Genomic DNA, 72,089 nt, shown 5'->3' on the forward strand with positions numbered 1-72,089 from the left:
AAGAGTTACTCTGCTTCCCATCCACTGCATGAAACGTTACCCCAAGCGCCCCATGTTCAATATCCTAATTAAAAGCAGGTTTGGACTGGCCTTTAGGGAACTCTGGAGAGTACCTGGTAGGCCTCTGTACCCTAAGCCTCTTTTTTGTGGTAATTTGTTATATTTTTTAATTTTATCATAGGAGTTGGAGTTGATGAAAATATGCAATATGGGGCTACTTTAAACATTATTTCCAGGGCCTCTTTTGGTTCCCAGTCCACCCCTGATTAAATGACAAATAATAGTTTAGTAGCATTCCCAGAGCATTGATAGGATGATATAGGACCTGTGCTTTATTCTCTCACACTCTCGATATTTCTTCCTTTCACTTGTCCACTCCTCTCCTTTTGTTTGTGTTTTAGTGCTCTGAAGACATCCTGAGATGTGAGGGAAGGATAGGCTGAGTAAAGCAGCAGGGCAGTTGCTTTCTGGAGAACCTTGATGCAATTTAGTAAACATTTGTGATGTATGATGCTAGAGAAGGCGCATCGCTGAAAACAATTCAAGACATATAGTTGAAAATGGAGTCTACGATATGCAGGGTGATAAGGTATTAAAAATTGGAAAGTGATATAGTCCACCAACATAATTGACAGATCATGAAAGATTTGATAGTGGCTGTGAATTCAAAACATGACTGGTTCTGTAATGCTGTGAGTTGATCTGGGTCAAAATTTAAATATTCTCCTAGCAGATTGCACAATGGCCAGTGAGTGTATAGTCTTGGGATTAAGGATCATCCAAACCCTTCTTCTTTCTTCTCTGTATCTTTACTCCTTGGTTCTCTGTCCTGGCTTCAAATGGCTCCCTCTTTCCCTAGGTTCTAGTTCCCCAGACACCTACTCCAGCCATTCCCTGCCATCTCGTTCTCAAGTCTTCCCCTCAACCCCACATAGGCGTACCCCTTTTAATTGTATGGTCCTCCACCTCCCCCCACTACCTTAGAGTATCACAATTAATGGATTGTCTCCCACCTTGTCTGTCTTAACTACAATTAGCTTTCTCTCCAGACCTTTCTCTATCCCTTACTCCTTCATTTCCCTGACATACCTTCACATCTCGACTTCCCTTTTTTCTACCACCTTCACAATATTTCTATTCAACCATTCCTTAACTTTGCCTCCCTCTACCACCTGCTCCCCACTTCCTTATCACCTTGAGTACCTGCTTCACCCCTTTGTTCACCTCTCACTTGTATTTCCCATCCAAGCCCTCTACGGCAGTCTCCTCCCAACCTTCTGGGCGTTTTTCTCTCCAGCCCGATGTATCTTTTTCCTCAAAGCTTATTGTGTCTTGTAATTCACCATTCACAGTCTTTCCCTAGCATTCATCCTTTTCTGTGTTTTCCCCACAGTATCTTATGATAAAAGTGCATGCACTTTTATAATATGTCCTTGTGGGTAGGTGCCTACCTTCCCAAAAACACCATTCCAAAGAGGTAATGACTGAATAAGCAGGAAGTCTAATGCAACTTCACAGACAAACAAACATGTCTGATATTTTATGAGGAAGCTTCAGCATCTATAAAGAAATTCACTGACCATTGCTCTGAAAACTAACATTTTTAGCACCAACTCCAGAGAACTGATTAAGGGAAATGCCTGAGCTTTATTAACCACTCATTCGCATGGCTTTAGTTCCCATAATATATTGCTTTCATGGAATATGGTGACACTGGAGTGCATGTTATCTCAAAATATTAAGAATGGAGCAGCATTCATATTAATTTACTGCCAGTTTGCTCTTTGGAAATGTCTTATTAGCATTCTCACGCTAGGTCTCAGTAGAAGTGGATCTGTCCACTATCTATGACTACCATGTGTAAATGCAGGGAAATGCAGCAGTCTTCTTAGAATGCTCAACACGTCCGTATTTAGCATCCTGAAATACAAACACTTAAAGAGAATAAGTGAGTAGGTGGTGAGTGGATACTGCTATGTATTTCCTACAAGCTTTTTTTTTTAAATATTGTATTAAGATCAGTAAGCATATAAAGCTCATACAATAGGTACAACAGCATAAACAGGTAAAACCAAGGCCATGAACATGGTAGAACACAATGCATCCACAGCAACTTTAAACAATATAGGAAACTCATATGAGGTAATAAATATGCTATATCCGAATGCATAAAATGCAATTTAAAATGAGCTTATAGTGGTATAAGGCAAGTATCATAATAATAAAAGACAGACAAGTGGAATCACACAGGACTTACAAGAACAAAAGGAGGGTAGGGGACAGAAGGTTATTTACCAAGAAGTACAATGACAGCACATTAAGATTCTATCCATTAACAAGGTGTTACATTTACAATAATTCTAATAGTGGCTGCCATTCATGTTTATACTGTAAGAGCGGGGACATAGCATTGCATTTTCCATTCTATGGATATTACACACAGAATTCCACCACATTTTAAAATGTATGCACTTGAGATCTTTCCAGTTGGAGGTGATTGTCTGGATTGCTATAGCAATGAAGATGTTAACCAGATATCATTTATCCTTGTCAATAGCAGGCTGAATGACATTACTACCAAGGTATAAAACAGTAAAGGAGACATTGTACATGACCAATATGTTCAAGAATTTTCTAAAGCTTTTCCCAGAATGCTTTGACATGGATACAGTCCAAGATAATATGTCTAAAGGAACCTTGCGTACAAAGACAACTCCAACAGTTATCATTCTGAGAGAATCCACCCCTGAAAAGAATTAGTGGAGCAATAAAGACCCTCTGGTGGAGTAAACTTGCTGAGAAAATAGCTTTGGATATATTCTTCCACACAGAGGGCTATACTAGTTGGGACTCAGGGAACAATCTTGCCTCCAAGCCTCTTGACATTTGAACAGAGTTCCGTCATGTTGACATAACTATACAAGTTTTATATAACATGGAAGCTGTAACATTAGCGTTTGACATATATTGTAGTCTGTGGGCTTGATAGACGTCAGCATTACGAAGTAATAACTCATAATTTTCCATAAAAGCATCTATTAAACTGAAATATTGCTGCAGTGGTGACGACAACACATGGAATCTGATTTTGATCTCATCAAAGGTAAGAGGAGTACCCAGTATGAACAACTGCCCAACACATTTAATACCAAGAGAGAGCCATGTTATCCAACATACAGTTCTTTTGTTGACTTTCATGAAGGGATTCATCCATATATATTGTGATATAAACTGGGATTGTTTTTTAATCAACAGGAATATATATGATTGAAGTTACATAATAGAAACATTAATATTAGTGCTAGTAAAGCATCTATTGTTGCTTTTAATGTAGGGCAGTCCGTAAGGTGTATGGGGAGACCATCTCTCTCTCTATGAGAATGCAATTGGCCACATTAGGATTAGTGGGAATTAACCACAATTGTGCTTGCGTAGTACACAGGTCATGTGATATTTGTAGTCTGGGAAACCAACCCCACCTTCAGTACTAAGCTTCTTGAGTTTAAATAGTGAAATTCTCTGTTTCTTTTTCCCCCCAGAGAAATTTGAGAATACAGGAATCCAAAGATGTAAAGAAAGAGGCAGGGATGGAGATAGGAAGCATATATAAAAAGTCAAGTATAATTGGGGAAACCATCATCTTGACAGCTTCAGGTCTACCCCACCAAGATAGGGAAGAGGGGGGACCATGTATTGGTGAGTTATTTTACTCTGGTTAGGATATTTGCTGCATTCTGTTTGATAACGATCTTAGTAGAGGAAGATACATGAATGCCTAGATATTTAAAACCTGCAGGGCACCACCTAATTCCAGAACTTAAAATATGATGTTTGGTGCAATGTAAGTTAAGTGGTAGTATTTCAGACTTGTCTGTGTTGAACTTATACCCTGATGCTAAGGAATTGTGAGATAATGTGTAGCAAATGGTGTAAACTAGTATCTGTTACGTTCAATAGAAGTAATACATCATCTGCACACGCAGCCATTTTGATGTAAATGCCTTTAAAATGAATACCAATTATATTGTCATTCTGTCTTATTGCTTCCAGAAAAGGCTCCAATGTTAAAATAAAGAAAAGGGCGGGGGAGAAGGACAACCTTGGCAAGTACCTCTATGAAGAGAGAAAAGGGAGGACATATGACCATTTATAAAAAAACGATGTTTTGGGGTTAGAATACAGTACTTTTACCATTGATATAAAAGAGTCAGGAATGCCATGCCCTGAAAGAGCCTCGAACATGTTGTTCCATAAAACCCTATCAAAAACCTTTTTGGAATCAAGCGCTATTGTAGCATATGGATTAGTGGATTTTTGGATCATGCTAAGTATATTAGAGCAAAGAATCTAATGTTGGCTGATGAGTCACCCTTTGACATACCCAACCTGGTAATTTTTAATTTAATGTGGAAGAAAGAGGATGAGTCTATTGGCTAAAATTTTGGCAAACATTTTAAAATTGGTATTGATTAAGGATATTGGTCTGTAATTTTGGGCTAATTCGGAATCTTTTTTGGGTTTAGGGAATACAAAAAGCATAGCTTCCGAAAAAGATCACATGGCCTTTTCATTAGCAATGGAGGAAGAGTATAGTTCAGTAAATTCGGAACCAGTACATCATTGAAGTGGGCAGAGATGTCAATTGGAAAACCATCTGGGCCAGGAGCTTCACCCTTTTTTAAGTCTTTAATAGCTTTATATATTTCACTTGAAGATATGGGAGCATTTAACGATTGGAAATTAGATTTTATATATGAGTCATGATGTATATGTCTAAGGAAGTCTGGACCCTGGGTACTATTGGGTAATGCTTCAGAGGAATATAGTTTTTGATAAAAATCTGCAAAGATTTGCAAGATGTCTTTGTCAGTAAGGACTCTATTACCGTTGTGATCTTTCATAACTGCAATCTTGGCTTTATCCCTTGTGATTTTAAGATAAGATGCTAAAGATTTGACAGATTTATTAAAACACTGATAAATCATGGATTTATACTTTAGAAGATTAGCACATGAATATTGTGTAGCAAAGTTATATTGTATTCTAAGTTTAGTAATTATTTTAAGTATAGGGGCAGAATTAGTGATTATGTATTTGTAGTCTAATGATTTAATAATTTTAAGAATATCATCTGTTTTTTGTTTAAGTTTTTTCTTTTTGGTGGCAGTGTAGGATATGATGTGCCCTCTTAACTCTGCTGTATAGCAATCACAGTTGTTGTCTATGGAGGTGTCCACATGTTGGTTTTCCGTAAAGAAATGGGAGTTCTGTTGTTGAATACATCTTGGGAATTGTTCATCTTTCAAGAGAGTGGAATTGAATCTCCATCTATTATGTTGATATGCATTTTGTAAGTTAAATATTTTTATATGAACAGGAGCGTGGTCTGACAGGGTTATACATTCTATCTTGGCATCTAGCAGATGACTAGTTAAGGATTTAGATATGAAGACAAACAATTCTTGCAAAGGAGTTGTGGGGAGAGGAGTAAAAGGTATAGCCCAAATCAGAGGGATGAGTAATACGCCATGCATCAATAAGGCCTAATTCAGAAACAAAGTTGGCAAATTGGTTGTGACAGTTGGTTGCTTGAAAAAATACATTATACTTCTTATCAAGAACGGGGTCCATATCTCATTGCAGTCTCCACACACAATGAGGTTTTTGGGACTAGATTTGAAACTATGATTTCTTAACTGAGTCCAGAACGCAGGGTCAGCATTGGTAGGCCATACACATTTAAAATAGAATATTCCATAGAATCAATTAGAAGCTTAAGCAAAACCCATCTCCCCACATCATCCAATTCTGTGGATATGACTTTACATTGAAGATGTTTATTAATAAGCGTAATGACACCATTCTTCTTTCCATTCGCCGAACTTGAAAAACACTTAACCCACCCACAAGAGCTTCAATTTCACTGCTTCTGCCTGTGAGAGGTGAGAATCTTGAAGGCATGCACTGGAAGGTTTTGCCTTGTTAAGATGTGAAAGAATTTTCTGCCATTTAATAGGGTTATGCAGACCTTTAACGTTCCATGTGGCTATATTAAATGACATGGGTAATAGTGTGGACAGTACACACAAATGTACAGTCCATAATAATATGATGCTGCGTTAATACACAAAAGGGAAGGAAATATAAGCACAAGTGAAAAACAAACAAAAAAAACACAGAATTTTGCGATTTCCAAATGAACCAACCAATGTTGAAAGGAGTAGTGAATGGGAATCAGCCTCTCCAAACCATGTCTGAGTGAAGAGATTAATTAGTAGGGGTGGAGAGACAGATGCAGAAAGGCTCGCCCAGTGCCCCATCCCGGCGAATGGATCACAATGGCTGTGTGATAGCGCAAACCTCCCCTGACCGGCTTCTGTGTTTAATTTTGATTGTTTCTCCCCATTTCTCACTGTATCCTCGTTTCCCTTCACTCCCCAGCTCCTTGCCCCTCCTTCTCCCTCCGCCCATCCCGCCCAGCACCTCCCATTGGCCCGTGGGCCATGTATTTCCACCTGCACAGGGCTGAGACCCCCATTGCTGGCCCAGTTTCCGGCGTGCTCGCAGCACACAGTGATTGCAGTGCATTTTCGACGTCGTTGGAGCCTCTCAGCGCTTCCTGGCACCAGTGGCCGTGTGGTAGGCCAAACTTCCCTGACCCGCTTATGTGTTTAATTGTGAATGTTTCTCCCCATTTCCCACTGTATCCTCGTCTCCCTTCACTTGCCCCTCCCTGCCTGCCCTTCTCCCTCCTCAAAACCCGCCCAGCACCTCCCATTGTCCCGTAGGCCATGTATTACCACCTGCACAGGGCTGAGACCCCCATTGCTGGCCCAGTTTTCGGTGTGCTCGCAGCACACACAGTGATTGCAGTGCATTTTCGACCTCGTTGGAGCCTCTCAGCGCTTCCTGGCACCAGTGGCCGTGTGGTAGGCCAAACTTTCCTGACCCACTTATGTGTTTAATTGTGAATGTTTCTCCCCATTTCCCACTGTATCCTCGTTTCCCTCCACTTCCCCCTCCCTGCACCCCCTTCTCCCTCCTCCCAACCCGCCCAGCACCTCCCATTGTCCCGTAGGCCATGTATTTCCACATGGACAGGGCTGAGAGCCCCATTGCTGGCCCAGTTTCAGGCGTGCTCGCAGAACACACAGTGAATGCAGTGCATTTTCGACCTCCTTGGAGCCTCTCGGCGCTTCCTGGCACCAATGGCCGTGTGATAGCGCAAACCTCCCCTGACCGGCTTCTGTGTTTAATTTTGATTGTTTCTCCCCAATTCCCACTGTATCCTCCTTTCCCTCCACTCCCCCCTCCGTGCCCCCCCTTCTCCCTCCTCGCATCCCGCCCAGCACCTCCCGTTGGCCCGTAGGCCATGTATTTCCACCTGCACAGGGCGGAGACCCCATTGCTGGCCCAGTTTCCGGCATGCTCGCAGCACACAGTGATTGCAGTTCATTTTCGACCTCGTTGGAGCCTCTCGGCGCTTCCTGGCACCAGTGGCCGTGTGGTAGGCCAAACTTCCCTGACCCGCTTATGTGTTTAATTGTGATTGTTTCTCCCCATTTCCCACTGTATCCTCGTTTCCCTCCACTCCCCAGCGCCCTGCCCCCCCTCCCTCCTACCATCCCGCCCAGCACCTCCCGTTGGCCATGTATTTCCACCTGCACAGGGCGGAGACCCCCATTGCTGGCCCAGTTTCCGGCGTGCTCGCAGCACACACAGTGATTGCAGTGCATTTTCGACCTCCTTGGAGCCTCTCAGCGCTTCCTGGCACCAATGGGTGTGTGATAGTGCAAACCTCCCCTGACCGGCTTCTGTGTTTAATTTTGATTGTTTCTCCCCATTTCCCACTGTATCATCATTTCCCTCCCCTCTCCCCTCCCCTCCCTGCCCCCCGTTCTCCCTCCTCCCATCCCGCCCAGCACCTCCCATTGGCCCGTAGGCCATGTATTTCCACCTGCACAGGGCTGAGACCCCCATTGCTGGCCCAGTTTCCAGCGTGCTCGCAGCACACAGTGATTGCAGTGCATTTTCGACCTCCTTGGAGCCTCTCTGCGCTCCCTGGCACCAATGGCTGTGTTATAGCGCAAACCTCCCCTGACCGGCTTCTGTGTTTAATTGTGATGGTTTCTCCCCATTTCCCACTATATCCTCGTTTCCCTCCACTCCCCGCTCCGTGCCCCTCTTCTTCCTCCTCCCATCCCGTCCAGCACCTCCCATTGGCCCGTAGGCCATCTATTTCCACCTGCACAGGGCTGAGAACCCCATTGCTGGCCCAGTTTCCGGCTTGCTCGCAGCAAACAGTGATTGCAGTGCATTTTCAACCTCGTTGGAGCCTCTCAGCGCTTCCTGGCACCAGTGGCCGTGTGGTAGGCCAAACTTCCCTGACCCGCTTATGTGTTTAATTGTGATTGTTTCTCCCCATTTCCCACTGTATCCTCGTTTCCCTCTACTCCCCCCTCCCTTCCCCCCCTTCTCCCTCCTCCCATCCCGCCCAGCACCTCCCATTGGCCTGTAGACCATGTATTTCCACCTGCACATGGCTGAGACCCCCATTTCTGGCCCAGTTTCCGGCATGCTCGCAGCACACACAGTGATTGCAGTGCATTTTCAACCTCCTTGGAGAATCTCGGCGCTTCCTGGCACCAATGGCCGTGTGATAGCGCAAACCTCCCCTGACCGGCTTCTGTGTTTAATTTTGATTGTTTCTCCCCATTTCTCACTGTATCCTCGTGTCCCTCCACTCCCCGCTCCCTGCCCCCCTCCCTCCCTCCCTCCATCCCGCCCAACACCTCCCATTGGCCCGTAGGCCATGTATTTCCACCTGCACAGGGCTGAGACCCCCATTGCTGGCCCAGTTTCTGGCGTGCTCACAGCACACACAGTGATTGCAGTGCATTTTCGATCTCCTTGGAGCCTCTCAGCACTTCCTGGCACCAGAGGCCGTGTGGTAGGCCAACCCTCCCCTGACCCGCTTATGTGTTTAATTGTGATTGGTTCGCCCCATTTCCCACTGTATCCTCGTTTTCCTCCACTCCCCAGCTCCCTGCCCCCCCTCCCTCCTCGCATCCCGACCAGCACCTCTCTTTGGCCTGTAGGCCATGTATTTCCACCTGCACAGGGCGGAGACCCCCGTTGCTGGCCCATTTTCCGGCGTGCTCACAGCACACACAGTGATTGCAGTGCATTTTCGACCCCGTTGGAGCCTCTCGGCGCTTTCTGGCACCAGTGGCCGTGTGGTAGGCCAAACTTCCCTGACCCGCTTATGTGTTTAATTTTGTTTCTCCCCATTTCCCACTACACGGATGAAGTTCATGGAACTCTTGGAGTGGGCGCGATCTCAAGCACCTACAGTTAACCACCATATTCACATCTCCACGCTTACTCTCTTCTTTACACCACCACTCAAATAGAACACAGCGATACTATGACACCATTCGGTATAGCTGTTCTCATACCAACATCTGCCTCAAACTCCCCATCACTCTAACTAAACACTGCTGGTTACACCCCCCCCCCCAGACAGGCGTTCTCCTCAGGCACAACGCAGCCACAATCGGTCTGGATAAATCCTGCCAGAACGAACACATACTATTGACCTCTCGACCACCACACCTACCACTAAGAAGCAGCTATTTCACAAATGCCACACCGGCTGCACACCTATCCGGTGCTCACACGCCCCTTTGACTCTCTCTACTCTCTCTACTGACTTGAACTTCGGATCCCAAGGGCGTTCAACCTACCAGCGCCTTCAGACCATACCAATGGTACATAAGGCGCTATATAAATGCAAAGTAACATAACATAACATTGTGATAAACATTTTTTGCACCATTTCCAATTCATATAGGTGGTCTGGTAGTATCCATCTCTTCTCTTCAGTGACTCTGGATACAATTGCACAAGTCTATTGGATTCTGAAAGGTGAAATTGTGTCCATTAAGGGTAACCTTCAGAAAGGCTGCATGGATGATCCCATATCTGGCATTTAGTTGCCTCAGCGCTGGCCTGACCGTCAGTAGCTCCTTCCTTCTTGCAGCTGTGGCATCAGAGACATCCTGAGATATTCATATTTTGGTGCCCTCCCATATAAGTTGTCTTTTCTGCTTTGCCTTGTCCATGATAAGTAGGACGTGAGTGTAGTCAAGGACTGCGAAGATTAGAGTTCTTGGAACATTTTGAGATGGAATTTTAGGTCCTACACAGTGGGCCCTTTGGATATTGAGTTGCAAGGGCATAGATAGATCCAGAAGCAGAGGGCCCATATAGTATAGACATGGATTGGGGTTGTCTTTTTCAATGTTCTCTGGAAGCCAAAAAATGTGTATATCTTTCCTCCTATTTCTTTTTTCCAAATGTTCTGTTTGCTTTTGGATGGATATAACTGAGTTCTCAAGTTGCAGCACTCTTCCTGTAATATCTTCTGCATCACTAATCCTTCTTTTCACTTTGTTTATTCTTGATTCACATGTGGACCACATGTTATCTAGCATTTGCAGTTTGGCAGTTGTAGCTTCCATGAAAGGTTTAGGGGCTTTCATCTCAGCCAAAATAGCATGCATAACCAGATCTAGTATATCATCCTTGGGTGTGGGAGAGTCACTTTTCTGTCTCTTAGGGCCATTGTTGGTCACCATTGATGACGTATACTTAGGTTGCACCTTCTTCAAAGCCATGCTGAGGTAAAGTGTGATATACCAGGATTACACTGAGATGTTGCCCCACGTTTAGGTGCTAATTGAAATGTCACAAACATGGTGCACCTTGCAATAAAGCACGGAGTACCATACACACCAGCCTCCAAATGGTTGTTGTAAGATGTGGCAATACTATATAATTATTGAGCTTCAGCTAAAGTGAAGGTGATATGTACTTCAAAAAACGTTTCCTTATGTGGCTGTGCTAAGGATATAATAATGTGCCTTAGTTATAGTAGAACAGCTTTGTCCAAATGCATTCCATGTAGCCATGAGCCAACAGAAAAACATATCTCATTAAAGCACCTTTGATCAACACAGCCTTATTTCCCCAATACATTCCAGGCAGCCACATGTAAAAGAAATCATGATTTCTATTGTAATAATATTAAAGACAAATTAAACCTGTCTTTAATAACTCTTCTTTATAACAAACTATCAGGCAGCTCGTGCCAAAAGTGTCTTGTTGTCATGAGGCAGCACTCAAAAGCTGTAAAAATGTATTAGAATTCCTTAGCCAAACACACGATTAAGATTTTCGGCAGCTGCTAAGCGAACCCTTGTAATGAGAGAAAAGTACTTCCTTCGATTTAGCAGAGCATCCTCTCTGCGTCAGCTGTACCAGCTAACAGGACGCGTCAGCTTCCTTACAACGCAAGCTCCCTGCTACAGGCTGCACCTCCAGATATTCACGCTCTCCACTCCTCTCACTTCGCAGCAGGAGACTGCCCTCAACGCTCCACACACGCTTTCACCAAACAGGCCAAAAAGAGCACGTAGGACTGTAGGAGCTACCCCCGCCGTTCTAAAAAGCGCACATATAAATGTTTAATTCATTATTCTGCCGGGAAGGGAGCTCTAACTCAGGTGGCCATTCGTGTTGGCGCTTAGCGCCACCCCCTTTCCTACATGCTAAAGCCCATGGGTGAATAGAGGAGGGGGGAGGAGGTGATTCTGAATCGGTTGAGGATAGGTCATGTGGGGCTGAATGACTGTCTATTTCGAATAGGGAAGCGTGAATCAAGGGACTGTACGGTGTGTGGGGTGCCTGAAACGGTGGGACATTTTTTGATTAGGTGTGAAAGACATGTTACGGAGAGAGAATTGATGAGGGTTCGGTTGACTGCGTTGGGTGTGGCTGAGCTGAGTGAGAGGATTATACTGGGAGGTGATGGGGAGAGAGGCAGGAGGAGGAATAGTGTGATGTTGGATTTTGTGAGGCAGACGGGGAGGTGGGAGGAGTTGTGAGCTTAAATGGAGTCAAATAATAATTAGTGGGTAGGGTGCACATCATCCTATAGGATGGGGAAGCGCCTGCGTGGTTCCGCCCGCGCTTTCGATAATTAAGAAGAAGAAGAAGAAGAACAATAGCAGCAGCCGCCATTTGATTGTGCCTTGGTGAGGCTTCCCACATTGCTCTCATGTGTTTTGACACGTTTATTTTATGAACGAATATAAAATCTACAATCACCTGCCTGGAGGCTCTCAAGAAGGGGCACAGGAGTATCAATATACAAACATGCACACACACGGGGTCAGGACAGGTGATCGCAGTGAACAGCAAAGAGACAACGACTTAAGAAGTATGCAGACGGTATTGGCTGGTAGGAGAAAGTGGAGAGATACAGGATTGAAGGAAAACTCAAACAAGTCAGTTTTCATGAAGGAATGAAATCAGCCAGAATGGCCATTTACGCACCCACACATGCACGAGGTAGAGCGTTACTTATGACGTGTATGCCTAAATGACTGATCCATTCTTTCCATGAGAAGCGGACAGTCCCTTGAGTGATCAGAACTACCCCTTTGCCACTCATACGTAATTTTTTACTGAGCCATACTAACCTCATCATGGCTACTCCTTGCCCTCTCTAACTGCTCTATCCCCCTCTGACTGCTGCTGATCCCTTGCTGACTGCTCTTCTCCCTTACTGACTGCCGCTGCCCCCTCCCAGCCCTGTGTTCTATCCCCGACTGCCTTGCCCTTTCATATGTTGCCCTCTCCAGCTCAGTCTATTCGCCAATTGCCGGGACCTGAACCCACATTCTCCTGCCTTCTCCCATCCTGACTGGATTGCTTTCCTTCTTGCACCACACTACTGGGCAGCCACCAGGACCATGTCAAGGGGACATATCCAATGAGGAGCTCTCTAACACAATTTCCTGAAAACAGAAGCTTTGTAAGAAGCAAGCAAGGTGGCTGGGCTGTCCATTTCCCAGCTGTAGCCCAAAGCCCAAAATTGGACTATTTTGGGCTACTCTATGAGGCCGTCTGGGACTTGCATGTCGATAAAAGGCTGCCCGGAGTCCACCTGTGCCCGGCAGCAAAAGTGTCACCATGAGTCTATGTCATTCTGCCATGCCAGGGGGGGGGCTGCTGCAGGCAGCAGCACTCGGGTGGCACGCAGGCGTGAGCATGCTTCCTAGATTGCCGCTACCTAACCAGGATTAGGAAACAAGACTAAACGCTCATCAAACAAGTGCAAGAGAACTCGTAAGAGAGAGAGAGGCACAGCAGAGGATGAAAGGTAGAACAATTTGGACCCCAATTTTGAGAGAGCCATAGATGTCGATATGGATTTCAAAGGCCACCTTGTGTGGGTGCAGCTGAAGGCTGTCTCTCTGCCGACCATCACGGCAGATAATGGCTATCTTTATTGACTTTGTCAAAATTAATCTGTGAGTGCTTTGCCCTCTGAGCTACAACAGCGAGGAGAGAAACGGTACCCAGTCTTTCGCTTTATACATTGGGATATTGGGATGTCAGCAAGCTTGGTCAGGAATGAGCCCAGATTGGTGTTCTCTGGGTACTCAGCATAGGTGGCGTGTTCTATTGCAGGCCCTGTTCTTAAAAGACGTGACTGGATCACCCCAGGACAGACAGCCCACTTCTCTGTTTGAGGCTCCTTGGAGAATAGAACACCACCATATGATGGAGGAGGGCGTTCCTGCAATTAATGGAGGTTTTCAGAGAGTTGAGGATGGCGACTGCCACTCTGGGTGGGTAGGAAGAGTTTAAGGGGTAGTGGGTGTTACCTCTTCTAACCTGTTAGATAGCTAGTGTTATGGTTGAAGCTGTGACCCCAGCCACAAGCATCATCTGCTGGATTAGTTCTACATCTTTTGGCTTGTCCGATTTCTTGTCATAATGACACAGTCCACTTGTTTGAACAGAGCCTATCTGGAAAAACAGCTGTACACTGTCACCTGCTAACCTGCTAGTGTTACATGAAACCGTGCAGTTATGATTCAGCGCAACCAGAGGGCTAAGCTACACATTTAGCAATGACAGTGATGAGTCTCGTGGTACTCAGCAGGTAACGGGAATGCTATTGTTTGGTATGGAATAAGGTCTGGCCTAATATGTGTTTTAGACAGCAGGGTGCAAGGAAATGCATTTTAAGTAACCAGGCCAGTTGCCAGTGGTGATGGTTCAGTGTTGGGCTACAGTGCTTTGGACGGCTGCCTTCTTCTCCATGGGGTACTTGCGGACGAGACTTCCTCAAATTAAGCGAAAACCGCGCCGTGTTGTATCTAGAATGGACCCAGAATGGTGTTAGATCTGTGAAACCTAAACCTAAGTCACAATGGCTCTTTCCATATCCTATGAGCGATAAACCAGGTTGGAAATAACTCAAAAATCTATACTTTGTTAGTCTGAAGACATTTGTTATTTTTTAATGCAGAGGGCACGCTATAGTTTGTAAGCTTTCTTCCAAAGATAAAAGGCGAAACGTCTCGGTCAGTCAGACAAACAGTGACCTCCAAGTTACACAGCGCCAGGGGCGTTGCTAGGGGGCTTCAGCCCCTGGTCTTTTGGTTGTAGCCCCGGATAGGATCTCAGGGTCTGCAACCAAAAGGCTAGCTAGACCGGAATCCTGGCAGTCCCAACATTAGCATAGCCCCAGATCTTTTGCAATCGAAGAAACAAGCAACCGAGCTATATCACAAGATATCTAATCTCAGTCACTGGCCAACAGTACAACTGCACCGTCCTGGTAATTCAGGTAATCGCAGCTTTAGTGACTTAGGGTCAGATTCTGATCTCCATATAAAATAATAAAAACGAATCCTGTATTGTAACGACGCTTTTTTATTGTCTTCATACGATATGCTTATACTTCTATAGATACAGATGGTAAACATGCCCTTCCATCACGTGCAGATACTTCTCTTATTGTACATGGACCTCGAAGCAGACCCCCAGGGAAGATATATGAAACAGTGCCAGCTGATATATATATATACACCACACCCTCCTCTAAAAAGGTGTTCACACCACCTTTTTTGTTTATTGACTCCCTGAAGTATTACTATACAAGGAGGTAGGTGCACAGGGATGTGTGTGGGCACAAATGCACTGATTTACACACACACACACACACACACACACACACACACTAGCATGACCAATATTTTCTCCTCTAAGCCGTTTCACTCTTGTCACTCCACAATGCGCTCAAGATACATGACACAACATTGTACCATTTTATGATTGATGGCCCCAGGGTCACTTTGTAAGGCTATGTGGTACTATATTTATCTCACAATGCTGACTAATACCTTTGAGAGAATGTGGGAGAAGCAGGGCTGGGTGTTATGATATGATATGATAGGTTATTTATAATGTGCTTAATACCCACAGGTTTCTAAGCACGGACCAAACCTGTGTTGCTCTCTGCCGTCTTGCTTCCAAGACAAGCACGTAGCCCCATACCTATCCTCCCAAGGAATGCCACGAGCCAGGGCTAAAGTGCTAGGAAATCTGACTGTGGAAAATAAGTGGAGGACTTTGGCAACTTCAACACGGGTGAAAGTTATATGTATGAAGCAGATGCTGGGCAGGTTCATGCAGACGTTTGGGAGGAGCAGCTGGACAGTGAGGTACAGGTGGATAACTCATGATCTATACATCATAGATGTGAAGGGCATTTTATGTTCTCCTTCCATTCCTCTAGGTATGGGGCTGCTGCTGGGGGAGCTGTTAGATAGTCTGATGGGCTGCCTATTGGGGCTGTAGGGCAGGCGGAATGGTTGTCTGCGGGAGCTTCGGAACAGGCTGATGGGCTGTGTTAGGAATCTTGATCAGAAACCCTTTTGTGAGGGGCTCAGAAAACTAAACCAGCAATGTACTAACAGCGTGCCCGGCAAGCTTGTCCAAAACTCTCTCAGTATTAACAGAGCAGTCTGCTTCTGTCTTAGGGGAGTGACTTGGTATCAAGGTACAGCAGGACCCACTTAATAACATACACTACACATGATATAATGAAAATGTAGAAATATTTGAATTAAATTAAAGGTTCAATGAGGGAGGCACAACTGATTTCTTCCCCCCTGATATGCAGTCCCACCCTACAATTCTGGGTAATAAACAGACAGTGTCTTTCTCAAAGGTCCATTTTATAAAAAAAAAGAATAGTTTCAAATTTAAACTAAGGGGGTCTCCAGCTTTACACAATGGAGATCACCACAATGTTATAGACTCATTAACCAATAATAAACCAGAAACAGTGCTTCCTAGCTGTATGGATTGCTCTACTGGTTAACACACAAGCACATTTTACAGAGGGTATGCCCTTCATCATGGCAGTGAGGAAGATGAGTAATCCAGTAGGAAGCATACTTTTTTGAATGGTGCTTTTCTCTCTCTCTTTTAGAAAGGCTTTTCTCCTATCATTTTAATTTAAGAAAAAAAACTGTGCTGCATATTCTCTGACAGGTCCCCCTCCCGGAACCAACACCTCCAGAAGAAGGACCAAGATTCAGGGATCAATCCTTCTTCAAAACATATATTGCCTTTGTTCATCAAACATGGGATCCAGATCAGCCCCACATAGATGGGATTTGACTTGTAGCATTGGTTCACATATTTGATTCTTCCGATAGGGCTATTCGTACAATTTCCCCACTTTCCTTTGTTGAGGATGATCAATGCCCTATCAATGGGAAGCCAATATTTTCCATTTTTGGTGCGGGTTTCTGGAAATGATATTTCTGGCATTTTGCTACAGAGAGGGAACGAAAAGCTGGTTTAGTATAACCTCATAACAATATTTTGTTTTACCATTTCTGATACCCCCAGTCAAAAACGTACTCTATATTACAAAAAAAAAATGTACATGACAGTTTTGCATATCATTAATCAAGTATGTCTTATCTTTAATACTCTACCAACATTCATCCTTGCAACCAAATCATTCATACTCAACTATTTCCTTAGTCATAATTCGTCTGATCAGGAGGAGGGACTGATTCCTCAATCGAATTAAAAGAATTTCATGGTTTGCACGCTTTCTGCTGGTTGACGTGGACTCAGTCTCTGTCTCCTCCCCTTTTGAAATGCGCATTTTGTATGCAGCAGGAGGGATCTGATCAGTGATCTCATATAATCCCTTCCACCATTCACAGAACTTGCATTCTTTTGCCTAGTTCCTTTGGAGTTTATAAAGATAAACTCGATCACCTACCTCATATTCTGTCTTGGATGTCCATAGGGCATAGTAAAACATATTTTTTAAATTTCTGCTGCCTTCTCTAGATTCCTCCGACCATAGGCAAAAGCATTTCAGAGGTATTTTCTCAAATTCTCCACACACTTCATATTCATGGCTGATAGAGGTGCTGATTAATCTCTGTTCCTCAGTATAACAGATGTTGAGGCAAGACCATTTTCCTATGAGTCATGAGTTCAAAAGGGGGCATTTTAGTTGCATAAATGGGGGGCCTTCAGGACTAGTGGTATTCGTAAGGTCCATTGGGTCCAGAATCCAGTATGAACTTCTTTGAAATTCCCAAAATTACTTTATCATACAGTTTCATGCTGGATGCCAGGTGGTAGCTGATATGGAGTTTTCTCTTAACTCAGAAAATGTCCTATATTGTATTCATTAACTCATTTTTGAAATAAATACCACGGTCAGACTTGATCTTTTGAGGAAAGACGAAATGAGAAAAACTGTGGTACGTTAATAACATAGCTTTTGTCTGTGCCTTGCAATTTGCTACAGGAAGACATTTAACCCACTTAGTAAAGAGACACAGAATGGTCAAAATGTATATGCTGCCATATGCAGAATGAGATACTGGACCATTAAAGTTGATCTAAAAATCAGGCTATGGTAAGATCATGCCTCTCTTTTGTAGAAGAGCCCAGTGAGTGGGAGAACTCAGTTTGAAGTGAGCACACTCGACCCCTCTTTAAATAAATATTTATTTCTTGACTCATGTGTTACTGTTAAGCAAACTCATGTAGGTTCTTCATTGCCTTTTGAAAGTCATAATGATCAGATGTTACTGCGTAATGGGTATGTTTTAACATTATCCTGTGGAATGAAGTCAATACCACCAATGATCATAACCGGATTGGGATTTCCTAATCAAAAGTCTGTCTTGAATTTTGAACATCTTCTGGAATTTCATTAATACTCGAAGATATTCCTTTCCATGCTAATTTGTTTTGAATAAGGGAATGATTTCTTGGTCTTCTAGATATGTATAGAATTGACCTATGATTGGGTCTTCTTTCTGTGTGGTAATTAAATCTTGGTCTGGACATCTGTACTCCATTGCAGAATAGAAAGCACGTTTTCAGTTTGAGCTTGTGATTGAGTCACCGCTGTCACTTACATTTCTCCAATGAGATGTTCCATGTCAATGTACTCAGTTTGGATTGCTTGGATTTCCGGGAGTCTATTGCCAAATCGTTTCCTGTTTTATCAGGACCTTTACCCTTTCAGTGACCTTTAATGTCTTCCAAAATAGGGTCATGTTGTTTGATTTGACCAAATCCTCGATTGTTTAGATTAAAGTCCCATGTTCCCAGGGTTTGTTGTTTGCACAAAGCATACCTCTGGCTTTCAAATTTACTAAATGCTCAACAAATCAATTTCTGACATAGTCCTGAATCACTTATGATTACTAGTTCCTTGAACAGGTGATTTGTTGCAGTAAGACGGCTTTATGTATTGCCATCAGTTCCATCACCTGACTACTTTTACAAATGGCTGATGTTCAGGGGCGGTAGCACAAAAACAACGGTTTTGTAGGAAATAATGTTTTAATGCTTGAAAAATCTGAGGCAAAAAGCTGGAGGTGTGTATCCTCTAACTCGTAAGTGCAAGGCGTTACAGGAGGGTAGCAAATCCAAAGGGGTTAGTGCTTCACTGTCCAGGACTGGGGATTAGATTCTGGAGCTGTGAGGTGGTAGTCCGATCTGGATCGGGTTAGCTGTTCATATTCTGTGTTCTGTATAGTTTCTTTAATGGTTCCCGTGGGTAACAAAGGATCAGAGATATTTGCCGCTTGGAAATGCACAGATTAAAAAGAATTCGTTGGCCAAGGGGCCAAGTGTTGAGGGGAGGCTCTTCTAAAATTTCACACTCATACCATCTGGGAGTGTGCTGGAGCAGTTGTTTACGCAATATCTTATTCCTTTCGATTGAGATATTTGTTATAGGTCATGAGAGCCCTCATGACCTGTAGGGTCGACCGGTTTCAATGGCTAATGATATTGGAGCCATCTTCTTCAGGACCGTTGTTCAAAACAAGGGGTAAATCCAGAGGTTTCAGAGTGTCTGAAACAAGGACAAGCGCTGTAATGTAGGGATACAGGAAGGGTGGGGGGGAGAGAGAAACAATTATAGAGCATGAAGGCTCATGGGTATAGTAATTATATCCTTGACAAGCAGTAATTGCTAGACACCTTACCCAAATAGTAAGAGGAACAGTGTGACTCAAACCCAAATAAATTGGAGGTGCAAGGTAGCAGGAGGATTGAGGTGCCTGATCACCGGTGTCAAAAACAGTGACTCATCAAGGCGGGCAGGGGGTGTGAACAGGGAAGGGGGAGGTGATAATCCGGTGGCTGGACGTGCTGGGAAGGAAAGATGAATGACTACATGTGGTCAAGGGTACCTCTGAGCAGGCTGGATGTGCTGCAGGAGGACTGTCGCTGTCTGAACGGTGGCTCTAGAAGGCAGAGAGAGGGTTCTGTCAAAAAAAAAAAGGGGCTTAGCAAAGGTGCTGGAAGCAACAGGCTGTTCTATGGTACAAAATGACGTCAGCGGGCGTCGTGGCCACGTCTTGTGTGGAGCGGTGAAGGTCCACACAGGGAAGACGTGCTCAATCGCCCGTGAATAGTGCCAAAAAACACGTGTAAACAGCTGCTGGATGCTGTACGGGGCTCCAGCTGGAAAGAGTGCCCGGGGGCTGGGTGCACATTTTAAATCGCTTCAGGCTGGGTGGGATGGACAGGGGGGGGTGGGTTTGGAGGGGCGTGGGGGGTAAATCTAAAATGGGGCCCGGTGCGGGGCGCTAGAGGGGGGCCAGAAGCAGCCAAACAAAGGGATGTCAATGTGGCAGGAGAACCCAAAAAGGGGAGGGGTGTGTGTGATGTACACAATCACACAGACGGACCCTCAACCCAGGGAAGAGATGTGAGCTGAACAAGGCCTATCTTAGTGTTTTTACCACTTTATCTCGCAAGTTCGTCCGTCTTTTGAGGGCGAAACGGTGTATGGGGATGGTAGTGTCTCCTGTGTTCAAGATCGGCCATAGCTTCTTGACTTCTTGTTTGATCTTGTTGGACCTTCACCGCTCCACACAAGACGTGGCCACGACGCCCGCTGACGTCATTTTGACGCGAGATGAGTGCGCGCTTCTCCTTTGTTTTTAGAGGCGGTTGGCCTTGCTCCGACACCGCGCTCATTCCGAGCTGCACCATTGAAACGAGCAGACGCCTCCACGGAGACGCTAACCAGGTACTGTCCTTGCCTCCTCTGTACCATAGAACAGCCTGTTGCTTCCAGCACCTTTGCTAAGCCCCTTTTTTTTTGACAGAACCCTCTCTCTGCCTTCCAGAGCCACCGTTCAGACAGCGACAGTCCTCCTGCAGCACATCCAGCCTGCACAGAGGTACCCTTGACCACATGTAGTCATTCCTCTTTCCTTCCCAGCACGTCCAGCCACCGGATTATCACCTCCCCCTTCCCTGTTCACACCCTCTGCCCGCCTTGATGAGTCACTGTTTTTGACACCGGTGATCAGGCACCTCAATCCTCCTGCTACCTTGCACCTCCAATTTATTTGGGTTTGAGTCACACTGTTCCTCTTACTATTTGGGTAAGGTGTCTAGCAATTACTGCTTGTCAAGGATATAATTACTATACCCATGAGCCTTCATGCTCTATAATTGTTTCTCTCTCCCCCCCACCCTTCCTGTATCCCTACATTACAGCGCTTGTCCTTGTTTCAGACACTCTGAAACCTCTGGATTTACCCCTTGTTTTGAACAACGGTCCTGAAGAAGATGGCTCCAATATCATTAGCCATTGCAACCGGTCGACCCTACAGGTCATGAGGGCTCTCATGACCTATAACAAATATCTCAATCGAAAGGAATAAGATATTGCGTAAACAACTGCTCCAGCACACTCCCAGATGGTATGAGAGTGAAATTTTAGAAGAGCCTCCCCTCAACACTTGGCCCCTTGGCCAAAGAATTATTTTTAATCTGTGCATTTCCAAGCGGCAAATATCTCTGATCCTTTGTTACCCACGGGAACCATTAAAGAAACTATACAGAACACAGAATATGAACAGCTAACCCGATCCAGATCGGACTACCACCTCACAGCTCCAGAATCTAATCCCCAGTCCTGGACAGTGAAGCAATAACCCCTTTGGATTTGCTACCCTCCTGTAACGCCTTGCACTTACGAGTTAGAGGATACACACCTCCAGCTTTTTGCCTCAGATTTTTCAAGCATTAAAACATTATTTCCTACAAAACCGTTGTTTTTGTGCTACCACGCTTGATCCATATTTAACGGTTAAAAGGAATCCAACGGCTTGTCCGTGCCCTCCCTTGGTGTTTTACCCCAACAACATACCCTGTTTGTTGTTATATGATGTTCAGGGGCATCATTCACCCATGCATTTCCTTTGCCAGCTACTTTTTTCACATAATTTCCTTTAATATGATAGGAACATCCATCTACATATCCTATGGGCATTCCTTGACAGGTTTTCTCTTCATATACTTTAACTCTTGTTCCTCTCTGCAACTGTCTTGGACACAGTCATGTGGATCAGCTAATTCTTGTGTCGTTGGAATCTGTTTGTTTTGACTATATCTGATTTTTACAAGGTCATCCTGGATTGAAAGAATCCAGGAAGTGATCCTTGAGATAGAGCTATTCCCAGTTCGTACCTGGTCACTCTGCAAGGATAGCAGAGCACTATTATATATTCTCCATGGATTAACAGACCATAGTTTTTGAACACCCACCCTGTTGCGAGGAGTGATTTCTCACATTCATTCTAGTGTTAGAGATACATTTATTAACCTGCTCATACTTCTGATATAAAATAACAGTTAGACCGGAGTCAGAACATCCTGTTTCCAGGAAAAGTTCCTTATTTTTGACCGCATAAACCAAGCAAAAAGATTGAGATAAAGTTGTTTCACAGCCTCTGTTTGGGAGACCCTACATTCCCACTTGACCCCACTTTTCAAAAAAGTCACTAAGGGTTGAGTGATATCTGCGTAATTCTCCATTAAATTTTGACTGTGGTTAGTTAATCCTAAAAGGCTACGAAATTCACATACCTTTCTGGGGTTCTTCAGTTTAATTAGAGCCTCCACCTTGAGGTTAAGACACTTGGTTGTGATTTTGTGGCCTAGATGGTTTGCTTTTGTCCTACAACATTGTGCTTTCTGGAGAGAGCTCTTTGCATCTGCATTTTTTAGTTGAGTCAGCAGTAAGGGAATTTACTCCAGGTGTTCTTCAACAGTTTTATTTTGTATTAATATGTCATCCACATAAGCCAAAACCATGTCATTCTGCATGGTCAGGCATGGCCTTAGCGGGAAATATATTGAAATAATTTCTCCAATTAATATACATGAAAGGAAATCTGGTCCATGCCCATGGCTGCCACCCACAGCTAAATGGGAGTTTATATTGGTCTTCATGGAGTAACAATCCAACAACCATTACCATAACCAATAACCATTAGTTAAATCAAGGTCAGTATATACATTACCGAACCCTAGATCAGTGTAACGCTCAGATCAATATAAGGAAGCGGCGACTGTGAATTGCTAAAAATAATCCCACATGATTCAACATTCTTTATAATCTCTGTGAGTGTTTTCATGTATTATAGAGTTAGCATAGTATTGCCTTACAGATACTGGTGCCATATTACAGTCTGTAGGTGTAGTTGTATAATGAAGAGTGGTATGTCCACAATGATATGGATCTACAGAGAAAACGTTCTGGGAATCCGTAAATATCTGTCTTAACTTTTGTTTCTGCTCTGTCTAACAAATATCAGCCATACTGATCCATTCTTCTACCTTCTGAGGGAAACCTTGAAATATTTCTGGGATAATTATTTTGGAGGTATCTTCTAGTTGCTTAGAAAGGTATTTGCTTATGATGTCTACCTGGGTGGTTGATTCCTTAGCTTTTCGGTATTTATTAGTGACTTTGAATACTATCTCATCTTCCAGAGTCTCACAAGTAACATCCTCCACTCCACAAGGGCACAGGGAATATGCCAAAAAATGACCCCCTTGTGGAATATAGAGAGTTTCTGGTCAGTGACCATCAGTATTGTCATAAAAATCCTCTGATATGGGACCAATTATAGGATTAGCTAAATCCAACAAAAAGTGTTTTGAATGAACAGCCATTCTAATGGTGATATTTTGGTATACAATGATGCATTGGGGATCCCTATTATCAACCAGCATTCAGAGTGAGTCGTCTTTGTGAGAAGCCAAAGGGTGTCTCATACTAGTCCCTGGGGATCTCCACTCAGGTGGCCAGGGCACGGTCTTCGTCTTTGCATCCAGACCCAGGGGGTGGACCAGTGCGGGTGGATCGCCTGGGTGAGGGGTCTTCAGAGAGTGGGATAGATGCAGCCAATGGTGAAACATGGTATTCCCCCCTTTTTTGTATACCTAACCCATCCTATTATTTAGGATTTTCCAATGTCCAAACTCCCCCCCCCTTTCTACACAAACACTGGGCTGGGCGAATCGAGAATAACAACCTCGAGTGCCCGACGAGTACTGACTGCATGTCTGCAGACAACGCTGCTTGCTTGGTGCTCAAATAGCGTCTTCTGGATTCCTTGTGGACTTTTCTGTGGACTTTCTTATGCTTCCTGCTAGCATATTTATATATACCATTAACCTTCATTTAATTCATTTAACTTAGGTTAAGTTGGTGTATTTAACTAATATACGTACTTTTCTTTCATTTAACTTTTCTAACCACGCCCCCTCTTGTGGGATGCCAATTTCAACTAGGGCCCAGGCGGACTAGCGCGTGTGCACCCAGTCGAGTAACCGACGAGTACTGACTGCTGACCACTGAGCCGCGGTGCAGCGTGTCAGCGAGTCAGCTGTCAGATTGGAACTCGGGCTCGAACGCTAAGATCCTGCGTCTGAATCCACCTCTTATTTAATAATCCAAGCATTTGTTTTCTGAATCAGACGGTATACGCCATTTAAATCGTAATTTCAAGATCACTTTTCTTGAATAACATATTTTTGAATGAACCATCTCACCATGGGCATGCCCCGGCCCCTAAATCAGGCAACGCAATGGCAATTTTTCCTGAAATCCCCGAAGAATAATAGTTTGAGTAAAGTAGTTTTAAAATCCCCGAAAAATATCGGATTTGCCTCCAACATCCGCAACTTTCTGCTGGACAGCGTTCCTGTACAAACTCAGACCTCGAATTTTCAAAATTTGAATAATAAGTGTTTTCCTTTAACTCCCCTGCAACCTCTCTCTAACGCTAATGTAACTGTGGCTCTTCTGCCAAACATGTTATCAGACGCAACCATGCAAGGCTGCACTTTATTAGCAGTTTAACGGCCATTGACACTTTTCATACACTGTCCTATTTACCAGAGTTTTCTATGGATCCTGAGTTCTAACTCGTCACATTCTGCTCACACCTGTCTACCAATTCCTCTATATTCTCAAATTTTGGCTCCTCTAAATCGGATTAGTGAAATAAATAACTGTTCTAGTCACCCCAGACTAATCCGCCTAATTCAATCTCACCTTTGACAATACCCCCCTTCACATTCTACTCAATCTGCTGGAAGCCCGCTTGCCCTAGGGGCAGTTACCAAGGGTATTTTGCCCAAAGTCAACATCGAACATTCAACTCTCTCAAACTGCCCTGACTTATACCCAACTGATGCTCCAGAAGATATAATCTTGTCGGGAGAATCTGAATCATCCTTAGTAGCCTCATTTACCAAACCAGCTTGAAGGCCATCGTTTGGATTTCCATCAAATTCCAATCTAGTTCTAGAAGCTGCCTTAGCAGCCATAAATTGTAGCATTTTTTCTTTAACTAAACTGTTTGAAGTAATTGATCTTAGGTCTGCCACGCAAAATGAATCATTGATTTTATTGCATAGCAAACTTGATTGGGTTGCTAACAATAGAGTGAATTGTTCTAATGTAGAAATAACTGTTCCTGATGTTCTAGTTGAATCATCGGAACACCAAAATGTAATATCTATTGACATGCCACAGATCATATCTGAAGGTGATATTCCTACAGAACTTGAACCTATTAAGTCAATTCAAACTAAACCCATTGGGCCCGTAACTGTAGATATTCCAATCACGGAAAACCGCTATATGATCTCTTTTCGAGACCTTGTCAAAATAAAGGAAGGAGAAGAAAGGGAAATAGAAAACATACTCCACAACAACTGTATGATATGAATCCTAATCAGACTATTGAACAAAGAAAAAATTAAAAATCCAAAAATTCCTCTTCTCCAACAACCAAAAACTCCAAATCTAAGACCAAAAAATGTATAGCAAATCTATCTTCTCCCCAGCAAAGGCCTGTTATCATTGTTGAGGATGTGTCTCCTGCCTCAACTTCTCTTCCTGAAGAAACTGCAACTCCAGTGAACCTTCCTGATCCAGTCAGTGGCAACTCTAAAGGTAACACTTCTGATAAGTCAAACCCTTCATGCAATGTCGCTCAATCTAATTGTGGAACTATCAATCAGACAAGCTTGAACTCTACGCATTAACAGCTTATGAATTTATCATTGTACCCACATAACAATGAATCTATTGTTGAAGATGTTTTCCAGGGACTACATCACACCTTCAATGATAAACAACATGTATCACAATCTTTCATGTAAATTTTAACATTCAACCACCTTCTTTTAGAACTATGGATCAAAGACGTAAGGACTCTAACTCAACTGCTTCTAGACCTCAAGAGAGAATTGTAAATTGAATTCCATTCTTATCCTCTTCAATTGATCCTTCTGCTAAATGTGTCCAATGGCAGCTGAAGCACACTTTGCTGAAAGATGATGATATGCACTCTATTGCTTCATCAAATGTAATCCAGTCTCCAAAGTAGGTTTCTAAACACACCCTATATATAATTCACAATGAGATTAGGCCAACCACGTATTGTCCAGATCCTTCTGTCCTCAAAGATGAAAATATTCGCCTTACAATGATAGACAGATTACACTTGGATCCTTTTCCAAATAGAACAACAATTCTAACTTCATCCCTTCCTAAAAAAATAAAATCTAGCGACATTGAGTACATGAAATATCCAATACCTGCTCAACAAGACATTTCTGTGATTGCCATTCCCTCGCTACTTGTTAAAATTGTAGTGTGGGCTGAGAGACATCAATTATTTATTAAAGGAATACTTCTTGAAGCTATCATACTACCTCCTTCAAGTAATCTAATCTAACAGTGCTTCATAGCCCGTCTCTCCAAATTTCAAGGACAAATGACATAGTGTCCTCCTCTTCTAATGAAATGACTGTTTGCAGATGTATGAATGAACCTCGTCTAACATCTAAACTCCCACCTTCTAAATGGGATTGGGTGAAAAGTGTTATTAAAAATAAATGATCAACATCAATCAGAACATTAGAATAACGTTTCATATAGTTCACATTTATGTTCCTTGGCATCTTGGAACATGAGGGGTTTCTCCCATCTTCTTTTCACTCAAACTTCTGAATTGAATACATTTGACATAGTTATGTTACAAGAAACTTGGATGTTGCCAGCCCCAATATGGGCAAATCATCGAATTGAATTTGTTCAAGCCTCTAAACCTGCAAGAGGTTGTCCTGCTGCGGGTCGTCTTGTGGCAATTCGTAATGATTTGCAACTTGCACTTGCGGCTTGGTTATCTCCAGAACCGTGCATACAAGTAGTGAAATTGACTACCAGCAACATAAATCATCCTATTTTTCTGAGTTGTGTCTTAATAAACATCTACTGGAATCCTGTGTCCCCTTCTGAACCGCAGTTTATAGATAAAATTAAAAATATCCTGAATAAAATCTTACTCGAATCTGATGTTAAAACTACAATTTTAGCAGGTGATTTTAATTTGAATGGTCTTTTTTCTTCCAAAATTCAGCCTAACTCAAGAGCCTTAAGATGGGCGAGCCTAATGAAGTTAAGAAAATTTACCATGCTCAATGGACCCACTCCGGAAGACTCGCCTACCAGAGCAACATGGACTAGAAATTTGAGTCAGTCCAAATTTTAGATTATGTTTACATCACTTCTGACTCAAATAAGTATATAGCCTCTTTTCAAGTTATACCTACAACATTGAGTGATCACAATATTATACAAGTTTGTTGGCTTCCCCATGTACTCTCTAAGCCATCTAAATTCAATCAAGAACTAGGAATTAACAATGCTGGAAATCATATTAAATGGTATCCTAGCCAGATTAATAAGCTTCATCAGAGACTCATAATGACTGATCCTCGAACATCTCCAAATACGCAAACATTCTATAATGACTGTATTATGATATTGATTCAAGAATCTCGTAGTTCAACTCGTCCAAAATTTCTTCATGAACAACCATAAACACTAGCTATTTTCAACCTTAAACAAGACCTCAAATTGGCATTACGATCTTCATCTGTTAAAAGTTGTAGAAGCTTAAAGAATCAGCCCAGGACAATCTACAGGAATAAGATCAAACAACTACTATCAATCTATAAGCAAGATCTGTCGGAACAAATGTTGAAAGCCCTCATCTCCAAATCATCTGGAGAAATAGGGAAGATAATCAACAAATTATCTTGTAACGCCCAGCGTTCTATTTTACTGAATACGATATCTGAACCAACATGGATCTCTCATTTTCAGTCTCTTTTGCTAAAGTCCTACCTGCTACCAAAATAGATATTTTCCATCTCCTCCAGACTTAAAACAATTTAAGTTTGATAAACTTGACATTCAGATAATAAGAGCTCTGGGGCCTCATAAATTAACCAATACAATCTTAAAATCTAATCCAGAAATTTGGGCTTCAGTACTTGAAACTATTTTTACAAGAGTGCTAGCCACGACAAAAATCTCACCATCCTGGCAGCAAGCTATAGTTATACCTATATTCAAAAAAGGAGACCGGTCAAATCCTGACAATTACAGACCTATAGCTCTGCTTGATGCTCCTGGCAAAATTCTGGCAAGACTTATTCTACGCGATTTTATAAAATGGCTGACACAAAATCAATTTATGGACAAAAATTAATCGGGCTTTGTAGCAGGAGTGGGTACAACCCTGAATCTTTTAATCCTAGCAATTGCAAAACAACAAGCCATTCAAGTCAAATATCCACTTTACGTAGCGCTCATAGATTTTAAGCAGACTTTTGACTCAGTTTCAAGACACATTTTAGGGACCAAACTTTTTAAAGCTAATTGTCCCTTGTACATTATTTATTTAATATACCAATTTTATTTGAATACTTCGATTAGGGTAAACGTGACAACTGATGGACTCCTATCCCAACCAATTGAGACCAATGCTGGTCTGAAGCCAGGGTGTCCATTTGCCTCAATCCTTTTTAATTTTTATATTAATGATTTAAATCTCATATTTAACTATGCTAATTTCTACCAAAATTGGGAAAGCATGAAATGTCCTATCTGCTATATGCTGACAATCTCATTCTGTTAGACAGAACCCCAACTGGCTTACAGAGAAAACCTACTGCTCTCAGAGTTTACTTTAAAAATGATTTGGTAATCAACTCATCTAAATCTAACATACTTATCTTTCAACATCATTGCGTAATAACAAACTTTATATTTAATTGAAAATTGAGGAATAGTGTGCTACTCCAAATACATGAAATCAAATATCTTGGAGTTAACTTAAATTGACATCCTTTAGACCCACCATATAAAGGAGAACTGGCTATCAGAATGAGATTTCTAGCTAAACAAGGGAAAGCTCTTCAATTGGCCTATGGTAAATTCTCTCTTTCACCGGCTAGAATATTTTACATTCAAAAAGTTGTGCTCATCATTATATATGGGACTAAGGCTACTCATAAATATGTGCGTTGTGATGTCTTAGAGGGCATTTATTGGAAACACATACTTCCAGTTCCTGCAAGTACTCCAATTGCACTTATCAGATGCGAACTTGGTCTCGTGTCTCTTCAGGCTTCTGTATCTTGGTTAATGTTGGCAATTTACAGGAAATGTCTAATATCTTTAGATACTTCAACAAATGTGTTCCCTGTCCTGAAAGAAGCAATACAAACTGCGACCTCTAGACTGTTTTCTGATTGGAAACAAGCATGTTGTGCAATATTAGATGCAGCCGATATCACTGAAGTTTTGCTTTTAGATTTTCCTGATAAAGCTAAAATTTAATTATGGAGACAAGACTGGATTGATACTTATGATAAAATTAATACATACGAGGCAGTTGAGCTTGGTTCATTCCAATTGAAATCGCTCAATACGTTGCCACAATACTTATCAAAAATTCCTGATCGTACCTATGCTGATTCATTTTTGTGATTTTGCTTCAATCTACTTCCCGCCACAAACAAGCTTACAATTTATTCAGATTACCAGATGAAGCTAGGATATGTAGCCATTGCAAACTGCCTGATTCCATTGAGACCTCAAGACATCTCATGATAGATTGTACACAGCTAGTCGACATGAGAACTTGATATCTTTACAAACATTTTCTTTATTGTACTAAATTGACTAATGATGAATTGTGGTCAGCAATGTTTAATGCTTCAAGAGACTCTCTTATTATGGATATTGTGCAATGTTTGAGAATTGAACCTGTTTCCGTTGTATTAGTAGTATCAAGAAACAATCTATGTTCATATTTATCTTGCGACTATCGATCAACAGTAACTTTCATGTTCGCTTTGCTCACTATAGGTTCTTTAACCAGGACACCTATTACTGTTTTTGAATGTGGCTAATTTAAACAAATAACAATAACCGTGTGTAATAATGTTCATAATCACACTAGCTATTTACCTATATTGGTTTATTTGCTCATGCTAGCTTCTAAATTGTACTGCGCTTACATATGAATGTATAATAATTTTAATTGCTAAAGAAGATTTAACTTGAATTGATATGACTATTGAAAAAGTTGTTAATTCAACTAAACCAATATCTTAATAAAACATTTTTTTAAAAAGATAACAGGACTATACATCTTATTCATCACACTGGACCTGTCCCGCTAATCGGGTCAGGCAAAGTCAGGCACTTGACTTTAAGTGCATACATCTGATACCAATCAGCTCTCCTCACACAGATAAAAGGTGGAATACAGAGACACACGCTGAGCAAGGTGGAACACGATTAAGAGCAGAACATCCGGGGCGAAGGCAAACCTACTGGAGCAGAGCAACAGACCAAGGGATGAGAGTAGCGGGTTGAGAACCCCAGGTGTTCCCTACAGCAGGTTTTCTCTCCAAAAGGTCACCAAAAACATGTGGAGAAGGCCAAATCTGAACTCAGAAGGCTGGATTGTGTTTCAAGGACGTCATCGACTCTCCCGGGTGAATGTAAGTGTTGGGGAGGTGAGGCCAAGACTGTAGTACTACCCTTGACTTGTGAATTGGAAAACTATAAAGACAAGAAAGAAATGCACATAGCCGGTGAGTTGTCTAGCGACCTGAGAGACCGGTGTGTGTTAAGGAAAGATTAAAGTTGCAACTTTATATCACAAGTGAAGGCTGCATGCATGTGGACGAGATACGAAGAAAGGCAGACCTGTGAATGAAATTTGAAGTAAGGATAGCTGTTTAACCAGCAATACTGAGTAACAGAGTTGTCCGGCGAAAGGAAGTAGCCCACTCAAAATTCTCCATGAAAGGTGAATTGTTTGTAGTGACAAAGTGAATGAACTATAAAAGCAAAGTGATCAAAATTAGCAAATAGAAAAGGGGAGAGTTTAAAGCTGAACGTTGAAGTGGTCCTACAGAGGTCTGTAGAGAAAGCCACGCACATTCCAAAGTCTTCGACATCTGGAAACAGTCTGAGCCCGACTGAGGGAGACTCGAAGTGTAATATACTACGGGAAGGGAACCCCCAAAATGATATGAAATAAGTTTGGGAAAATGACCCCCCTGCAAATATTGTTGAACTTTTTTTTTTTTTTTTTTAGGTCTGAGCCCGACTGAGGGGGACCAATGTGAATTTTTGTTTTGAAGAGGTCTGAACCAAATAGAGGGGGACCCGCCTGAACTCTTTGTTAAACGTTGTTTGGAAGACTAAAAAGAGAGACTTAAAGGTGGAAGCATGGCCGGCATCGATGCATGTTTTCAACTGCTTTTGTGTTAAGGGGCCGACACAGAGTGCTTCATCTGGCCTACGGGGACCACCTTACTCTGTGCTGTCTAACGTGGGGAGGATAGTTGACTCAGCCACATTTTTCTTTATATTTGAACACTGATTTTCTTTTACATACATATCTCCTTTATACACTTTGTACAAGAGATAGGTCAGGCATTAGGTTGTGTTAGTATAGGCTTTTTGATTTGACATACTCAACTAGGACTGTTTTATTTATTATTTGATGGCCGAGACTACTCCCATCTTAGTTATAGGACAAAGTAGGAGTTTTTCCAAATCCAGAAACTTTAATAAAGGTTTTATAAATTGTACCTTTTATGTCAGTGTCATACTTGTGATAACACGCCTCCCCTACATCTTTGATATCTACTAATGAAGTTGGATGTAATGACAGGTGTTTAAGTTAATAAAAGATTATTTACTAATCACAGTCTTCCTTTTCTAATTCTTACTGGTAATGTGTACTGTTGTGTATTTTTTGGAATAATTACTTCTTCTTTGATTTGAACTGCAGAAGCATAAGGCAGCAGATTAGCTGACCGAAATGCCTTTTCATCTATATCTGACACCGAAAGCAGGTCTTCTTGTGGATCTACGTGAGTTTTGGAAGAGGTGTGTGTCTGATGCCCCCTTTATCCTGCATATGGGTAGGTGCAACAAACTACCAGCATGACTCAGGGAAGTTTTTGGCATTGGAGAGATAGTCTCAGGGTTTGAGGACAATCTCCCTTCTTACAGGAAACATGTCTGAGTTTTGAATTTGCTTTAACATCTTCAATTTCTCAATCTAGCATTATCCATAACAATTATGATCTGCCGTTTACTTCGCACTAGCTGTTCCATCGACTCAGTATCATTTCATGACTCACTAACTCTCAGTTTGAGTGTGCTCTCATTCCCACTCCTGTCCTCCCCTGAAATACTAAGTGTGCCACTCCCCTGCCCTCTCACCTAGATGTATCTGTATTCCTCGTTATCTGATAGGGAATTTAGACCTTCCCAATTATATGGGAGAGTTTGGGAAGAAGAGATGGTGTGTGTGGCACCCCCAATATCCTGACTATGGCTAGGTGAGCCAAAACCATTACTGCAAAAGGTAAAAAGGTAGCCTAGTACTATTGGGTAGGTAAGCTCATGATGCTTAAGAAACATACTAAAGGGTTCAAGTGAAATGAACTCACTCCGAAATCTAGTGAAACGACAATTACTAAACAATCAAATAATACACACATTGCTGGTTATAGCACGAGGAAGGAAAATGGTCAAAACAGTTAGTAAGAGTGAAATAGTCATCAATCACATAAGCAACATCATGTAAATACAGGACTGGGTCTAAAAATGACACAAGTTACCAGCAAAACGTGTTGAGACAAATAGTTGAGCAGAATTTAGCGACAGTAGAGGATATATTGTAGGTGACATGTAGTGATGTGTTTCTCTAAAATGATTACAATATCCCCAGTGCATTTTAAAAAACACTGCTTTTCCTGGAAACCCCAGGGCCTGAAAGGGGTCAAAGGATAATGGCAGATCACTGGTAAGTAATATGTAATGACACTTTAAAATAGTTGTCAGAGTTCCCAAAACGTCCGCTGAATTCATTGGGATCAGATCAATAGTCTCTTGCGGTGATAAGTAAAAGGGAAATAGTTATTACCTACATCCCGCAGGTGCAAGAAAAGAAGCAACCAACCAGCTGAGGAGGCTGGTGGACATATAAAGGAATGTTCTAGTACCCATATCCAGTGCCAGAGACACAGAGTAGGATCATTGCAGAATGATATTCTAGCTCTAATGCATAACACACTTTCAGTCAAGAAGGCACAGAAAACATTTGCCACCTGGAACCAAGAGAGCCTGGCATTGTGATCAGAAGATCTAGCGGAAACTCCCTTTTGTGCTTGATAGTATAACGGGCCCAGTGAGAAAAGGTGCATTGGTGAGTACTGAAGTAGACACTGGGTCTGGCCAGTTGTGGTTGGTGTCCCTGGTCAGTATAAACTAAGTCCCAGGTGCAAATGGAGCCCAGACATCAGTATCACATCAGCAACTGCTTACTCAGGACATTCCACACTGAGGAGGGCACTGTAACAGCAAAAACAAAGGAACAGTTGGAGAGAACCCATCACTCAGGCTACAGGTTGCTCTGGAGGGCACACACATCAGCCAGGCAACAGGAGAAGGCCAATCAAAGAGTAAAACTGGCTGCACGTCATATGGTGAATCCCAAAACAGTGTGCATTAAGGCAAACGAGCAGAAAACCAGTTTGAGTTTTAGGAAGGCAGCAGGGCCTCCTACTCGGTATTGCATGGAAATATAGGCTTCTAGAAGTGCACATGGACTATGGGCATGGAGATTCCAACACAGGAATAGAGATGCTCCAGCAAAGGAGGCTGGAAAGAAGCAGGCAGCAGAAGATCCCAATTGACATTCTTATAGAAACTGAGACATTAGAGCATCCAAAAAAGGAGAGACCACAACCAGTTCAGCAGGTCACATAATTCTCTTTAGTCATCCATCTTACTAGCAGACATTTCAGGTATGCTTCATAATGAATCTGGGAATCGTACAGGGTTTCCCCCACATATACCATTCACATAGGGGCAGTGACAGGGGGAATTCTGCCCGCCATTCCACAGGCATACAGTATTCACATTTTGGTGGACAGCCAATAATGGCTAGCCAGATAAACTTCTCAACTCTCAGAAACACCCACACACTCACACAGATGTGGATTGGCAAGTCTGGAAGATCCCACTTGAGTCTAAACTGAAAGACTTTCATACAGACAGGACTTTGTGAGCTGTGAAACAACATTTGTGCCATTTTGGCCTTCCTAAAATGGCCCAAGAAAATGAACAAAGAAGACAAACTGAAAAAGCAATCCTGTCCTGGTATCCATATGAACAATGAAAGATAAGTGCATTGAAATTAAGTTGTAGTTAAAGGTGAACTTCGATGGAAGTTTATAGGACTCACACATTTACATTAAGGAACCAGAAAAAAATGTCATCTTCCCCAAAGAGGCTGCCAGTTGTGGTGGAGGGAGTGGGGGCTGCGGAGAAGACAGAAGGACTGCCTCAGGGGCTGCAGGCATGGGTGATGGGCTGCCTTGGAGGGGTATATGGGGTAGACAGACAGATTCACTATGGGGCTACCGGCCAGGATTTTCAGTTGTCTATGGAAGTTTGTTGGGGCTGCTGCTGCAGTAGTCCTAGCTAGACTCATGCAAAACTCCCTGGAGAGGCCACACAAAGCATGATAATTGTTTTGCTCCTTCCGTGGTGCGGAAATGTTCAGCCTGTGGAGCATCTCTTTTTTCGTCTGTTGCTCCCACCCTTCAATTAGTAATTTGTTACCTGTCTGGCTTGTTATAGGGAATAGCATGGTTTTTATGTCTGATTTGGGATTTCTGTGTGGCTGCCTACCCACATTTAAACATACAGAGGCTATTTGGTGGAGTGTGGATTGGTGGTAAAAAGAGTAATGGTGCATTATTATACATTTTATTCACAATTTGCAAGTGTAAAAGGTGTGCATTTCAAGGCGGTGAAATAACGTTTCATTGATTTTTTCTGCTTTGACTGCCTCACATGAGTGGGGTTTACATACAGATTTATGTGCTGTTTGTCCATGTATAACATGTGTGGACCCATATTGCACAGTGCATAAACACCATGTGTAAACAAATTAGGCATGTTTTATGCATTCATGTTCTCTCAAGGTACCTCTACAATGGCACTGAATTAAAAGTGTGTGGCTCCTTGTCATCCCTTTCTCCTCCTAGATACATTATTCTGCAACGTTACCAAGTACTAGCACCATTGAGTTGCTAATATATAGATGATTATGTGGCCCATGGGCCTCCATTAGCAGTATGCCTGTGCCTGTGATATCCTTACATTCCCCATTCTATATGGCCTTTATTATCCTTTTAACCTATTCTATGTTTAGGTGGTATGACTGTGACGTCTAATACAATCTCATACTGTATCTCTGCTTTTAAATACTGCATGACCTCACACTCTCCTCAGTTGAACTCTGCAAAACAGAGTTGCTTTTTCTTCCGGCCAAATGCTTTCTCTCTTCTCCTGTCCTGCCTGTGTATTCCCCACCTGACACACTTCCCTATTCTTCTTCAGCTAGAAACCTTGGCGTCATCTACGACCCTTAACACACATGCACTTAATATATAGGCACCTCCTTCCCTTCAAAACCACCAAACATCTCCTAACCACTCGTATTGTCTGTAAACTAGTCTACTGTTTCAGTATCCTCTGTGGTCTTCCAAACTATGCAATGTGTCCCCTAGACAAGATTATTAACTTTGCTACCAGTACTCTTTGAACTCCATTGCTTCAACCCTACTACTTTCAATCACCAGCAGGCTGTCTGGCTAACTATGCAAAACAGAGCCACATTCAAATTTCTCCTACTAGTGCATAACTCCATGCATAGTAAGACACCTATTGTCATATCTATCCTTGTATTTCAACCCCTAGAATCCCTCTTGCAGCCTACGCTATGCCTCCACCCCCCTTCTGGCACTTCGCCCACCCTGTGCTTCTTCTCGCTTCCACTGTTTCACTCTTCCTGGTTCGCTACTTGAAACTCCCTCCCCTTTGCAATTTGAAACATGATCCACATTAATGTATTAAAAAACAAATTGAAAGCCCACCTCCTCGCTTCTGAACTATCCGTTTGACTCACCTCTCCAACCTTGGTACTTACACCTTTCTTCAATGCTAGTCAGACTCTTTCCTCTTTTTTCCCACCACACTAGCACTTGATAGTTTGAGGTTAGAGCTCATGTTTATGTAAGCCTTTTCTCACTTAGCTTTCTCATTATCGTGCTCTATAGACATGGATAGGCGCATAGAAAATGAAAGATTAGTGGGAGAAGCACTAAGTACTATTGAGCACTATTGCAGAGTTACAGCACCCAGGAAAAGATGTGATAGAACCCTTTTTTAAGCAACCTGTGTGATATGCAGGTGATGGCTACACCGCCACTGTAGCGGCTTACCTGAGTTATTTTTTATAGGTGTCTCTGTCATTTGTGTGACCCTTGGAAAAATGCAACACTAAGAAAGACAACATCCTGCTCCAATAACAGTCGGAAAGACCTTAAAATAATGTATGTAAATATAAACTTAGATTTCTTCAGCCCCACCTGTTATTTAAAGAACAATTAAACCAACAGGAAAACAGAGACTCTGGTGCAAATAATACTAATAACACATGTAGATTTTAACTATCCCAAAAGGGGATCCTTTGCATATTGCATTCAAACCAACAGTATTATACTTCAATAAGAAAACGTTTACATGATCAACAAAAATCACTCCATCTTCATCATCATTAACTTTCCCAAACAACCTCCCAGCATTTGAACCATTGCTACTCAGTCAATTCAAAACATAACGTATTTCCCACTTGACTCAAATAATACAAAAATCTATGGCAGCTGCAGTCTTCCAAGAATATAAAACAATTTGGGGCCCCAATAAGACAAATAGGAGTTTTTTGGCTTAACGGTGTTCCTTTCCAAGCATCCCCAGTCACGGAATACTTCTTTTGTTTAACACTTTCTTTGCACTTGCTATGCCTGTGGGTTACATTGACCCACTGAATAGAATTTCTCCATAACCAAGCTGCGCATCAGCAGAAACAGCAAAATTGCTTTGCTGCCTCCTGTGCGCACCATGGCCTCAAAACTGCGTTTTGCAGCGACATAAAAAATGGCTGCTCCATCTTGCCAAGCACATATTGGGTGGGCTGGAACAAGGGGGCACACTGAGGAAGCCTGCCAGTGTATTCTTAGGTGTACAAAAGAAATAGAGTGAAAAAGCAGCACTGCTTTGCTGAAAGCCCAAAGTTCCATGGAAAAGGGAATTATTTGCATGTAAAAATGATGCCACGCTGATGCTCTTTTCCTCTGATTCCTTATCACAACATGTTATTAATTAGACCAAGCTATGCTTATCCACATTCACATTGCACTCCAGCAGACAAGCATGACTTCTGAATAAAATGGGCTTGTGCAAACTAAAGAAAAAAATGCCCATTTTAAAAAGTAAAATGTTGAATGAAAGCTTGTCTGTGCCTAGCAATTTGAAGGGGTTGGCTGCTGGGAAACACATATGGCAGTTTATTCAACAGGCTTGTTTTTTCTTTGATTCAGGACTGAATAAAAGAAAATAAAGGTTTTAAACTGCCTTGGCCGGATTTTGCAAGCTCCCAAAAACAGGTTATTCCAGTTGGTAGAGCTAAGGCTTCCCCCAAAGAAAGGGAATCACCATAAACTTTCAGGTTTCTGCTGAGAAGATGACAGAAACAAAAGGGCCTCTCAGTAGATACTAACACCTCTGTGATAATTCCTAGGTTGGACAGAATCTGGTCTGGGCTGAGCCCTCTGACAATGGATCTTCTAGGACAAGAACATTTGGAAAAGAAAGTCACACTTCCTCATGATTTCTACAGGAAGCTTCAAAGGAAATCTCTGTGACAACCTGGGTGAGGGGGTAGCCTTGAAAAGGCATGCCCATACATGGAGAACAATACTGACATTTGTTTTGAAAGACTATTTATTAATAAATATGTAAAGACTTTTATCTCTGCAGCAGGACTTTAAAAGTGATGTTGTGGTTTATAATTTGAGACATTGTAGAATTCACTGACACCTTGGGGACATAAATGGCAAAGAATTGGGGATTATAAGGAAAGTATCCATAATGCCATTGCATATTTTAATACTTGCATCCCTTATGATAATCTACACATGTGTATAAAGTTACAGAATTTTAGGCCGAATCTTTCATACTCAAAATTACCAAAAAGTATTAGAAGGCCGAAAAAATGTCTCACAGAGTTCAGACTTGGAGTGGAATGGTCTGCATAAAATATGTGAACTGTTTATGTACGTTGCTAAGAGACTTAAACTGTATGAATGTACCATTTGTGGCAAAATCCGATTTTAGCTAAAGTAACTGTGGGAGGTTTTTGAACATTGTAAAACTCACATCATAAATCTGACATTCTGCCTTGAACTCCAACCAGTTCAGAGCGAGACAGGGAGTAGCACCCAATCCAGTTGGTTAAAGGTGGCCTTAGTTAAGCCTGCCCAGCCATATACGTTGATGATGTCATTATGCATTACAAATAAGAGTCCCTGCCAAGACTCCAGACACACTCTTCCTGAAGTTCCTGCGCTGCGTTCCTGATCTGCTCCATCCATCGTGCTGATCCCAACTACAAGGCCTGAGCATTGCTGATCCTATCCCACCAATGCCTCAATTCTGAAATCCCTCTAAATTATCAAATAACCAGAGGGGAAAGCTGTGGTATTCTTGTGGGAAGCATCCTGAACCAGCCGGGCTTGCTGCCCATTACCTGCATGCCCACTGCTATCCTGCCATTCAGCTGTCCTTTGGCAGGAGAATTACCATCCAGTGACCCCAGTGGCCCAGCTGTTCACTACCCGGTGACCAGACATTGCCCAGCTGTCTTTTGCCCAGCTGTCTTTTGCCAGGCGCGCCAGCCGTGTGGTGACCAGACCCTGTTGACTGTCCAAAAATCCCAATACTCAAAAGTGGACTCTTAGTATAATCCCTACCCCATAGAAACACATAGCCTACCTTGTCTTGCCTTTGTCTCTATCCCACTACCCAAGCTATCCTGTTTTTACCCTGGTAACTTGTTGAAACTTTGAGAATTATCCTTGTATCCTGTCCTTAATTTTTAAGTGTTAGCACCATCACTTTTCAAGGTTGTCTTGTGTAATCCTAAACCATTAGTCATATTTCAAGTGATCTGACTGGTTTGCGCCAGAGTTGGGCGCTGGGGTGACAGGGCTGAACTCACAAACGAAACTTGGATCTTACTGTGTCCATCTTTGGGGGGTCTAGTCTGAATACTCTAGTTTAAAGTAAAACCGTTCTTGTCACAACTGATTTCCTTTCCTATTTCACGGCTTCATTTTATTAAAATCAACCCTTTTTATATCTTGCATATCTCATCCAGTTTCCTAGCTAGAGACCTATTTTCACCTCTACATTGTCCCTGTGATATATATCTATTGTCCAGGCCAAAAACCGTACTCCAAATCAGAGTATTTCACATGTTTTTATAAACAACTTTTGGGTAATTTAAAGCGCTAAACTTTCCACTCATTTTCGAATTGTCTGCATTTTGCTGATCCATTGCCTTGTGATTTCCAGTGATATAACATACATGTGATTGTGATAAAACATATGTATATTATAATTTAACCACACATTCATTAATTATTTGTAGAATGTGAGTGTTATTTTAAGCCTTTGCTAAGGGTTTAAAGTCTCTCACCCCTGACTACCTGCTGCTTCTTTCTATCCACTTAGAATTCGATTATTTGTGGGTTGAAGGAACATTGCAGGGGAAATCTTAACTTGGGTGCCTTCAATCCTCATCCAAAAAGTGCTCATATTCAGTGTGCTTTGTAAATGTTCTAGGAGAAGGTTAACCAAGTGAATTCCTTTCATTTTCATTGTAAATATCACCCCGTTGGTGATTGCTGCCCCATTTTAAAAATGGTATAATTTCTTTTGAATTTTAAAATACATAAATACATATTGCATTTCACCAACCGGCCTGGTTCATGGTCCATTGTGACCTGGGGTATTTGAAAAAGCGGGTGTGATACGAGTTGTGTACCATCTCAAATTGAATCTGTGTAAAACAAAGAGAAAGTTATCTCAGTTGTGCGCTACATCCTAGGCTGGGACCAAGGTGTGTGTTGCCTGATTGAAATCCTTAACATGCCGCCTCTCATGCACTCATTAGGGAGGATAATGAGGCAGGTCTCCCTGAGTAGGAAGTGTTGAACTTATTTAAGGTTTATTTTGAATAAGGACACCTGCTGACTGCAGATGGCTTTGATAGGGTTTCTCACAGGCTCTTAAGGGAGGGCCTAGAAGCAGGCCCTCCCCTTAGAGGGAGAGGAAGAACAAAGAATTCAAAACCCCTGTACCTGTTTAGATACCCCTTGCAGCGGTCAGTGATGGGCATCCTGGGGTCTCCCTGTGGGTGAGCTAAAGCATAGGTTGCTTTATTTTGGAGGAAGCAACCATGGGCCACAGATGATTGTGGCCTCCTTTTTCTTCTTTTGTCACCTTTTTGCTTCGTGGCTTTCTGTGTTCATTTTCATTTAACATATCCCTGCAAACCATGGGTGGAATTGGATGTGCCTTTCCTTTTCTATTATATTGCACCTACCTTCTCTCTTTCTCGCTTTCTTTCTCCTTGCAAACCGCAGTTGGCATTGGGTCACATTAGTCTATGGCCTGATCACCTTCACTTCGCTGTTTAGGAGGTGCTACATGAGCCCAGAGAGGGCCCTTCCACTCCCTTCTAAGCACAAAATGTCCCAACAGACAGGCTTTTGTTTATAGGCAGGGCAATATATTATAGGCTGTAAACAAAACAAATATGTATAGTTTAACTATGGCTTCTTCATATGCCTTATATAATAATACACACACCCACTCTAGAACATACCTGTTGGATAGCAGACTGTCCGATCCCCGGAGTGTTTGTCCCCCTGTTTTTTCTGCCACAGCAATAGGGTGTGATCCTGCTCCGGCATCATCCTTGTGTCTGCATGCGGAACCATAGATTTATATCCACTGTCTCCAGACCCTGCATGCTCTGTGGCTGGTTGCTCCATGATAACGGCATTGCCATTCCAGCTCACCATTCCCAGATTAGCAATTGTTATGTGCACATGTTACTTAATGTTTTGAAAACAATCTCCAACAGCATCCCCCAAAGCCGTGACAGTAAGAGCTGGCATGATGTCAACAGCGAGTTTAGCCTTGTCATTGCAATCTCCCCGTTCTCATGATCTGCCAACAGGTCCTGAACAATCTCCAGATCATCATTATCCATAAAACAATATGGGGTATAACTATCCTGGGAACCATCGGGACTTCCTGGTAGTGTTTTTCCCTCATTGTGACTGTAGCCGTTCATAATAGCTGCCCCCGAATAGTCCCTGAAAAGCTCTAAAAGCGCTGGATTTTCCAGCCCATATCCAGGTTGTCCAACCCACCCCGTGTCAACATTGCGGTCTAAAGCCAGCCGTTTCAATCAAATTTTAGATTAACATTCTATAAAGTTTATATAAAATGCATTATTTTCATATGAAAACATTTTGATATCGAAAAATGTGAATATAAAAAATAAAAATGTGCTATAAAAAGTGAATTGCGATCCAAAAATATCTGATATAATTTTGATATAAAAAAATGTTTGATATAAAAAATTATTGTGATATTAAAAAATATTCGATATCATAAAAATATCAGACTTTTATTTTTGATATATAAAATTAATATAAAGTTTATATAAAATCTGTTATACAATTATATTAAATCTATATAAAATTATGACGTCATGAAGATCCAACCCACTCCTGCGTTATCGCTTCTTCACCAAACAATAACACTCGCTGTCTAACTCCTCACAACTCACACATGCTCTCCCATATTAAAACCATTTTGCTATACACTTTATATCATGTTGATATAAAATGTTATATCAAACCGTATCAAAGTACAAAAACAACTTTATATATCTGTTTATATAAAACGGATATCAAATCAATCTAAAATTTGATCTCAAAACATTTTTATATCAAAAATGTATTGATATCAAAGTCCATGTCAAAAAGAAATCAAACCCATATCAAAAAGAGGCTGGGATGAGGACAACCAGAGGCCATCCCCACCTGTCAACAATTTAACATTGGAGAAAAGGGGCCCCCTATAACTTCTGCTGTGTTATGGGCAAGTAGTGCAGTTAACTATAAGTAGTTATAGCAGTGCCTGGCAAATTACTCATGCCTACAGAAATACTCAAACATTTGTCTTTGCCAATACTTGTTTTTTTAAATGAGTGCCACTTCAATAAATGTTGCTTTAAAGATGTTTTTAGGCAAAGATCTTATCACAATCACTATATGGTTCAGAGTTCTGGGCTCATCATTTTAGAGGATCACTCAATGTTACAGAGAATATATTTCTTTATAAAAGTGCTAGTAGTAAATAACTCTACTTTAGTCATCATAGCACACAAAGAACTTGGCTTTCATTGATTGAGGATAGCTTTCTTCTAGGTAATTCTCTGGCAAAACAAGGACAAGTTGCTTTATTACAAACGTTTGTATGGGAGAAAGTATCTTGGATTCAGTATATTAACAGGCTATACCACGAGTTATCACACATATCTACACATATTGACATACAGCTTTGGATGAAGCTTGGAATCAAAAATCTATATTAATGAACGAACAGCACATCAGTATAAATAACAACACTAGATATATCAATGTGGCAACACTTGGAAAGCATGAGGGTTCTAATGTTGTAATTAGAATCAATTGGGCATATTGCATTGTGATATTAACATGAAAGGGGATAGAGGACAATTCCTTTATTATAACTTGCAAATGGTATTCAGAATAAAAAATAAATAAAACAAATATTGGTTGGTCACACCTTTAAGATCAGGAATTTTGGAAACTATATGGAACACTTGAATAGCTTCTGAATTTGAAGGACTAGCATGACTTGTAAGAGAGCTAACTAATTACATTGAATAGGGACTCATATAAAGTTTATTAGAGTTAATGAAAGCATTCACTTTTTGTTACAACATTATCATATTTTAGTGCACCTTGATTCAGTTGACATTCTTTGTTATTCTGCCACAAAACATGGTTTTAATTTGATGTACAACTTGTGTACAGGTTACCTGTATTAATCAGACATTGTTAAATAGCATATATATATATATATGTATGATTCCGATTACAATCTTGGAGGGAGTTGGCATCATTGAGTTTTATAATTAGGTACACTGAATATGGTGTGTGTTTCCTTTCAATGTGTTTAAATGTTCTTATTTCTCATTGAATTTTTGACATATGATGTAACAAAATATTGTCTGATAAATTTGATATTAGACAAATTGGCAATCATAAATTGCTTATGGAGTTCATAAGTAACATGTGACATATACTTTTTCCAGTCAAAGTTATCATGTTGCAAAACTACTTAGAAAAATATTTCCTCTAAGATAGAAAGGACAGTCTGGATACTGATCCCCCATTACTTGCCATATAAACCAGCAAGTGATATTGATCTGTATGCAATAAATATTGCTGTGAAGGAGAACTTTATGAAATATACAGATTTGAATACAAAGGATGACTAGAGGATTTGACCTTGTAATAATGAAGCTACATACACAGCATGTTAAATATAGAAGACTCTATACCAAAATACATATTGGGTATATTCTGTATCTGTTAAAGGAGTAGCTTAAAAGGATAAATATCATGTTATGATATGATCATAAATAATGTATTTGATATACAATGTATGACAAATGTAATGATTTTTTACATTTCGCTCTTGTTTCAGGAATAAATGACTCCCTACTAGCAGAAACATGTATGCACTGAATACAGTATATATATATATATATATATATATATATATATATATATATATATATATATATATATATATATATATATATATAGAGAGAGAGAGAGAGATTGTGAATGTGCTCTGGGTATAGTCATACAACTGGATCCATCTTGTGATTAGCAACCTATGAGATTACGGTCCACCCGCATGGTAAACTGAAAATTACTCTTTGACTTACTACTTGACTGTAGTGATTGAAGTTGGTACAGGATAAACATATATGCAGTGGCCAAAGTCATGTACTAAGTTTGCCCCCCATTCAAGTGTATTATTGATGAATCCCCTTTATCTTGCAAACTAACCTTGCACCCACTTGCACAACATGTTTTGGTTTCCTTTGTTATTTTTGTGTACATAGAGCGTCACCACGTTTTGACAGAATGACGCAACACATCAAGCACACATTTAAAATGCGCCATCTTGGAAGTGCCGGATTCACTGTTTGAGGGAAACTGCTGCTCTCCGATCCTCTTTGTACTAGCGGGTAAATTTGCAGCTTTACAGACGTTCAAGATATTTTTTTGTACTTAACAATACATAGGCCAACAATACTAATTGATAACTTAATTAAGCCTTGGTCTCAAGACTGTTGGAAAGCTTTTACCACATTGTGTGACTGCATTAGCGTTAGTATATACACCTCGAATACTCTTATATTCCTGTGATTTCTTGACTGGACCACAAGAATATTATCTGCGCATATACCTCAATTTATATTCTTGTATCTTTCTATTCACTCATTCTTTGGGTCTTGTTTTCAGACTATTCTTGTCCTGGGCATAAAGGACACCTTGATGATTTTGAGGAATCCAAATACTGACCGATTAACATCACTGATAAAAGTGTCAGGTATGTTTTGCAAAGATTAGAACAATGTATAACCATCGATTTACTATAGATTTCTGTCTTAGACCCTATAACGTGAATTCTCAAGAAGATTGTGACTCTAGATTCTTCAGGAACCCTAAAGGAGCTACCGACTACATCAAGAGAGATAAACCTGATGTCCAAAGACTGCATACTAATGTGAGAGGTATGATCTATACTAATCGGGTTATTGCAAATACTGCATACACATTGGTTGTCCTTGCCTTCTGATCATCTATCTATATCATAACTCTATAGCTTTGTACTGATTGGGTAACACCCATGAGGATTTTTTCTTAGCCCTTATACTTCAGGGAACTAGCTTTGCTAGATTTTTTGGATCGCTTGATCACCAAATCCAGGTAAATGACTCTACCAAGACATGTGAGGTCTAATATTTTTTGTTAATTGTGATATTAAATTGATAATTATTCACTGTATTATGTTTTTTTAATTGTAGATTTGTAGAGTTAAAGAAATTGGAATTCTGTGCTGCTATTTTTCGCTCCTGATGAAGGTGTGTTAGCCAAAATGCATAGAGCCCAACATATATATATACATATATATATATATATATATATATATATATATATATATATATATATATATATATTACATGGGCCACCGTAGGGGCCATGTAGTTATGGTTAAGTTGCTGTTTCCATAGGAAGAGCAATTTTTGGGCGGCTTATAACTTTGCTCTCTCTGGACGAATCCTCACCAAACTTTGCAAAAAAAGTATTTGGGTCACTCTGAATTTTTTTGCAGTTTGGTGAGGATTCGTCCAGGGGGGGAAAAGTTATAGGGGGGGTCCCAAAACTTTTTTTTTCCCATAGACATAATGGGAAAAAACATTTCTCACGCCTACAGCCAAACCGCTGGAAGGATTTACACCAAATTTGCGGCAGGAGCGGTGGCTTGGTCCCGAAAGCGTGCTTTGCTTTATTTGGTGTAAATCCGCCCAGTAGTTTTTAAGAAAATGACAAAAATGTAATTGACAAAAATTAGTGATATCTGTGTTTGCTTCGCGGACACACTTCCCTGTTCAATCCGCGGACAGGACGGTGATTGGGCAAGCAGCTTGCGTGATGTCCGCGGACATCTGACGTGCTCTCTCATTGGATGCGGTGAAAGCGTGCAGTCGTCTGGCTTCAGAGACACACGCCATCTTTGTTCCTCGCATGAGAGGCTTTGTATCCCGCCTGCACAGTAAGTCCCCCACCCCTGCTCATGCCCGTGTCTGTCTCCTGTTCCTCCCAAACCCCTGCTCATGCCCCGTGTGTCCTTCTTGTCACCCCCACTCATGCTCCGTGTCTTCCCTTTTCCTCCAGTCCCCCGCTCACGCCATCGGCACACGGTGGCCAGCGGAGGGCCGAGGAGCGGGATCTGCCGCCTGCACATGAACGCTGTGTGTCTGTCTCCCTCCCCACCACCCCCCCCGCTCATGTCCGTGTGTCTTTCTCCCTCCCGCCCACCCCCCGCTCATGCCCTGCTCGTCTCTCCCACCCCCGCTCATGTCCGTGTGTCTCTCCCCACCTGCCGCCCACCCCCCGCTCATGTCCGTGTGTCTCTCCCCACCTGCTGCCCACCCCCTGCTCATGTCCTTGTGTCTCTCACCACCCGCCGCCCACCCCCCCGCTCATGTCCGTGTGTCTCTCCCCACCCGCCGCCCACCCCAGCTCATGTCCGTGTGTCCATCCCCACCCAACGCCCACCCCCCGCTCATGTCCATGTGTCCATCCCCACCCACCGCCCACCCCCCGCTCATGTCCATGTGTCTCTCTCCACCCGCCGCCCACCCCCCGCTCATGTCCCGTGTGTCTCTCTCCGTCCCCCCGACCCCTGCTCATGCCCGTGCGTCTCTCCCCCTCCCGCCCACCCCCCATGTGTCTCTCCCCCTCCCGTCTACCCTCCGCTCATGTCGGTGTGTCTCTCCCAACCCGCCGCCCACCCCCCGCTCATGTCTGTGTGTCTCTCCCCACCCGCCGCCCACCCCCCGCTAATGTCCGTGTGTATCGCCCTACCCGCCGGCCACCCCTGCTCATGTCTGTGTGTCTCTCCCCACCCGCCGCCCACCCCCCACTCATGTCCGTGGGTCTCTCTCCCTACCCCCACCCCCGCTCAAGCCTCGTGTGTCTTTCCCCCCCACCCCCGCTCTTGCCCCGTGTATCTTTCCCCCTCCCGCCCACCCCCGCTCTTGCCCCGTATCTCTTTCCCCCACACGCCCACCCCCGCTCTTGCCCCGCGTCTCTTTCCCCCTCCCGCCCACCCCCGCTCTTGCTCCGTGTCTGTCTTCTGTTCCCCCCGCTCATGCCCCGTGTCTGTCTCCTGTTCTCCCCACCCCCGCTCATGCCCAGTATCTGTCTCTTGTTCCCCTCATGTGCCGTGTCTGTCTCCTGTTGCCCCCACCCGCTCATGCCCCGTGTCGGTCTCCTGTTCCCCCCCACCCGCTCATGCCCCGTGTCTCTCTCTTGTTGCCCCCCACCCCTCTGCTCATACCCCGTATCTGTCTCCTGTTCCCCTCATGTGCCGTGTCTATCTCCTGTTACCCCCCACCCCCGCTCATGCCTCGTGTGTCTCCTGTTGCCCCCCACACCCCCCGCTCATGCCCCGTGTCTGTCTCCTGTTCTCCCCACCCCCCGCTCATGCCCCGTATCTGTCTCCTGTTCCCCTCATGTGCCGTGTCTGTCTCCTGTTGCCCCCCACATCCCCCGCTCATACCCCGTGTCTGTCTCCTTTTCTCCCCACCCCCGCTCATGCCCCGTATCTGTCTCCTGTTCCCCTCATGTGCCGTGTCTGTCTCCTGTTGCCCCCCACATCCCCCGCTCATACCCCGTGTCTGTCTCCTTTTCTCCCCACCACCCGCTCATGCTCCATGTCTGTCTCCTGTTGCCCCCCACTCCCCGCTCATGCCCCGTGTCTCTCTGTTGTTCCCCCCACCCCCCGCTCATGCCCCGTGTCTGTCTCCTGTTCCTCCCACCCCCCGCTCATGTCCCGTGTCTGTCTTCTGTTCCCCCCGCTCATGCCCCGTGTCTGTCTCCTGTTCTCCCCACCCCCGCTCATGCCCCGTATCTGTCTCCTGTTCCCCTCATGTGCCGTGTCTATCTCCTGTTGCCCCCCACCCCCGCTCATGCCTCGTGTGTCTCCTGTTGCCCCCCACACCCCCCGCTCATGCCCCGTGTCTGTCTCCTGTTCTCCCCACCCCCGCTCATGCCCAGTATCTGTCTCCTGTTCCCCTCATGTGCCGTGTCTGTCTCCTGTTGCCCCCCCACCCCCACGCTCATGCCCCATGTCTGTCTCCTGTTCCCCCCACCCGCTCATGCCCCGTGTCTATCTCCTGTTGCCCCCCCACCCCCACGCTCATGCCCCATGTCTGTCTCCTGTTCCCCCCACCCGCTCATGCCCCGTGTCTGTCTCCTGTTCCCCCCCACCCGCTCAAGCCCCGTGTCTCTCTCTTGTTGCCCCCCACCCCTCCGCTCATACCCCGTGTCTGTCTCCTGTTCTCCCCACCCCCGCTCATGTCCCGTGTCTGTCTCCTGTTCCTCCCACCCCCCGCTCATGTCCCGTGTCTGTTCCCCCCACCCCCCGCTCATGCCCCGTGTCTCTCCTGTTGGCCCCACCCCCCGCTCATGCCCCGTGTCTCTCCTATTGCCCCCCACCCCTCCCTCATGCCCCGTGTCTGTCTCCTGTTGCCCCCCACCCCCCGTTCAAGCCCCGTGTCTGTCTCCTGTACCCCCCACCCCCCGCTCATGCCCTGTGTCTGTCTCCTGTACCCCACCACCCCCCGCTCATGCCCCGTGTCTGTCTCCTGTTGCCCCCCCGCTCATGCCCCGTGTCTCTCTCCTGTTCCCCCCACCCGCTCATGTCCCATGTCCCATGTCTTGTCTCTCTCCTGTTGCCCCCCACCCCCCGCTCATGCCCCGTGTCTGTCTCCTGTACCCCTCCCACCCCCCCGCTCATGCCCCGTGTCTCTCTCCTGTTGCCCCCCCACCCCCGCTCATGCCCCGTGTCTCTCCTGTTGCCCCCCCACTCCCCCGCTCATGCCCCATGTCTGTCTTCTGCTCCCCCCACCCCCGGCTAATGCGCCGTGTCTGTATCCTGTTCCCCCCACCCCCTGCTCATCCCCCGTGTCTGTCTCCTGTTGCCCCCACCCATGCCCCGTGTCTGTCTCCTGTACCCCGCACTCCACACTCATGCCCCGTGTCTCTCTCCTGTTGCCCCCACCCCCCGCTCATGCCCCGTGTCTGTCTCCTGTTGCCCCCCACCCCCCGCTCAAGCCCCGTGTCTGTCTCCTGTTCTCCCCACCCCCGCTCATGCACCGTATCTGTCTCCTGTTCCCCCATCCCCCGCTCATGCCCCGTGTCTGTCTCCTGTTCTCCCCACCCCCCGCTCATGCCCCGTGTCTCTCTCCTGTTGGCCCCACCCCCCGCTCATGCCCCGTGTCTGTCTCCTGTTGCCCCCACCCCCCGCTCATGCCCCGTGTCTCCCTCGTGTTCCCCCCACCCCCCGCTCATGCCCTGTGTTTCCCTCGTGTTACCCCCCCGCTCATGCCCCGTGTCTCCCTCGTGTTCCCCCCACCCCCCACCCCGCTCATGCCCCATGTTTCCCTCGTGTTACCCCCCCAACCCCCCGCTCATGCCCCGTGTCTCCCTCGTGTTCCTCCCCACCCCCCGCTCATACCCCGTGTCTCCCTCATGTTCCTCCCCACCCGCTGCTCATGCCCCGTGTCTCTCGTGTTCCCCCCACCACTGCTCATGCCCCGTGTTTCCTTCCTTTTCCCCCCCACCCCCTGCTCATGCCCCGTTTGTACCCTGTTCCCTCTCACCCCCCGCTCATGCCCATGTGTCTCCCCTGTGCGCCCACCCCCCGCTCATGCCCTGTTGTGTTCTTTATACACCCCGCCTTCCCTTTCCATGGTGGCCATCTTGGTAAAAGATCCCGGTGTAGGAAGGAAAATCTTTGTTATTTTTACCACCCGGCATTCCCACTTTGAGGCCATAAGATGTTAGTGGTCTTCATCTATTGAAAAGGATGTTATGGTGACGTTGCACTAATAAAAAGCTTTACAATTTAGTTAAAAAATAAAATGTTACAGGGACGTTATGGTTAAGTTGCGCTACTAAAAACCTATGAAATTCAGTGAAAAAACGTTGTCAAAGGGACGTTATGGTTCCAAGTAAAACCGAAAAACCCTTGAAATTCGCCAGTTATGGTAAGCTAAGCAACCATAACTCGCGCCACCACCGTGCACTGCTAAGACTAACACCCAGGACATCAAAGATGAAATCACAAATGTCATTGATGACATCACTGATGACATCACATGTCTTGCTCACTCTTTTCTTTTGCTGACATATCTAGGCCACATGGTTTTCTTCAGTAACAGTCAGAAACTTATTTTATTTGTAGACGTATCCTTCAAGTAGGTTCTTACAGTAATTCCCTTAGAGTCCAGTCACATCATATGAAACATATACATACGGGAAGACACAAGCTTGAAAGACAGCAATCCTTTTTGTGCATAAAGATAATCAATAGACTTATGAGCACTTTCTGATAGTTCTGTTTTTTTTTTTATGGCTGTACTTTCCCTGTGGGTCCAATCACATCAAGTGATACATATACCTAGGGTAAATAGCAGCTTTGAAACAGAGCAATCATTTATTTGCATGAAAATAATCAGTTAAATTATGAATTGCTTCCGCTACTACTTTTGCTTTTTTGCTAACTTCACTTTCCCTGTATATACCCATATTGGTATGTGTTCTTGTGTCTGTGCTTTGTCTATAGTAATGCAATTATGTAATACATGTGTTTTATTAGCTACTTATTACATATTTCACAGTACACAAAAATCTATTAAGAAAACAATTATCATATCATTATTCAACATATTAACATTACGAATATTATACCTTCATCTTGTACACTGCACACAATGTTATGTTTCTGTATGAGTTGCTTAGTATACTAGATAGAACCCCATAATTGAATGCTATTTATATCAATGCATCGTTTAATGCACTAATTAGGGTATGATATTTATTGCAATGATCCTTGTTTCACAACATTATAATAAGAATCCCTTGTCCACATATTTCATGAAAAGTACATACACATGTGATGTCATCAGTGATGTCATCAATGACATTTGTGATGTCATCTTTGATGTCCTGGGTGTTAGTCTTAGCAGTGCACGGTGCCGGCGCGAGTTATGGTTGCTTATCTTACCATAACTGCCTAATTTCAGGGTTTTTTCAGTTTTACCTTGAACCATAACGTTCCTTTAACGACGTTTTTTTTACTGAATTTGATAGGTTTTCAGTAGCGCAACTTAACCATAACGTCCCTTTTAACAACGTTTTTTTACTGAATTTCATAGGTTTTTAGTAGCGCAACTTAACCATAACGTCCCTTTAACAAAGTTTTTTTACCGTTATCGTAACATGGACAGCCCTTCTACCATTTCCACTTCACTCTCTGTGCCATTCCCTCATTGGATGTAGCTAAGAAATCACATGACCATCCACCAATCAAATCCAAGACCTCTACATGTAACTGCATCATCATAGATCAGCACTGCAAATGTACGGTGAATCTCTCAGACTACAAGTCTCATCCCATTGGCAAGCCCGATCTACGAGAAATACCAGACAAGTCTTCAAGATTTCTACTTGCAGCTTCGTCCATATCCATATGCATGAACATAAACTGCAGGTATGCATATTTTCTATACAGTACATGAACACATTTTCTAACCGACTTTTACCTTGTATAATCTGTAAAATGAATCTACGATCATTTTTTCATTCTCCTAAAATGAACTGTGACTTACAAACCTTTATACCATTTAATTTCTTCGTACACACACACACACACGCAAATAATGTTAAACTAACATTTTTGAAATAAAATATATAGACTACATATGATCAAACAAAATTACATGCACACTCTATCATCAAATCTCAAAGAATAATATTTGTACAAACACATACTTGGTTTTAATTTTTTTAGTTTATATAATTACTGACATTTATATAGGACAAGCAGGCTATGTCATTGACTCCCTCTTACGTGGAAAAGCAAGCTATCACATGGACTCACTATTATGTGGAAAAGCTTAGTTACAGGGATAGTGGTATACAGTGGTACATTATGATTTTCACAAGCCATAGTAAAGACATTTTCTTTCCTACAGTTAGTCATAAGATAGTTTTAATGGTTTTGAGGAAGGCGCAGAGCATTTCAATTTAAAAAATCTATGTCTAAATTAAAAACAGTGCTATATACAAACCAAATTACTAATTTCTTTCTTTTACAATTGCAGTGAAGACCATTCTCCAGCCGAATTTGAAGTACAAAGAACAACTAAGAAGTAAACTGCTCATTTTAGAAAAAAAAGTAAGTAAAATGTTACCATAATATTTGAATTATTATTCAAACACACTGTAAGGTTAATTCATGCTATTTCTGTGCCTAAAAATAGAGATTCTGCCCCCTTCTGATCAAAAATCCCCCCATCTTAAACAGTGATTTACTGGCAGAATGGCCCACAACTTCCTATTTTTCGACACACAAATTACCCAACTCAGCCGCTAGAATTTAGATGTTGTAGAACAAACAACTGTTTTAATTGTATAGCTTTAGATGTACTATTTATACTTCTCCAAACCACTGGCTTACTTTTTTCTGTCATCTGAACCCCAGTTTAGTAACACATTAATTCAAGAATACCCATCCCTAGTAGTTGTACTTCCCAAAGCACAATCACACACCATTACATACATCTTTATCATCTTACTCAAACACTCATGCATTCCAGAACACCCCAACCCATACCTTCTGTATTTTTTTCAACAGACCCTAAAGAATGCCTACCAAAAAGCAACTCTGTAGAAAGGAACGCAGAAGTAGAGCAAATGAAAAGAAAACCTTCCAACATAAGCATCCATCTATAGCAGAATTTGTAAAAAAAAGTTGAAACACAACAGCTAATACAGACATGTAGTGAAACAGAAGAAGTTTCTAGTACAAAAACTTTGACTCCTCTATCAAAAAGTAAAACAAACCAAAAAACAATTAACAGAAAATCAACTATCACTACAAATAAAACTTCTTCTATAAATCTTGATGTAGTACAAAGTAAGCATACCAAGAAAAGTATTTTAGCCAAAATGTTCTGTCACAAAGGCCTTCAAGATCTTATTAAAACAGGAGAGAAACGAGGTTCAACACTTCAAATCTATCGTAGAAAAGTAATCTTAGTAGCGTTGATAGACAGTGCAATTCTTCTCAAAAGAAAGTTATTTATTTTAGTGTTAAACAGAATAAAACCACTAACAAAACTAATAACTAAATTACAAAAAAGACTTCTCAATAAACGAAATGTCAACAGAAATAACTTCTTAAATATCTGTGGAGGTGAATGGAGTCACACTACAAGCACAGAACCATACTTTAATGAAGAAGCGTACAAACAAAAGCAAACAAATACAATTGCCATACATGCAGTAGTCGAGGTTATGAAAAAGTTAATAATACCATAATGGAACAAGAAGTACTCCTTACACAAATACGCCCTGAAAACGTAGATTTACCTGTCCATTCAACTGAATCAGAACATCTAGTGTACAAATGGCCATGCACGTCAATGTGTAACATTCCCAAAAAAGTCTTTATGCCAATTCCTCAATCAATATGTGAAAAGCAAAGACAAAATCAAAATTAAACTACTGCAAAATATGGATGCTTGTCCAGTACGCAAGTACACAGGACTACCAGGAAATTCATTGGCCTGCATTACAGGACCTACTTGCAAAACAACCTTCCATGATATCAAAAGGATATCAACACATCATGCAAGTATAAGAAATCTAGTTTATAAACGGTACTATGCTAAAAGTCCTGCTTTAGCACTAGCCAATTTAAATAACATTGTTCTACATGGTACAGCAAAAGACCTACTAAAAGAAATCAACTATATCCAGACTAAATATTTTGGAAGTGAAACCCACTTACAAGATGAATTAGCTGTAAACTAACTTCGTAACAATTCTGCACATGGCAACCTTTCACTACACACATACAAAAAAGAAATACTAAAATTTGAAAGTACTTCAGCTGAAGTACCAAACCATGTGTGTGTATGTTGCCGCAGAACCTTTTATAAAAATAACACAAAAACTGTAGACCTATCATACAAAATAGAAGACAATGAAGAATCTAAATGGTTTGAATTAGCTCTCTACCTTATAGCAGAAAACAAATACGAAATAACTGACCCCATAATACTTTGCAGTTACTGCACTACAAAACTTGACAACAACCAAACCCCTTCACGTGCTATCACAAATAACTTGGAATTATATCCACTACCAAAACCCTGTCAACAACTTAATTTATATGAGAGCATCATAATTCAAACAGTGCACCCATTTCAAGCAATAATACGCCTTCAACCAAAAACTGCAAAATTACCTCCCTCTGAATTAGTGAAAGGTATTCATGGAAAAGTTGTGTATTTACCATTAGATCTAAAAGAAAATGTGCACACTCTAGGGGTGCAACGTCCAATGCAACAATGTTTAATTATCTTGGTAAATGGAGTACCTACAAAAGACAAAAAAAGTGGCAACAACTGGTAGATTTACATAAAGTTAGAGAAGCCCTGCAATATCTTAAAGAGAATAATGAATATTATAAAGAATTTAATATTGAAGAAAACTTGAAAGATACAACTGAAATAATTCAAGAGACACAAGAAGCTGGTCAATTTGAGCTCCTAGATCCTGCTAAAATATCAAACACTTTAGACCATTATACAATTCATCCATTGCACTCGAATGACATGGTAGAAGATGCACTGGAAACGTACCAAATGTGTCAAACAAAAGGATCACCAATCAGCATATGGGAAAAAAGTATAGAAGCACGTGCTTTTCCTCTACACTTTCCTACTGGCAAAGGAGGAAGATACGATGATAGACCTATTCAAATATCAGCATCAGAATATCGCTCATTACGAATGTATTCTGAAGATCCCAGATTTCGACAAAATGTGGAATACATATTCCACCTACTCTTTGAAATTGAACTAGCAACTTTATGTTACAGAGTTGCACACATATTAAAATCAGGATCACACTTTCAAAATATGACAGCTACACAATTATTACAAAAAGTTCAACAAAAAGATGAGGTTTTACAAGCAAATCTTACAAATCTATTAGCAAATATGTGTGATACTAAAGAGTACTGGTTTCAACGTCATGGAGATGTACGTTGTATGATCAGAAACCTTGTCCCACCCACTTGGTTTGTTACATTAAGTTGTGCAGAATATGCATGGGAAGATTTACATGCTTTCCTACGCATATCAAACAAAAACAAAACAAACATAGATATACTAACACCTGGAGAACTTTGTTCTCAGGATCCTGTTAATGTTTCAAGATATTTTCACCATCGCTTCATTGCTATGCTACATTTTATTTGTAATAAAACTGTTCCTCCCCTTGGAGAAGTGCAACACTTCTTTTGGAGAAAAGAATACCAAGCCAGAGGAGCACCACATGTCCACATGCTTTTATGGATTAAAGATGCTCCTAAATTTTGTCATGACAGTGATGCCACTGTTTTACAGTTTATTGGAAAATATGTCACTTGTGAAATTCCATCAGAATCCACAAATAGTGATCTTCATGCAAAAAAATGTTACAATTCCAAAGACACAAATGTGGCAAATATAGTTGTTGCAAATACAAAAACAAAGGGAAATACTAGTCCAAATGCTGATTTGGTTTCCCTAGACCAGTTACAAATACAGGTCAAGTGAACAACCTCATGTCTTCAGTTAGACATAGGGTCTCATTACAAATCAGGCGGTCCGGAAATAAAGGTGGCGGTAAACCCGCCGCCACCGTTGTTTCCGGACCGCCTGATCCCGACTCTTGCAGGCAGGAGGTGATGTTCCGCCAGGTTTGACCTGGCGGGTTTAACACCGCCCACCTGCAGGCGGACGAGGAAACACCGGCAGCATTATAAGATGCTGCCGGTGTTTCCATGATCCCCATTGAGTCCCATAAGACTCAATGGGAATGGGGATTAACACCATTCCGCCTCCGTGATTTCTGGAAAACCGGAGTTGTAATGCCCCGGTAATTCTGGGAATCACGGAGGCGGAATGGTAATACGAGTCCGGCGGTAACCAGGCAGTTTTACCGCCTCCGTTACCGCCGGACTCGTAATGAGGCCCAAAGTGTTAAAGGTAAGTCACCTAAAAATACATATTGCATAAAAAGGAAAGAAGAAAAATATATCAATGATTACAATGCAATCATTGCCCACTTATGAAATGGAAACATAGATGTGCAGTACATTGCAGACAATTCTACTGCAGTTGCACGATATGTCACAGCATACTTAGCCAAATCAGAAAAGACAGAGCTCCAAAACCTCTGGAATGACCTGTCATCAGATAAAACAGTGTCTCAAAAATTATACAGCTTGGGCATAGTAATGTTGTCCCATAGAGAATGTGGATCCTATGAAGCAGCTGATCGATTAACTGGTATTTCATTGTATGGTAAATCTGCAAATATAGTATGGCTAAGTCTTGGTCGAGCTAAATCTGTAAAAACAGTTCTAAAATCATACGAAGATATAGAAACAATAGCCAAACATGATCCCAACAGCAAAGACATTTAAAAAAACAATTTATTGGACACATACTACCCAAACAGGAGTACCACTTTGGAAACCATGTGTCTATACCATATAGCCCAAAACTACACATACAAAAATAATATAAAACCTGATGAACAAAACCATAAATACAAAGTGACAAACTGTGAAGGCAGCTTAGCAAAACTCACCAAACCAAATTTAATTAATCATATCAAATTGTCATTAAAGACTCCTCAACATAAAGAAGTATATTACATGTCCCTGCTACAACTCTTTAAACCATGGAGAAAAGAAGAAGAAATACTAGATAACTATGACTCATATGAAGACGCTTTCAAAGCAAATGAAAGCAGTATAACTGATGTAAACTTTGCACAGTACAAAACAATTTTGCACAATGAACAGCAACACGAAGAAGAACTCCAGGCCCAACTAGATAAGGACACTCCTGACAGTAGTCAACCTTCTGTCACAGGAAGCCAAGAACCACTGGGAGACCCACTAATAACAAATGAGGCAGAATTAGCTATGATAGAAGTAGAAAACACCATGTGTCAGTATGAAGATAAAGAAGACTTAACTATACTACAATCAAAGCTAAACAATGAGCAACGTAGCATTTTTCAAGAAGTAACAAAAGAAATTGCACATGGTGTACAACATGAAAACAAAGAATGCACCTGTCAAAATTACAAACCTATACTATTGTATGTCAGTGGTTAAGCTGGTTCTGGCAAAACATTCCTAATCAAAATCATCAGTAAGTTCCTTCAACAATTGACAAACAACAAACTGTCAGCTGTTGTCACTGCCCCCACAGGTTTAGCTGCCTACAACATAGGTGGTGTCACTTTACACTGATTACTACTCCTGCCAGTAGAACACCAAAACAAATTAGATTATTACAAACTTTCTGCAGAAGCTGCAATGGAACTACGCAGAGTATTGAAACATGCTACTAATAGATGAAGTGAGCATGGTGTCCAACTTAATGTTGGCTTTGATTCACCTCAGATTACAAGAAGTACTCAAAACAAACTATGAAGAGCTCTTTGCAGGAAAACACATTGTTTTCGGAGATCTTCTTCAATTGACACCAATAAAAGGTGAGCCTATTTTTAAAACATTAGGACACAAACTGTGCTGTAAAACTGTTGGCAGCATAGGAAATGTCAACCTTTGGCAACATTTCCAATACAGAGAATTAACAGAAAACATGCGCCAATTTGCAGATCTCACTTATGCCAACATCTTAAAAAGTATCAGAGTTGGTATACTTTATAAAGAAGCAGAAGCAATATTGAAAACCCGGCACATTCATGCATGTTATGGTGATAATGGATGTGCTGGATCACATTCAGGGAGGCGTTGAGTTAGGCTTCAAAGTTTTTTCCGAAGTGTTATTCGAAACAATGTTTTTAACACACAAGAACACTTATTGGGGTCCACCTTTTCAGTGTTGAGGCTGATCCTTATTTTGGTACCATTTAATGGGTGACCTCAGAGGATAGATTTCACAGAAGATTCCTCATAATGTATGGGTGCTCCTGTCCTTAGGCATGGGGTGCCTGGGGCTGTTGCCCATTTCAGAGACAATTGTGTTGTGTAGTTCTTATGAAACAACACAATTGTCTCTGAAATGGGCAAAAAAGTCAATTGTATGGCCTTAATGCCAACTCTTGCAAGCTGTTTCAAATTCAATGAAATAATGTTAAGTAAAGAAATGCAACCAATAATGGAAATTAGCGCCAAAGACAAACTAGATGTACATGGAATGACACTACCCATGTGTGACCAAGCCACAACAAGACTAAATAGTTTAGAAAAATCAATCTCAAACACAGCAGGCTTGGAAAAGATATTAAAATTATCCTTAAATTGCAGAGTAATGAAGAAACGTAACCTTGACGTGGACCAAGGACTAGTTAATGGAGCACTGGGTACAGTTGTTGGCTTTCAAACATATCCACGTGACAACAAAATTCAGTTTGTCAATATTCTCTTTGACAAACTTTCAGAAGTAAAAAGAATAGGACGCTCAACAGCTCGATTCCTTCTCTTCAAAGACATGTATGTACACAGAGAACAATTTTCTCCAACTCTTGCATACGCAGTCACCATTCATAAATCACAATGTCTTACCCTAGACAAAGCAATGATAGACATTGGTAAGAGTCTTTAAAGAAGGCAGGAGCTACGTAGCACTATCACGCTTACGTACACTTGACGGTCTATTTCTAATCAACTTTGATGCAAGTAAAATAAACGCTGATATTCCTTGCATTTTAGAATACAATAGACTTCGTTCACTATACACGCCCCATCTAAACACATTCTGTTCCACAAAAAGTAAAACATTATAAAAGAAAAATAAATCAAACAGAAAAGCCACAGGATGTCACTGCAAATCCTCCAAAGAGAGTAAAAGAAAGTAATACTTCATCAAGTGCCACAAGCAAAAAAGAATCAATTAGGGAAAGTAAACCAGGTACTTCTTCAAAGAAGGAAGACAATCTCCAAAAAAGCAGTCAGATACAGAACTACCTGGTCCATTTAAACTCTCAAACATAGTTGGTGTAAGTTGCTACGCAAATGTAGCAATGAATATTCTATTTCAATTACCACCACTTGTTGAGAACATTTACTTACACAGTACAGACCCATTGTGTTTGCAAATGTTAGTACTTCACAGAAACGCAGCAAACAATCCTGACAACACGTATAGTGTTTATGGAATAAGACAACAATTGGACTACTGTGCTGGAATGGTGAAATTCACTATAAACTGACAGGAAGATCCACAAGAATTTCTAATGTACTTACTATTAGTACTGGAAAACAAAAACATACCTATAAATGAAATCTTTCAGATTTCATACATGTGGAAACATACATGCACTCTCTGCAACATGGCCATGCACCCAACATTCTATACCCTTGCCACAACCACCGCAGCATATCACACTCATATGCCATGCACCCAAGAGTCTATGCCCTGGCCACAAGCACCGCAGCATATCACACTCATAGTGGCTTATAATTTTGGGTCAAAAATATCACACCCATAGATTCAAGCATTTCAACCATTTTAATGTCCACTGACACAAGGAAGTTCCTAGAACACATTCAACTTGCCAGAGGATGATACGGACAGTGTCATCAGGACACCCCCATTTTCTTTATGTACGAACATTTCAGGACACCGCGAGTGTTCTTAGAACACTTTCAGCTTGACAACGAACAATTCAGACAACGTCTTCAGGACACCCCCTGCGAACATTCCAGGACCCCACGCGTCTTCTTAGAACACTTTCAACTTGACACCGAATCCATTCTGTTTATTTATGAACATTTCAGAACAGCCGTGTTATCCGCAGACAAATCGAACACAACAAAAGCGTCTAGCACATAAAAAAAAATACAACATTGCACCTATCTCATACTCCCCCACCCTCCCCAAACACTCTTACAAACCAAGTTTCACCTCACTGTCCGCGGTCATCGGCGAATGCAAGATGGCGGGCGCCATCAAAAATCTGACGAGCTCCACGCCCGACACCGTCCAATCAGCGAACATGTCGGCGGAGCGAACAGGGAAGTCCCTCCGCGAAGCGAACAGAGATATCACTAATTTTTTTGCCTTACATTTTGGTCATTTTAAAAAAAACTACTGGACGGATTTACACCAAATTTGCAAAAGCACGCTTTCGGGACCAAGCCCCCGCTCCTGCCGCAAGTTTGGTGTAAATCCGTCGAGCGGTTTGGGCTGTAGGCGTGCGCAAAGTTTTTTCCCATTATGTCTATGGGAAAAAACTAAAGTTTTGGGACCCCCCTATAACTTTGCCCCCCCGGACCAAACCTCTCCAAACTTTGCAGAGTGTGCCATATACTTTTTTTGCAAAGTTTGGTGAGGATTCGTCCAGAGGGAGCGAAGTTATAAGCCACCCATAAAACGCTCTTCCTATGGAAACACCAACTTAACCATAACTACATGGACGCTATCGCGTCCATGTAATATTCAGTGAAATAAACGTTGTTAAAGGGATGTTATGGTACCAAGTAAAACTGAAAAAAGAATTTGCCAGTTATGGTAAGCTAAGCAACCATAACTCGGGCCACCACCGTGCACTGCTAAGACTAACACCCAGGACATCAAAGATGACATCACAAATGTCATCAATGACATCACTGATGACATCACATGTGCATTTACTTTTCATGAAATCTCTGTACGAGGGATTCTTATTATAATGTTGACAAAAAAGTGTAAGGATCATTGGAATTAATATCATGAGGTACGTAGTGCATTAAGCAATGCATTGATATAAATAGCATTCTTTTATGAAGTTCTTTCCAGTATATTAAGCTACTCATGTAGAAACATAGGCATTGTGTGCAGCATACATGATGGAGGTGCAATATTCATAATCTTGCCATGTTGAATAGTGAAATGATAAAGGCTTTCTTATTACAGTTTTGCATACTGTGAAACATGTAATAAGTAGCTAATAAAACCCACTTACTACATAATTGCATTATTACAGACAAAACACAAAGAGACAACAACACAAACAAATATGAGCATATACAGGGAAAGTGAAGTAAGCAAAAAAGAAGCAGTACTACCAAACAATGTTCGTAACCTAACTGATTATCCTCATGCACAGAAATTATTGCTCTGCTTCAAAGCTTCTACTTCCCCTATTTATAAGTAACACATGATGTAAATGGACCATAAGGAAAGTAGTGTGAGTACAAAATATACAAATATAAGCATATCCAGGGAAAGTATAGTAATAAAAAAAACAGCAGAACTATAGCAAAGTGTTGATAACCTTACTGATTATCTTCATGCATACAAAGCATTGCTGTCTTTCAAGCTTGTGCCTTTCCCTATGTATATGTTTCATATGCTGTGATTGGACCCTAAGGGAATTACTGCAAACACATATTTGAAGGATAAGTCTACAAATATAGTACCTTTTTAATTTGTAGTTCCTTACAGTTACTGAAGAAAACCATGTGGCTTACATATGGCAGTAAAGGAAAAAATAGGGAGCCAGACATGTGATGTCATCAGTGATGTCATCAATGACATTTGTGATGTCATCTTTGATCTCCTCGGTGTTAGTCTTAGCAGTGCACGGTGGAGACATGAGTTATGGTTTCTTAGCTTACCATAACTGGTGAATTTCAGGTGTTTTTTGGGTTTTACTTGGAACCATAACATCTCTTAAACAAGGTTTTTTCACTGAATTTCATCGGTTTTTAGTGGCGCAACTTAACCATAATGTCCCGTTAACAAAGTTTTTTTACTGAATATAGATATAGACAATATAAATTGGGTAAATGTTTCATAGGATTCCCTTAGTTTCTATACATATAACATAGAACATACTGAACCCCATACCTGTGCTAGTGGGTCTGATGTTTCCGGACCATGCGTATGTTTGCGGACGGACTTGGTCAACATCAGCACTATCCAAAAACTCAGGGGGTATCTTACATTGTTGTATCGTGCAATAGAAACACTGAACATGTTCAAAAGCAGCACATAAATACATTACGTTCAATAATAAATAAGACGTGGAAACTGTATATGTAAGACACCAACCGTCTAGTTACATAACATATGCAACATAATGCGATATACCAAAACAAAATGAATATGCCTCCAACAGAATGACCTCATGCAAACTGCACAGCAAAAATCAGCAGCACACCGACGCAGAAGTAACAGCAAAACTTAGCAAAAAACGAGTGAGTACACAGCTTTTATTTTATATCTTTATAAACTTTCAGTATTAGGTGGAGTAAAAATAATATATATATATATATATATATATATATATTTTTTTTTTTTTACAGAGAAATGTCTAGTACTTTGGAATGCCCGGAAGAAAATGTTCCTCATGATGAAATGAGTGAAAACAGTGATAGCAATGGTAGACACTACACTTCTCTATATAAACCAATTATTACCCATTACTTTATGTGTACTTACCAATTATGTTTTAAACACACCATACAGACATTAAAAATAATACTAAACAGAGACCTTTGAAAATCATCTGCAGCGAATGGTGCAAAAAATTGAACTATTGAAGGAATAGTGCGCTCAGAAATATTATTGTCCCGAGGGTTCAGACATGTGTTTCTAAGCATACGCTGATCGATTGTACAAACTTTCCCTATGCACCTTACCGCAGTTTTCCTCTTTTGTATACATGCGAAATCAGGCAGCAGGGCACAGCCATCTTGTAATAATCTTATCCGTTGCCGCATCACCCAAGGTGGACAGCCCTGGCGGCACTAATTCATATGGCCCGCCCCTGAGGCTCAATATGCAATGGACCAGTGGAAGAGAGGGGTGATCTCTTGTTCTTCTGTATGGTCTTTTTATACCTATCAAGAAACAGTTCATACTTTTATTTCACAATAAACGCACTGAAAAATCCGGCGATTGCCATAATGAAGCAAATGGGTAATTTTTTTCTTCATTCTCGATCCACAAATGTTTATCGCGAGTCACATGGTGTTCTCTTTGGGTATTAAAAGCACATTGGACACACTGTGAATTGCAAGGCTGTGGCATCAGCCTGGTGCTAAGCCACCATGAACAAATTCAGGTTTCTCCTTATCACTGTTGCCACGAAAGGGCATATCAGCCCGTAGCGATCATCCCAAAAAAGAGTCACTGTTATCCAGCCATTCACGTGTATCTGCAGCTGCCGGTTGAAAAACCCATCAGTTGGTATCTGGAATTAATGACAATCGCAGAAAGGCAGGATGTAGCTGTCTAAAAATGATAACAGAAATGTGTCTCAGTAGCCGATCTTTAGTACAGTTTATCATTTTAACCATTAATTCGACCCTGTGTTAAAACTAATGATGAACATGAACGTGAAACAAAGGGAACACAGAGAAAACAATGTGGAAAGTGGCCGTCAATTTACTTCAAAGGTTACTGCTATGCAGTATGTTCACCTCAAAATGGGATGCTGATGCTACAATCAGGGAGCAAGCTGAGGGCATGAAGAACACATAGATGCAATTTTATTTAAATATTAGCGTTCAATTATGTGTTTGTGGAACCTGGGGGAACACACTAGTGGAGTACACGCATCTCGATGCTTGGCTGCCCATGAGCCCGGCACAAAGCCAAGTACACACACAGGTTGTATTTGAGTGTCGTTCCAATATGACAAAACAACGAAGTACAATGTAAGCCAGCAATAACGGTTGGCGATTGATAAGTTGACTCGTTGGTCTATAAAATCTTTGAAAGCAAAACGTACATAATATTTGGCATTTCCATTCTCTCGGCGTAACACAGATACTCCGTTCAGGTCAACAAATTTTCATAAAAAGAAATTACATGTTCCTTTGTCCAGTTTTGGAATGTTGAACCTTATCATATTTGACAGTGTTACATCCCTCCCTGCAAGCATTCCTTTTGAAATCCTCCCTTTGTTTCAAGGTCAAAAACAATTGAACCTTATACTGTGTACGATGCGTGGGTTTGCTGAGTTCGGAAAAAAAAAATTCAATGGCGCTGACCTTCACTCAGAATGGAAGCCAATAGCCCTTCAGACCATAGTGGCATTAGAAATATTTTTTTTAAAGATATGAATTGTTTGCTGCCATTTACCAATGCAGGCAACATTTCTACGGATTTACTTTGTTTCTCTGGAGAACTTTGCACTCTCCCAGTGACAACCACAGCCAGGCCACATGACGTGTCAGCTCAGCCCATCTCCTCTTCACACGGCAAAGCACATAAACATTTTTCGCAAGCCGCAAATCTCGACTCCTGACAAAATGTTCTCGTACGCGAATGTCCGAGCAAGCCTTGCTACAACCCCCTCCGGCCAGGCAGCAGTCCCCTGACTCCATAACCACAGTTATGTGATAGAGGCCTATAATGTGCACATGTGTCTTTGTACTATCCCACTTTGGGTCACTAGCGAGAAAAACAGTGTGGGGTTCTTGCCACCTTACAAATACAGACACATATTAAATATGTAATAGTAATACTTTTACGTTATGCTGCAGATGATACCAAAAACAACTGCAAGCTAAGTGGATTCACACATGGTAAAGTATGACTTGTTAAGGAAACCTTCTCAACAATAGGTGTAATCTACCATGCAGGAGCCACAACCAATGCCGGTCACTACACTGCATATATACAAAATAATAATTGTGGATGGGTCAAATGTAATGATACTAACATTACTGTGAAACAGAGATTACCAACAAATCTTGTAAACGCTTACTTAATATTCTTAAAAACAAAATGTACTAACTAATCTGTATATGAACTTGACCTTCAAAACTATGACCGGTTAAAAAATGCCAACAGGTCCCTAACTGCTCCAAGATTCTGCAACATGCAAAGAAATAAATGAATACCATTAAAATGAAACAAGAAATAAACAGTTACAATACACCAACAGGTATCTAACTGCCTGAAAAATCTGCAACAAACCAACAGATAGATAAAGACCACTAAAATGGGAAAAGAAATAAACAAATAAAATACACCAACTGCTATCTAGTTGCAACAATGCTAACACCACTTCCAAATCAAAAACCATACACATATTCAATTCCTCCTGCTGAACTCAATAAAACAAATGTATATTACCACAACGTAGAAAGGATTTTTTTAAATCCAGCATGGATTTTTTTCCCACACACCCAATGATTTGATTAACAAACAGAGGAACTGAGCAAATTGCACAGTACCCTGGTTCGAACTATAGTACTTCTAAAGTGCTAGCTATGAGGGTCTACACAATACAGACATATGTACTATGCAATGCAATACTCATTATAAACTACCTACACTAACATGTGTTTTTTTCTTTTATCACAGTGATTGAAAAAGAAATGTCTGCTCGAACTACCCATGTCATGAAAAAACTGCAAAAAACAAGGGGGTTCCTGGGAGTCTCTCTACCAAACATTAGTCCTGGGTACGAGAGCCTTATCCAGATTCTTTAGCTCACTATCTTTCACAGAGGAGAAATATCCCAATCATATCCGTCTTTGTCCTGCCCAGGGGCAGTCCAGCACCAAAATGCTAGGCAATTCTCCTCTAAAAAAGAGTACCACCAGCAACCCCAGACATGTCTTTCGTTCTGGTTGAACCTCATTAGTAGCGTGCAGCTGTGCCTCTCTCAGAATAATGAGCAAGGGGTCCACGTCTGGATTCCCCTACTAACTTAGGGTGAGACCCAAAGTTACTTAAATATACAAAAAACAAGGGGGATCCTGGGAGTCTCTCTGTCACACATTAGTCCTGGGTGCTAGAGCCTTACCCAGAATCTTTAGCTCACTATCTTTTACAGAGGAGAAATATCCCAATCATATCATTATTTCTCCTACCCAGGGGCAGTCCAGCACCAAAATGATAGACAATTCTCCTCTGAACAACAGTACCAACAGCAACCCCAGACATGTGTTACAGTCTGGTTGGACATTATCAGTAGGGTGGAGCTGTGCCTCTCTAAGAATAGTGAGTAAGGCATCCACGTCTGGATTCCCCTAGTAATTTAGGGTAGGACCCAAAGTTACTTAAATATGCAAAAAACAAGGGGGGTCCTGGGAGTCTCTCTGCCAGACATTAGTACTGGGTGCAAGAGCCTTCCCCAAATACTTTAGCTCACTATCTTTCACAGAGGAGAAATATCCCAATATCCCAATCATATCAGTCTTTGCCCTCCCCAGGGGCATTCCAGCACTGAAAAGCTAGGCAATTGTACTCTGAACAAGAGTACCAACAAGACCCCCAGACACATGTTTTGGTCTGGTTGGACCTCATCAGTAGGGTGGAGCTGTGCCTCTCTAAGAATAGTAACCAGGAGGTCCACATCTGGATTCCCCTAATAACTTAGGGTGAGACCCAAAGTTACATAATATGCAAAAAACAAGGGGCGTCCTGTGATTGCTATTGGGATTCCTCTTCAGAAGAGAATTGCCTAGCATTTTGGTGCTGGACTGCCCCAGGGCAGGACAAAGACTGATATGTTAGGGATAGTTCTTCTCTGTGGAAGATAGTAGATAAAGACTCTGGGTAAGTCTCTCGTAAACCAGGACTAATGTCTAGCAGAGGGACTCCCAGGACCCCTCTTGGTAATTTGCATGAAAAACCTGCTTACAACCACACAAAGTCAAACAGTATTTATATAATGATTGGACTCACAAACACCACAGCATAACACACCCATTCAAGCAAACACCTCACCATACACCACAATCCAAAATGTTTGCTTCCATGGCTATCTTATGCTGCAGCGCTTGTTGCCAAACACTACAATATTGACTGCATGGTCTGCCCAAAACTCTTCATACAGTCTCACCAAAAGAAACATTAAGTACATAATAATTAAACTCACCACCACCACAGCATAACACAGCCATGCAAATGAACACCTCACCAATAAATACAACCCAAAATGCCTAGAGTCTTCAATAACTACATTCTGAACACAATCCAACAAACAAACTAAGACACATCATGTCACTATCCTATAAACACTATTACACTACTACCAATCAGTACTCACATTTTTAAAAACATATCCCCTTAGCAGCCTACATACCACAGTCAGAATCTTTGATAACATGGGTGTGTTATGATGCAGTGGTTGTAGCCAGGGCATAGAGTCCTGAGTGCATGGCCGACGGCCTACAGTACTTTGGCCATGCACCCAAGACTCGAGGCCCTGGCCACAAACACCACAGCATAACACACCCATAGAAACAAACACCTACCAAATAACCACAACCCAAAAACATAATACATCCACCTCAAAACCTACCCACTTATTAACATTCTAAAAAATAATTACAACCAACTCTTAAATACATACCCTCTTCACCCAATGCTCTTCTAACGGCCCAAAACCAACATCAAACTAAACTAAAATAGCCACTAGTGCGCCCAGTGTTTATTAAGTATGCAGACACCACAAACACATCATGACGTTCTGCCACCTAAACATATACAGCATTTGACCCATCTCTTACTCCCCCACCCACTCCAAGCACTCATACACACCAACACACTCCCCAAAATTGGAGGTATGCTCACTTCCAGCGCATGCCAGTGCATCCAATATGGTGGGCGCATCGAAACAATTTGACGCACCTCACGCCTCATCCCAGCCAATCAGAGAACACGTTGCATATCCGCGGACATGACGCAAGCCGATTATCCAATCGATATCCTGTCCGCGGAGTGAACAGGGAAGTGTGTCCGCAGAGCAGAAACAGATACACATTTTTTTAGACCTACTTTTAGGTTGTTTAAAAAAAAAAACTACTGGCCGGATTTTGACCAAATTTACAAAAGCACACTTTCAGGACCAAGCCGCAGCTCCTGACGCATATTTGGTGAAAACCCATACAGCGGTTTGGCTGTAGGCGCGACAGAAATGTTTCCTCCATTCAGTCTATGGGAACAAAATTTGGGACCCCCCTATAACTTTGCCCCCCCGGACAAAACCTCTCTCGGTGAAGATTCGTCCAGATGGAACGAAGTTATAAGCCGCCCAAAAAGTGTTCTTCCTATGGGTTTAGCAACTCAACCATAACTATACGGCCACTACCGTGGGCTGTGTAATATACACTTTTATTTTCTGTGGTTCAATCTTTTTGTGATATACTTGACTTATTTTTGTGAACCATTCCAACAAAGTATGATATGTATATATCTGTTAAAATAATTGACTGTGATCAGTTTGAAGGTGTGCAGGGGGTGCAAGGGTCCTTAGGTTTAGGACTGTTTTCTCTTTTCATATAATTGTCAGACTTGTGACAGGGCCGTGGCAACTCCCCTGTACACAGAATTAGCTTAAAGTTTTGTACATATCCATGAATTTGATACACATTCCTGACAACTGACAAATCAGGTGTGTACAACTGGAGGAATCTTATATATTTTTGGGATCACCATTAGCAAGGCAGATAGGAAGAAGGGGTCTATATCACCAGTATCCTTAATAACATTAAAGACCTTACCCAAATGGGGGACTAGTCAATCTTGAAACTGTTTATAAAACTCAGAAGTAAACCCATCCTCACCCAGTACCTTCCCAGATTTGATATGTCTGATAGACTTCAGTAACTCCTCAGCAGTAAACTCTACTTCGAGGCCTTCCCTTTCATCCGTGGTTAAATATGGCAAAGGCAGCCCTCCCTGGTACCCCTCAATCTCCGCCTCGTCCACTCTTCCCTCACTGCTATACAATTCCCTGTAGAATCCTGAGAACTGCTGGAGAATCCCCTTTGGGGTAGTTTCCAACCTTCCTCCCCTATTCCTGATCCGCTCCACCTTCCTGTCTGCCCTTGGTGCGCATAACCTGTTAGCCAAGATCATACCCACCCGATTGCCCTTCTCATAATATTTTTAATTGGTGTACCTCATTTTTCAAAGCATGTCTCCTAAAAGGAGTGAGTGTAGCGTAGCTACTGTCACTTTTCTCTCATGCCGCTTGACTAGATAACTCAGCTCGCAAGAGGCGCACATCGTCTTTCCAACTTGCCACTATAAGGCCCCTCTCTCTTTTCTTTCTGGCTCCTTTAGAAATAATGAGCCACCAAACCATGGCTTTTGCTGCATCCCATACATATCTCATAGCCCCCCCCCCGGTGTCATTAACCTACAAAAAACTCCCAATTTCATTTTCTAGGAAGTCACGAAAGACCAAATCCTTAAGGAGAACAGCATTACACTGCCAGCGAGAACTGGTCTTCCTTTGTCTCCCAGATTTCCATATAGGCACAACCATGTCATTGTCCAACCAGGCTATCGTTTCCACTTCAGTGGGTCCTATGTATTGTATTGTTCCTGTGGGGCCAGGAGGAAGTTAATACTTGCATATGTACAGTGTGGAGGCAAGACACTGGGTAGTTGTATTAGGTTCTCCTGATGCCATTCCAAAAGTGATCCATAAGGAAATGAGAGAACTTATTGCTCTCCCTTCCATGCTCTCTCTGGGTGTCAATTGTACCAGATTTCCAATCCAGGATGAGGTCCAGGATTATATTGAAATATCCAACCACTATCATTAGCCCCCCCATCCATTGCTCCATCATATAAAAATCTAACTTAAAAATGCTAATTAAACCGGGTTAGGGTAGCCAGAAAAATCTGTGTCATCCAAGTACACCTTGACCATGAGGAACCTCCTTCCAAGCACCTTTCTAGTTTGGGTCTCTTTCACCTGCAGGGCTTTCACTTGAACAAACCCTAGCCCTTGCTTACTTTTCTCCTTATGAGAGGACCAGAACACTTTCCCCACTTCTTTGCCAACCAGCCTTGCCTCGTCCCCCTGCTTAAAGAGTCTCTCCTGTACATATAGGGTTGCGAGGTGCAGCTTGCAAAATTCTCTGCATAGCAGGTATCTTTTATGCAGTGAGTTTAGTATCTTCACCTTTAGAGTCATCACTTTAGGTTCACCCATATTGTCCAGCAAAGATCTCCAGTTGTAACAATCTCATGCCCTCCAGGCCTATGATGAAACTCAGCCCTAACAGAAATGCGTGGAATAAAGATTGCCCTCCCCCACACTTTTTTTTCCCCTGCAGGCTTGATCCCTTAAACTCATCAACTCTTCTAACCAAAACAACAAAACCATAGGGTTAGGCAACCAAACAAGATTGAGATGCCCAGAAATCACTGGGCCCCCATGATCAAAGTCTGTCACCCACTCCAGCTTTGCTCATCTCTTAAAAAAACAATTGTCATAGTAGCTCCAGTGCTTCAATAATTTAAGACAAGCCTCATCTGGGCTTCTTCAGGAAAGAGCCCAACCAACTTTCTTCTGCAGTCCAAGTAAGACAAAGGTCTTCTTAAATCTCTCACACATCTGCTGCTGGCCTTCTTGCTTTTGTGAGGGCCGAACTCCCACAACCTTAGGTTATTCGTCTTTTCCTTTTTCTCTATATCATCCATCTTGTTCCTAGTCTCCCGCTCTTTGTGCTCCAACGCATTGTTCCTTGATCCATCCTGCCTTCCAAGACTTCCCCTGACAGCTGTTTATTTTCCAGGGCCTCTACTCTTCAACATTCTTAACCAGTTCCTTGATGACTACGATTGAGGTCTGAACCTCAGCCCTGAAGGCTTTTAGTTCTGTGAGGAATGCATGTATATCCAATTAATAGGGCACCCAAATCCCCATTGGAGGATTTAGGCCAGTCGTCCATCTCAACAGTGAAGCCACAGCTACCAAAGAAAACCTCTTTCATGGTAAACACAGACATTTCCCTTATTGGATTGAGTTCACCTCCTTCCCACATTGGCCTGTAGTGGCAGACAACACCATTTGAATTTGGGGGATCCAGTCACATGGACAGGAATTGGTGGATGCCCCTCCTGATCAGGGGAGTCAAGCAATACCTGCTCGTGGGTCAGCAACGTGTAAAGGTTTATTGAGGGATCACCCTCAACACAGGGAGTTTCTTCCCTCCTCACTCAAGGTGTCACACAACAAACTGTTTAACTGATTATTTCCTTCAGCCCTGCTTCAGGCGCATTTCATGCCCCATGGAACCCTGTCCCCTGAGCAAACAATGAGCCAAGAACCAGGCCGGTGTACAGGAAATATATTGGTATTTATTTAAATAAAATGAATAGAAATTAGCACAAACATGTCAAACCACTTTATCCATGGCACAACACAATCAAATTCTCTCAGCATAAATAAATCACAAAGCGAGTGGAAAAGAACACAATCACAATTCATTACTTTCTCCAATTGCATTTCCAGAAATAATTACACTAATCAATAACTAAAGTAATTATCATATAGTGTTGTGCGATTTTTATTTTCCTGCAGGCTTAACAAAAAGTTAGCAGTAGGATTTCAAGATTGGTACAAATACACATGGCAAATATGATTTAGCCCACACCTTTGGTTTAAAATTAACACGGGGTGATTAAGCGGTTTGTTTTTCAGACCCCCCCGCCCCCCTACTTTGGTCTCTTTTGGGGAAGTCAGACAGAAAAATTGGAATGATTTGGGAATTTTGGATTTCAGCTCCCCTCCACTGAAAGGACTGTGTTGGTGAAGCTGGATAAAAAGGTTGCACAGATTTAAGAAAAAAGACACCCCATTCCTTAAAGAAGTCGGGGTCAGCAGGGAAACAATGATTACCCAATTTATTCATAGACTATAGTTTTCAGCACACACTGGGAAGTGAGCCTTGTTAATTTCGAATTATAACAAAATTCCCCCCGTAGTGCTCTGCCAAATAGGGAATTCATTACATTTTTATTTTAATTAAATAGGCTAAGGATCTACACAGTTCCCCCCATCCCCTATGATCCCTATGGGCCTGAGAGCCTTTGAGCCCCTGGTACTGCATAGCACAAAGGGTAAACTAGCTGCATCTACTGTTCATCTAAATATTAAGTTGATCAGAGGGGCAACTGTGGGCAGAAGAGCCTTCGAGCCCTGTGTTTGTGTGGTGTGAACTAATAACAAGGCAGCGAGCATTACTTGCCGAAACTGAAGTAGTCCAGTGCGCTGACTGTGGGCCTGAGAGCCTTTGAGCCCCTGGTACCGAACTGCACAAAGGGGAAACAAGCTGCATG

This window comes from Ambystoma mexicanum, chromosome 11, assembly GCF_040938575.1.
Source record: "Ambystoma mexicanum isolate Mex_15411 chromosome 11, UKY_AmexF1_1, whole genome shotgun sequence".
Classification (NCBI taxonomy): domain Eukaryota; kingdom Metazoa; phylum Chordata; class Amphibia; order Caudata; family Ambystomatidae; genus Ambystoma; species Ambystoma mexicanum.